General features: G+C 43.2%; 1 protein-coding gene across 1 annotated transcript; it reads left to right on the top strand.

The window, feature by feature from the left end:
• Positions 1–34,960: 34,960 nt before the first annotated feature.
• On the top strand, positions 34,961–71,659 carry LOC106910934 (uncharacterized). Its single transcript, XM_088003177.1, is given in 60 exon segments — positions 34,961–34,986; positions 35,081–35,193; positions 35,368–35,474; positions 35,568–35,734; positions 35,818–36,027; positions 36,127–36,227; positions 36,405–36,517; positions 36,915–37,070; positions 37,921–38,135; positions 38,271–38,356; positions 38,480–38,607; positions 38,723–38,848; positions 38,952–39,142; positions 39,224–39,315; positions 39,505–39,635; positions 39,830–39,954; positions 40,079–40,205; positions 40,425–40,637; positions 40,801–40,971; positions 41,056–41,202; positions 41,402–41,451; positions 41,541–41,673; positions 41,870–41,952; positions 42,050–42,176; positions 42,309–42,499; positions 45,685–45,775; positions 45,882–46,002; positions 46,221–46,402; positions 46,610–46,765; positions 46,848–46,981; positions 47,062–47,195; positions 47,277–47,371; positions 47,509–56,898; positions 57,410–57,621; positions 57,758–57,843; positions 60,834–60,961; positions 61,439–61,564; positions 61,652–61,842; positions 61,922–62,013; positions 64,737–64,867; positions 65,062–65,186; positions 65,311–65,437; positions 65,657–65,869; positions 66,033–66,203; positions 66,288–66,434; positions 66,634–66,683; positions 66,773–66,905; positions 67,102–67,184; positions 67,282–67,408; positions 67,541–67,731; positions 67,978–68,068; positions 68,167–68,287; positions 68,419–68,600; positions 69,571–69,726; positions 69,809–69,942; positions 70,023–70,156; positions 70,235–70,329; positions 70,511–70,706; positions 71,073–71,126; positions 71,223–71,659. Coding segments are annotated over 60 exon segments (17,232 nt in total). The 3' UTR covers positions 71,327–71,659.
• Positions 71,660–72,089: the final 430 nt, after the last annotated feature.

Raw genomic sequence — 72,089 nt, 5'->3', positions numbered from 1 at the left:
CAAACCCTGGCCACACTGCTGAAATGCTCGCTGGAAAGCCAAACGACATACCCCGTAGAAACGTGGAAGCTCTTCTTTCAGAAAGTTTCCTCTTCCCTGAATGACACCCTGGAGACGTTTGCCACCATGGTAAAATCCATTAGCTGTTTTCCAAATTTGCTCACCTTCCTTCCAAAGCGACGTCAGCATCTACCCATCTTTCTCAACTACAGACCTCCAACAACAGCAGGCCAGCCTTATCAAACGCCCTTGATGCTCTGAGAGAGGTGCGACTTGCCAACCTCAGCGACGCAGAACTACAGAGTAGGACCGTCATTGGGGATCTGGTCCAGAGAGTTATTGGGCCGTTCCTGGCCTCCCCATCCACAAACTTCCTGTTCTGCCTCAGCTCCTACAACTTCAGCTGCCTGACCTACCAGATTGTGTAAGTACAAATCTTGCTTCACACAGGAAAATATTACAAAAAGAAAGCTGCATATGTTTTGGTGTTGATTACCTTTCCCCAAACTGCAGTGTCAAGGAATTGAGCAACCAAAGGCAACTCATGAACAGTGACAAGCAGCAGGCAGTCTTTACTTATTTCATCAAACCGTTCCTGTCACGAAAGGAGTCATCGGGTAAAGCCAGGCTCTCGGGATCCGCTTGCTAACTTCTTGATGGCAAAGGATGTTGATTTACAGCCAGTGTCTCTTTCTAACTTCTCTCCAGATCCTGGCTGCACCTTATCCACCAATGGGAGTCAGGGTTGGCTACAGGCGAACCTCGGCAGCTTTGCTGGTTTTGCAACCGTCCAGGATTTGCAAACCCTCAACCCGCACTTGTCTACCGTAAGTGCCAACGGCGGCTGCTGATGGGTGCTCACAAACCAACATCTTATAACCCGTTGCTTTGCAAGAAGGACTGTTTTGACTCCATATGGTTTTCTTTTTTCCTAGATTGAAATATTGTCAGAACTGGCTCCCTCTCAAGTGGCACAGCTCCTAATAAGTGCAGGGAGCTCAAACGACACAACCCTGATTGACCTTGCCTTTGAGCGACTTGAAAAGGGTGACGCTCTGGAAAACCTAGACGAATTCCTCACACAGCTCACAGCGAACGGACAGGTAGGTCCCAGTCCCAGCCACAGCCAGTCACAGACTTCAGATGTACCAATCTTAGCCCTCGTTTGGGTATCAAAGGGTCTGCATCACTTTGGACGGAAGTAATTTACACAACTCTGTTGACTCCAATCTTTAAAAGTGCTCTGTGTAGTGCATTTCTCACACAGTTTACCGTACTTGTCATACTTTGCAAGGTCCTACAGTTCCAGACGGTCGTCCGAGATCGTGCGATGACAAGAGCCTTTTACATCCTAAGGCTACATTTCCTGACCTTCAGCTCACAAGAGTTGTACCTTTGGTTCCACGTCAAACTGGTTACCATCCTTGCCAGTTTCACTCCACAGATGCTCAACAGTACGATATCAAGCATGAGCTGCGCCAACTACCACGTCGTGTGAGTTGCATTCTAAAGAAGCGTCTTCAGAGACCTTTAGTTACAGTCTACTGGTGAGGTGCCATGTCAGAAACGTTTTCTACAATCTTTTCAGTGTGGGAGGGATTGCCAAAGTGTTCCCTGCCATACCCCTGCTTAGACGACAAGAAATCGCTTCTGTTCTGCTGGCCTACATCAGAAGCTCTACCAGTGTCATCAACAAGCCAGGTGGGAATGAAAAAAATTACTTTTGCCTCATGGATTTCAGTTGTACAACTGCTATGTTGAAAGAGCACCCGGAACAAAAAAAAACACAAAAAAACAAGCCTGTAAATGGCTGATGACTTTAAATAGGGCTCTGTGTAAATTATGCCTACTCTAACAAATGCATATGTCCCTCAGCTTGCAGGACGGGACTTGAGACTGATGTTGAATGGATTGAAACAAACCTGGGACCCTTTTCTCAATACACGACTTACTCTGACCTCAAAGCCTTCAACCTCTCCCAGGTAATTGAGGCATTTCACCAAAGGTCCTCTCTACAGAATACGATCCAACAATCGGAATCGAATGGGTCTGCACAGGGCTCGCTCTTCCGTGCCTTGACAAAGATACATTTACTCTTGTTCTTGGTTTGTATCATCAGGCAACAGTCGTAGGTGTTCTCACAGAGCAACAGAAGGCTGAGCTAATACTGGATCCAGACAGCGGCGCTTTGGAGGATGTCAACTTCGTGAGGGACGTGCTCACAAGCCTGAAACTGTCCGGCAAGGACGAACAGCTCAGTCAGTTTTTCCAGACGTTTGCACAAATCAGCGAGAAGGTGAATGCTTCACACTAACTTGGTCACATTTCCCCCAGAGAGTTCTTTGTCAAACCACACACGAACAAACCCTTCTGGGGCGTAGAAGCGGTTGTGTATCCATGTAAAGCCAACGATTAGGTCAACTGTTGGACTTCTACCAATGAATTTTGACAGAATTTTTGAAGCGTCTCCATTTCTGCCCATAACCAGGATGTGGTGAGCTCTTGAACTACAACCTGAATGCTTTTGTTTTCAGAAAAACATCACCTTCATCACAAACGCAGCTGTACGAGAAACCATACTGAACATAAGCCTGACGGCCCTTGCGCCTGCATTTGAGCTCTTTGGAGCACAAGAATTCCAGCTGTGGTTCCAAGTCTACCTTGTTCCTGTGATGCCAAGCCTCCGTCCTGCCTACCTGTGGGTGATTCCAAAGGACATCAGCTGCGCATCCTACATGGCCATGTGAGACCTTTTTGTTTTTTAATTCAACCACTTCAAACTTTGGCTTTGTGTGATGGGGGAGAAAGTGGTTCCATTCCAGCAAAGTGAAATTGTCCTCTCCTCTAGTCTCACCGGTCTTCAGAAAACATTGAAATTCCCTCTACCACCGGAGCTGTCGATGGGCATCAATTCAAGCATCGAGTTCCTCAAAGAGACTTTCCCACGTAGGTGTCCAAACTGCTTTGAAAACAAGAGTTTTGCTCAAAACACCAGGGCATGACAGCAATGTATTGAAGCCAGGGCTAACTTCGTTTTTGTTGTTAAACAGGTTGCTCGACACCAGAATCTTTCACGGTAAGATCACTTTCATAGGTGGAAAAGGCAAATGATGCACTATTAGAAAATGTTCAAGCTCCAATCACTGTTCCCACATAACGTATGCAATAGTGGAAAAACCAACACATCTGTGACGCAGCTAGTTTTATTCACTGGCCTAACATTTTTGCTGCCATTATATTCCCCCAGTGCAAGGGAACAGTTGTTGATGGTAAGTATTAAACCACACTGATGTTCACCAACTAATGCAATTTGAATGTCAAGTACCAAGTTCTGATACAAAAATCTGGTCTTTTCCAGAGAACCTCATCTGCGCTCAGGTCAATAGGTGGGTGGTTTACTGACAGAGCCAATGTGAAGTTTGCAATTTCTCTGTCACAAAGTTCAAAAGGTGGTAACCTATTTTTTTTTTTTTTTTTTTTATCATTGTTTGGCTCAGGTCACTAGTCCAACAAACACTGGCAGCTGACAACTCCTCCGCAGCCTTGTGCTCTTTTACCATCACTGAACATGCCTGCTCCGTGGTAAGACTTTTATGTGCGACCTGTAAATTCAAGAGAAAAATGCAGGTTAAGTACAGCCCTGAAAGAAGTATGTGGGAGTTCTGACAGGTGTCTCTTGGTTTCTCCTTTCATCCGTTTTTAAGGCTGACCGGCTTGCGCCGCAAACCCTGGCCACACTGCTGAAATGCTCGCTGGAAAGCCAAACGACATACCCCGTAGAAACGTGGAAGCTCTTCTTTCAGAAAGTTTCCTCTTCCCTGAATGACACCCTGGAGACGTTTGCCACCATGGTAAAATCCATTAGCTGTTTTCCAAATTTGCTCACCTTCCTTCCAAAGCGACGTCAGCATCTACCCATCTTTCTCAACTACAGACCTCCAACAACAGCAGGCCAGCCTTATCAAACGCCCTTGATGCTCTGAGAGAGGTGCGACTTGCCAACCTCAGCGACGCAGAACTACAGAGTAGGACCGTCATTGGGGATCTGGTCCAGAGAGTTATTGGGCCGTTCCTGGCCTCCCCATCCACAAACTTCCTGTTCTGCCTCAGCTCCTACAACTTCAGCTGCCTGACCTACCAGATTGTGTAAGTACAAATCTTGCTTCACACAGGAAAATATTACAAAAAGAAAGCTGCATATGTTTTGGTGTTGATTACCTTTCCCCAAACTGCAGTGTCAAGGAATTGAGCAACCAAAGGCAACTCATGAACAGTGACAAGCAGCAGGCAGTCTTTACTTATTTCATCAAACCGTTCCTGTCACGAAAGGAGTCATCGGGTAAAGCCAGGCTCTCGGGATCCGCTTGCTAACTTCTTGATGGCAAAGGATGTTGATTTACAGCCAGTGTCTCTTTCTAACTTCTCTCCAGATCCTGGCTGCACCTTATCCACCAATGGGAGTCAGGGTTGGCTACAGGCGAACCTCGGCAGCTTTGCTGGTTTTGCAACCGTCCAGGATTTGCAAACCCTCAACCCGCACTTGTCTACCGTAAGTGCCAACGGCGGCTGCTGATGGGTGCTCACAAACCAACATCTTATAACCCGTTGCTTTGCAAGAAGGACTGTTTTGACTCCATATGGTTTTCTTTTTTTCCTAGATTGAAATATTGTCAGAACTGGCTCCCTCTCAAGTGGCACAGCTCCTAATAAGTGCAGGGAGCTCAAACGACACAACCCTGATTGACCTTGCCTTTGAGCGACTTGAAAAGGGTGACGCTCTGGAAAACCTAGACGAATTCCTCACACAGCTCACAGCGAACGGACAGGTAGGTCCCAGTCCCAGCCACAGCCAGTCACAGACTTCAGATGTACCAATCTTAGCCCTCGTTTGGGTATCAAAGGGTCTGCATCACTTTGGACGGAAGTAATTTACACAACTCTGTTGACTCCAATCTTTAAAAGTGCTCTGTGTAGTGCATTTCTCACACAGTTTACCGTACTTGTCATACTTTGCAAGGTCCTACAGTTCCAGACGGTCGTCCGAGATCGTGCGATGACAAGAGCCTTTTACATCCTAAGGCTACATTTCCTGACCTTCAGCTCACAAGAGTTGTACCTTTGGTTCCACGTCAAACTGGTTACCATCCTTGCCAGTTTCACTCCACAGATGCTCAACAGTACGATATCAAGCATGAGCTGCGCCAACTACCACGTCGTGTGAGTTGCATTCTAAAGAAGCGTCTTCAGAGACCTTTAGTTACAGTCTACTGGTGAGGTGCCATGTCAGAAACGTTTTCTACAATCTTTTCAGTGTGGGAGGGATTGCCAAAGTGTTCCCTGCCATACCCCTGCTTAGACGACAAGAAATCGCTTCTGTTCTGCTGGCCTACATCAGAAGCTCTACCAGTGTCATCAACAAGCCAGGTGGGAATGAAAAAAATTACTTTTGCCTCATGGATTTCAGTTGTACAACTGCTATGTTGAAAGAGCACCCGGAACAAAAAAAAACACAAAAAAACAAGCCTGTAAATGGCTGATGACTTTAAATAGGGCTCTGTGTAAATTATGCCTAGTCTAACAAATGCATATGTCCCTCAGCTTGCAGGACGGGACTTGAGACTGATGTTGAATGGATTGAAACAAACCTGGGACCCTTTTCTCAATACACGACTTACTCTGACCTCAAAGCCTTCAACCTCTCCCAGGTAATTGAGGCATTTCACCAAAGGTCCTCTCTACAGAATACGATCCAACAATCGGAATCGAATGGGTCTGCACAGGGCTCGCTCTTCCGTGCCTTGACAAAGATACATTTACTCTTGTTCTTGGTTTGTATCATCAGGCAACAGTCGTAGGTGTTCTCACAGAGCAACAGAAGGCTGAGCTAATACTGGATCCAGACAGCGGCGCTTTGGAGGATGTCAACTTCGTGAGGGACGTGCTCACAAGCCTGAAACTGTCCGGCAAGGACGAACAGCTCAGTCAGTTTTTCCAGACGTTTGCACAAATCAGCGAGAAGGTGAATGCTTCACACTAACTTGGTCACATTTCCCCCAGAGAGTTCTTTGTCAAACCACACACGAACAAACCCTTCTGGGGCGTAGAAGCGGTTGTGTATCCATGTAAAGCCAACGATTAGGTCAACTGTTGGACTTCTACCAATGAATTTTGACAGAATTTTTGACACGTCTCCATTTCTGCCCATAACCAGGATGTGGTGAGCTCTTGAACTACAACCTGAATGCTTTTGTTTTCAGAAAAACATCACCTTCATCACAAACGCAGCTGTACGAGAAACCATACTGAACATAAGCCTGACGGCCCTTGCGCCTGCATTTGAGCTCTTTGGAGCACAAGAATTCCAGCTGTGGTTCCAAGTCTACCTTGTTCCTGTGATGCCAAGCCTCCGTCCTGCCTACCTGTGGGTGATTCCAAAGGACATCAGCTGCGCATCCTACATGGCCATGTGAGACCTTTTTGTTTTTTAATTCAACCACTTCAAACTTTGGCTTTGTGTGATGGGGGAGAAAGTGGTTCCATTCCAGCAAAGTGAAATTGTCCTCTCCTCTAGTCTCACCGGTCTTCAGAAAACATTGAAATTCCCTCTACCACCGGAGCTGTCGATGGGCATCAATTCAAGCATCGAGTTCCTCAAAGAGACTTTCCCACGTAGGTGTCCAAACTGCTTTGAAAACAAGAGTTTTGCTCAAAACACCAGGGCATGACAGCAATGTATTGAAGCCAGGGCTAACTTCGTTTTTGTTGTTAAACAGGTTGCTCGACACCAGAATCTTTCACGGTAAGATCACTTTCATAGGTGGAAAAGGCAAATGATGCACTATTAGAAAATGTTCAAGCTCCAATCACTGTTCCCACATAACGTATGCAATAGTGGAAAAACCAACACATCTGTGACGCAGCTAGTTTTATTCACTGGCCTAACATTTTTGCTGCCATTATATTCCCCCAGTGCAAGGAAACAGTTGTTGATGGTAAGTATTAAACCACACTGATGTTCACCAACTAATGCAATTTGAATGTCAAGTACCAAGTTCTGATACAAAAATCTGGTCTTTTCCAGAGAACCTCATCTGCGCTCAGGTCAATAGGTGGGTGGTTTACTGACAGAGCCAATGTGAAGTTTGCAATTTCTCTGTCACAAAGTTCAAAAGGTGGTAACCTATTTATTTTTTTTTATTTTTTATCATTGTTTGGCTCAGGTCACTAGTCCAACAAACACTGGCAGCTGACAACTCCTCCGCAGCCTTGTGCTCTTTTACCATCACTGAACATGCCTGCTCCGTGGTAAGACTTTTATGTGCGACCTGTAAATTCAAGAGAAAAATGCAGGTTAAGTACAGCCCTGAAAGAAGTATGTGGGAGTTCTGACAGGTGTCTCTTGGTTTCTCCTTTCATCCGTTTTTAAGGCTGACCGGATTGCGCCGCAAACCCTGGCCACACTGCTGAAATGCTCGCTGGAAAGCCAAACGACATACCCCGTAGAAACGTGGAAGCTCTTCTTTCAGAAAGTTTCCTCTTCCCTGAATGACACCCTGGAGACGTTTGCCACCATGGTAAAATCCATTAGCTGTTTTCCAAATTTGCTCACCTTCCTTCCAAAGCGACGTCAGCATCTACCCATCTTTCTCAACTACAGACCTCCAACAACAGCAGGCCAGCCTTATCAAACGCCCTTGATGCTCTGAGAGAGGTGCGACTTGCCAACCTCAGCGACGCAGAACTACAGAGTAGGACCGTCATTGGGGATCTGGTCCAGAGAGTTATTGGGCCGTTCCTGGCCTCCCCATCCACAAACTTCCTGTTCTGCCTCAGCTCCTACAACTTCAGCTGCCTGACCTACCAGATTGTGTAAGTACAAATCTTGCTTCACACAGGAAAATATTACAAAAAGAAAGCTGCATATGTTTTGGTGTTGATTACCTTTCCCCAAACTGCAGTGTCAAGGAATTGAGCAACCAAAGGCAACTCATGAACAGTGACAAGCAGCAGGCAGTCTTTACTTATTTCATCAAACCGTTCCTGTCACGAAAGGAGTCATCGGGTAAAGCCAGGCTCTCGGGATCCGCTTGCTAACTTCTTGATGGCAAAGGATGTTGATTTACAGCCAGTGTCTCTTTCTAACTTCTCTCCAGATCCTGGCTGCACCTTATCCACCAATGGGAGTCAGGGTTGGCTACAGGCGAACCTCGGCAGCTTTGCTGGTTTTGCAACCGTCCAGGATTTGCAAACCCTCAACCCGCACTTGTCTACCGTAAGTGCCAACGGCGGCTGCTGATGGGTGCTCACAAACCAACATCTTATAACCCGTTGCTTTGCAAGAAGGACTGTTTTGACTCCATATGGTTTTCTTTTTTCCTAGATTGAAATATTGTCAGAACTGGCTCCCTCTCAAGTGGCACAGCTCCTAATAAGTGCAGGGAGCTCAAACGACACAACCCTGATTGACCTTGCCTTTGAGCGACTTGAAAAGGGTGACGCTCTGGAAAACCTAGACGAATTCCTCACACAGCTCACAGCGAACGGACAGGTAGGTCCCAGTCCCAGCCACAGCCAGTCACAGACTTCAGATGTACCAATCTTAGCCCTCGTTTGGGTATCAAAGGGTCTGCATCACTTTGGACGGAAGTAATTTACACAACTCTGTTGACTCCAATCTTTAAAAGTGCTCTGTGTAGTGCATTTCTCACACAGTTTACCGTACTTGTCATACTTTGCAAGGTCCTACAGTTCCAGACGGTCGTCCGAGATCGTGCGATGACAAGAGCCTTTTACATCCTAAGGCTACATTTCCTGACCTTCAGCTCACAAGAGTTGTACCTTTGGTTCCACGTCAAACTGGTTACCATCCTTGCCAGTTTCACTCCACAGATGCTCAACAGTACGATATCAAGCATGAGCTGCGCCAACTACCACGTCGTGTGAGTTGCATTCTAAAGAAGCGTCTTCAGAGACCTTTAGTTACAGTCTACTGGTGAGGTGCCATGTCAGAAACGTTTTCTACAATCTTTTCAGTGTGGGAGGGATTGCCAAAGTGTTCCCTGCCATACCCCTGCTTAGACGACAAGAAATCGCTTCTGTTCTGCTGGCCTACATCAGAAGCTCTACCAGTGTCATCAACAAGCCAGGTGGGAATGAAAAAAATTACTTTTGCCTCATGGATTTCAGTTGTACAACTGCTATGTTGAAAGAGCACCCGGAACAAAAAAAAACACAAAAAAACAAGCCTGTAAATGGCTGATGACTTTAAATAGGGCTCTGTGTAAATTATGCCTAGTCTAACAAATGCATATGTCCCTCAGCTTGCAGGACGGGACTTGAGACTGATGTTGAATGGATTGAAACAAACCTGGGACCCTTTTCTCAATACACGACTTACTCTGACCTCAAAGCCTTCAACCTCTCCCAGGTAATTGAGGCATTTCACCAAAGGTCCTCTCTACAGAATACGATCCAACAATCGGAATCGAATGGGTCTGCACAGGGCTCGCTCTTCCGTGCCTTGACAAAGATACATTTACTCTTGTTCTTGGTTTGTATCATCAGGCAACAGTCGTAGGTGTTCTCACAGAGCAACAGAAGGCTGAGCTAATACTGGATCCAGACAGCGGCGCTTTGGAGGATGTCAACTTCGTGAGGGACGTGCTCACAAGCCTGAAACTGTCCGGCAAGGACGAACAGCTCAGTCAGTTTTTTCAGACGTTTGCACAAATCAGCGAGAAGGTGAATGCTTCACACTAACTTGGTCACATTTCCCCCAGAGAGTTCTTTGTCAAACCACACACGAACAAACCCTTCTGGGGCGTAGAAGCGGTTGTGTATCCATGTAAAGCCAACGATTAGGTCAACTGTTGGACTTCTACCAATGAATTTTGACAGAATTTTTGACACGTCTCCATTTCTGCCCATAACCAGGATGTGGTGAGCTCTTGAACTACAACCTGAATGCTTTTGTTTTCAGAAAAACATCACCTTCATCACAAACGCAGCTGTACGAGAAACCATACTGAACATAAGCCTGACGGCCCTTGCGCCTGCATTTGAGCTCTTTGGAGCACAAGAATTCCAGCTGTGGTTCCAAGTCTACCTTGTTCCTGTGATGCCAAGCCTCCGTCCTGCCTACCTGTGGGTGATTCCAAAGGACATCAGCTGCGCATCCTACATGGCCATGTGAGACCTTTTTGTTTTTTAATTCAACCACTTCAAACTTTGGCTTTGTGTGATGGGGGAGAAAGTGGTTCCATTCCAGCAAAGTGAAATTGTCCTCTCCTCTAGTCTCACCGGTCTTCAGAAAACATTGAAATTCCCTCTACCACCGGAGCTGTCGATGGGCATCAATTCAAGCATCGAGTTCCTCAAAGAGACTTTCCCACGTAGGTGTCCAAACTGCTTTGAAAACAAGAGTTTTGCTCAAAACACCAGGGCATGACAGCAATGTATTGAAGCCAGGGCTAACTTCGTTTTTGTTGTTAAACAGGTTGCTCGACACCAGAATCTTTCACGGTAAGATCACTTTCATAGGTGGAAAAGGCAAATGATGCACTATTAGAAAATGTTCAAGCTCCAATCACTGTTCCCACATAACGTATGCAATAGTGGAAAAACCAACACATCTGTGACGCAGCTAGTTTTATTCACTGGCCTAACATTTTTGCTGCCATTATATTCCCCCAGTGCAAGGAAACAGTTGTTGATGGTAAGTATTAAACCACACTGATGTTCACCAACTAATGCAATTTGAATGTCAAGTACCAAGTTCTGATACAAAAATCTGGTCTTTTCCAGAGAACCTCATCTGCGCTCAGGTCAATAGGTGGGTGGTTTACTGACAGAGCCAATGTGAAGTTTGCAATTTCTCTGTCACAAAGTTCAAAAGGTGGTAACCTATTTATTTTTTTTTATTTTTTATCATTGTTTGGCTCAGGTCACTAGTCCAACAAACACTGGCAGCTGACAACTCCTCCGCAGCCTTGTGCTCTTTTACCATCACTGAACATGCCTGCTCCGTGGTAAGACTTTTATGTGCGACCTGTAAATTCAAGAGAAAAATGCAGGTTAAGTACAGCCCTGAAAGAAGTATGTGGGAGTTCTGACAGGTGTCTCTTGGTTTCTCCTTTCATCCGTTTTTAAGGCTGACCGGATTGCGCCGCAAACCCTGGCCACACTGCTGAAATGCTCGCTGGAAAGCCAAACGACATACCCCGTAGAAACGTGGAAGCTCTTCTTTCAGAAAGTTTCCTCTTCCCTGAATGACACCCTGGAGACGTTTGCCACCATGGTAAAATCCATTAGCTGTTTTCCAAATTTGCTCACCTTCCTTCCAAAGCGACGTCAGCATCTACCCATCTTTCTCAACTACAGACCTCCAACAACAGCAGGCCAGCCTTATCAAACGCCCTTGATGCTCTGAGAGAGGTGCGACTTGCCAACCTCAGCGACGCAGAACTACAGAGTAGGACCGTCATTGGGGATCTGGTCCAGAGAGTTATTGGGCCGTTCCTGGCCTCCCCATCCACAAACTTCCTGTTCTGCCTCAGCTCCTACAACTTCAGCTGCCTGACCTACCAGATTGTGTAAGTACAAATCTTGCTTCACACAGGAAAATATTACAAAAAGAAAGCTGCATATGTTTTGGTGTTGATTACCTTTCCCCAAACTGCAGTGTCAAGGAATTGAGCAACCAAAGGCAACTCATGAACAGTGACAAGCAGCAGGCAGTCTTTACTTATTTCATCAAACCGTTCCTGTCACGAAAGGAGTCATCGGGTAAAGCCAGGCTCTCGGGATCCGCTTGCTAACTTCTTGATGGCAAAGGATGTTGATTTACAGCCAGTGTCTCTTTCTAACTTCTCTCCAGATCCTGGCTGCACCTTATCCACCAATGGGAGTCAGGGTTGGCTACAGGCGAACCTCGGCAGCTTTGCTGGTTTTGCAACCGTCCAGGATTTGCAAACCCTCAACCCGCACTTGTCTACCGTAAGTGCCAACGGCGGCTGCTGATGGGTGCTCACAAACCAACATCTTATAACCCGTTGCTTTGCAAGAAGGACTGTTTTGACTCCATATGGTTTTCTTTTTTTCCTAGATTGAAATATTGTCAGAACTGGCTCCCTCTCAAGTGGCACAGCTCCTAATAAGTGCAGGGAGCTCAAACGACACAACCCTGATTGACCTTGCCTTTGAGCGACTTGAAAAGGGTGACGCTCTGGAAAACCTAGACGAATTCCTCACACAGCTCACAGCGAACGGACAGGTAGGTCCCAGTCCCAGCCACAGCCAGTCACAGACTTCAGATGTACCAATCTTAGCCCTCGTTTGGGTATCAAAGGGTCTGCATCACTTTGGACGGAAGTAATTTACACAACTCTGTTGACTCCAATCTTTAAAAGTGCTCTGTGTAGTGCATTTCTCACACAGTTTACCGTACTTGTCATACTTTGCAAGGTCCTACAGTTCCAGACGGTCGTCCGAGATCGTGCGATGACAAGAGCCTTTTACATCCTAAGGCTACATTTCCTGACCTTCAGCTCACAAGAGTTGTACCTTTGGTTCCACGTCAAACTGGTTACCATCCTTGCCAGTTTCACTCCACAGATGCTCAACAGTACGATATCAAGCATGAGCTGCGCCAACTACCACGTCGTGTGAGTTGCATTCTAAAGAAGCGTCTTCAGAGACCTTTAGTTACAGTCTACTGGTGAGGTGCCATGTCAGAAACGTTTTCTACAATCTTTTCAGTGTGGGAGGGATTGCCAAAGTGTTCCCTGCCATACCCCTGCTTAGACGACAAGAAATCGCTTCTGTTCTGCTGGCCTACATCAGAAGCTCTACCAGTGTCATCAACAAGCCAGGTGGGAATGAAAAAAATTACTTTTGCCACATGGATTTCAGTTGTACAACTGCTATGTTGAAAGAGCACCCGGAACAAAACAAAAAACAAAAAAACAAGCCTGTAAATGGCTGATGACTTTAAATAGGGCTCTGTGTAAATTATGCCTACTCTAACAAATGCATATGTCCCTCAGCTTGCAGGACGGGACTTGAGACTGATGTTGAATGGATTGAAACAAACCTGGGACCCTTTTCTCAATACACGACTTACTCTGACCTCAAAGCCTTCAACCTCTCCCAGGTAATTGAGGCATTTCACCAAAGGTCCTCTCTACAGAATACGATCCAACAATCGGAATCGAATGGGTCTGCACAGGGCTCGCTCTTCCGTGCCTTGACAAAGATACATTTACTCTTGTTCTTGGTTTGTATCATCAGGCAACAGTCGTAGGTGTTCTCACAGAGCAACAGAAGGCTGAGCTAATACTGGATCCAGACAGCGGCGCTTTGGAGGATGTCAACTTCGTGAGGGTCGTGCTCACAAGCCTGAAACTGTCCGGCAAGGACGAACAGCTCAGTCAGTTTTTCCAGACGTTTGCACAAATCAGCGGGAAGGTGAATGCTTCACACTAACTTGGTCACATTTCCCCCAGAGAGTTCTTTGTCAAACCACACACGAACAAACCCTTCTGGGGCGTAGAAGCGGTTGCGTATCCATGTAAAGCCAACGATTAGGTCAACTGTTGGACTTCTACCAATGAATTTTGACAGAATTTTTGACGCGTCTCCATTTCTGCCCATAACCAGGATGTGGTGAGCTCTTGAACTACAACCTGAATGCTTTTGTTTTCAGAAAAACATCACCTTCATCACAAACGCAGCTGTACGAGAAACCATACTGAACATAAGCCTGACGGCCCTTGCGCCTGCATTTGAGCTCTTTGGAGCACAAGAATTCCAGCTGTGGTTCCAAGTCTACCTTGTTCCTGTGATGCCAAGCCTCCGTCCTGCCTACCTGTGGGTGATTCCAAAGGACATCAGCTGCGCATCCTACATGGCCATGTGAGACCTTTTTGTTTTTTAATTCAACCACTTCAAACTTTGGCTTTGTGTGATGGGGGAGAAAGTGGTTCCATTCCAGCAAAGTGAAATTGTCCTCTCCTCTAGTCTCACCGGTCTTCAGAAAACATTGAAATTCCCTCTACCACCGGAGCTGTCGATGGGCATCAATTCAAGCATCGAGTTCCTCAAAGAGACTTTCCCACGTAGGTGTCCAAACTGCTTTGAAAACAAGAGTTTTGCTCAAAACACCAGGGCATGACAGCAATGTATTGAAGCCAGGGCTAACTTCGTTTTTGTTGTTAAACAGGTTGCTCGACACCAGAATCTTTCACGGTAAGATCACTTTCATAGGTGGAAAAGGCAAATGATGCACTATTAGAAAATGTTCAAGCTCCAATCACTGTTCCCACATAACGTATGCAATAGTGGAAAAACCAACACATCTGTGACGCAGCTAGTTTTATTCACTGGCCTAACATTTTTGCTGCCATTATATTCCCCCAGTGCAAGGAAACAGTTGTTGATGGTAAGTATTAAACCACACTGATGTTCACCAACTAATGCAATTTGAATGTCAAGTACCAAGTTCTGATACAAAAATCTGGTCTTTTCCAGAGAACCTCATCTGCGCTCAGGTCAATAGGTGGGTGGTTTACTGACAGAGCCAATGTGAAGTTTGCAATTTCTCTGTCACAAAGTTCAAAAGGTGGTAACCTATTTATTTTTTTTTATTTTTTATCATTGTTTGGCTCAGGTCACTAGTCCAACAAACACTGGCAGCTGACAACTCCTCCGCAGCCTTGTGCTCTTTTACCATCACTGAACATGCCTGCTCCGTGGTAAGACTTTTATGTGCGACCTGTAAATTCAAGAGAAAAATGCAGGTTAAGTACAGCCCTGAAAGAAGTATGTGGGAGTTCTGACAGGTGTCTCTTGGTTTCTCCTTTCATCCGTTTTTAAGGCTGACCGGCTTGCGCCGCAAACCCTGGCCACACTGCTGAAATGCTCGCTGGAAAGCCAAACGACATACCCCGTAGAAACGTGGAAGCTCTTCTTTCAGAAAGTTTCCTCTTCCCTGAATGACACCCTGGAGACGTTTGCCACCATGGTAAAATCCATTAGCTGTTTTCCAAATTTGCTCACCTTCCTTCCAAAGCGACGTCAGCATCTACCCATCTTTCTCAACTACAGACCTCCAACAACAGCAGGCCAGCCTTATCAAACGCCCTTGATGCTCTGAGAGAGGTGCGACTTGCCAACCTCAGCGACGCAGAACTACAGAGTAGGACCGTCATTGGGGATCTGGTCCAGAGAGTTATTGGGCCGTTCCTGGCCTCCCCATCCACAAACTTCCTGTTCTGCCTCAGCTCCTACAACTTCAGCTGCCTGACCTACCAGATTGTGTAAGTACAAATCTTGCTTCACACAGGAAAATATTACAAAAAGAAAGCTGCATATGTTTTGGTGTTGATTACCTTTCCCCAAACTGCAGTGTCAAGGAATTGAGCAACCAAAGGCAACTCATGAACAGTGACAAGCAGCAGGCAGTCTTTACTTATTTCATCAAACCGTTCCTGTCACGAAAGGAGTCATCGGGTAAAGCCAGGCTCTCGGGATCCGCTTGCTAACTTCTTGATGGCAAAGGATGTTGATTTACAGCCAGTGTCTCTTTCTAACTTCTCTCCAGATCCTGGCTGCACCTTATCCACCAATGGGAGTCAGGGTTGGCTACAGGCGAACCTCGGCAGCTTTGCTGGTTTTGCAACCGTCCAGGATTTGCAAACCCTCAACCCGCACTTGTCTACCGTAAGTGCCAACGGCGGCTGCTGATGGGTGCTCACAAACCAACATCTTATAACCCGTTGCTTTGCAAGAAGGACTGTTTTGACTCCATATGGTTTTCTTTTTTTCCTAGATTGAAATATTGTCAGAACTGGCTCCCTCTCAAGTGGCACAGCTCCTAATAAGTGCAGGGAGCTCAAACGAACCAACCCTGATTGACCTTGCCTTTGAGCGACTTGAAAAGGGTGACGCTCTGGAAAACCTAGACGAATTCCTCACACAGCTCACAGCGAACGGACAGGTAGGTCCCAGTCCCAGCCACAGCCAGTCACAGACTTCAGATGTACCAATCTTAGCCCTCGTTTGGGTATCAAAGGGTCTGCATCACTTTGGACGGAAGTAATTTACACAACTCTGTTGACTCCAATCTTTAAAAGTGCTCTGTGTAGTGCATTTCTCACACAGTTTACCGTACTTGTCATACTTTGCAAGGTCCTACAGTTCCAGACGGTCGTCCGAGATCGTGCGATGACAAGAGCCTTTTACATCCTAAGGCTACATTTCCTGACCTTCAGCTCACAAGAGTTGTACCTTTGGTTCCACGTCAAACTGGTTACCATCCTTGCCAGTTTCACTCCACAGATGCTCAACAGTACGATATCAAGCATGAGCTGCGCCAACTACCACGTCGTGTGAGTTGCATTCTAAAGAAGCGTCTTCAGAGACCTTTAGTTACAGTCTACTGGTGAGGTGCCATGTCAGAAACGTTTTCTACAATCTTTTCAGTGTGGGAGGGATTGCCAAAGTGTTCCCTGCCATACCCCTGCTTAGACGACAAGAAATCGCTTCTGTTCTGCTGGCCTACATCAGAAGCTCTACCAGTGTCATCAACAAGCCAGGTGGGAATGAAAAAAATTACTTTTGCCACATGGATTTCAGTTGTACAACTGCTATGTTGAAAGAGCACCCGGAACAAAACAAAAAACAAAAAAACAAGCCTGTAAATGGCTGATGACTTTAAATAGGGCTCTGTGTAAATTATGCCTACTCTAACAAATGCATATGTCCCTCAGCTTGCAGGACGGGACTTGAGACTGATGTTGAATGGATTGAAACAAACCTGGGACCCTTTTCTCAATACACGACTTACTCTGACCTCAAAGCCTTCAACCTCTCCCAGGTAATTGAGGCATTTCACCAAAGGTCCTCTCTACAGAATACGATCCAACAATCGGAATCGAATGGGTCTGCACAGGGCTCGCTCTTCCGTGCCTTGACAAAGATACATTTACTCTTGTTCTTGGTTTGTATCATCAGGCAACAGTCGTAGGTGTTCTCACAGAGCAACAGAAGGCTGAGCTAATACTGGATCCAGACAGCGGCGCTTTGGAGGATGTCAACTTCGTGAGGGACGTGCTCACAAGCCTGAAACTGTCCGGCAAGGACGAACAGCTCAGTCAGTTTTTCCAGACGTTTGCACAAATCAGCGGGAAGGTGAATGCTTCACACTAACTTGGTCACATTTCCCCCAGAGAGTTCTTTGTCAAACCACACACGAACAAACCCTTCTGGGGCGTAGAAGCGGTTGCGTATCCATGTAAAGCCAACGATTAGGTCAACTGTTGGACTTCTACCAATGAATTTTGACAGAATTTTTGAAGCGTCTCCATTTCTGCCCATAACCAGGATGTGGTGAGCTCTTGAACTACAACCTGAATGCTTTTGTTTTCAGAAAAACATCACCTTCATCACAAACGCAGCTGTACGAGAAACCATACTGAACATAAGCCTGACGGCCCTTGCGCCTGCATTTGAGCTCTTTGGAGCACAAGAATTCCAGCTGTGGTTCCAAGTCTACCTTGTTCCTGTGATGCCAAGCCTCCGTCCTGCCTACCTGTGGGTGATTCCAAAGGACATCAGCTGCGCATCCTACATGGCCATGTGAGACCTTTTTGTTTTTTAATTCAACCACTTCAAACTTTGGCTTTGTGTGATGGGGGAGAAAGTGGTTCCATTCCAGCAAAGTGAAATTGTCCTCTCCTCTAGTCTCACCGGTCTTCAGAAAACATTGAAATTCCCTCTACCACCGGAGCTGTCGATGGGCATCAATTCAAGCATCGAGTTCCTCAAAGAGACTTTCCCACGTAGGTGTCCAAACTGCTTTGAAAACAAGAGTTTTGCTCAAAACACCAGGGCATGACAGCAATGTATTGAAGCCAGGGCTAACTTCGTTTTTGTTGTTAAACAGGTTGCTCGACACCAGAATCTTTCACGGTAAGATCACTTTCATAGGTGGAAAAGGCAAATGATGCACTATTAGAAAATGTTCAAGCTCCAATCACTGTTCCCACATAACGTATGCAATAGTGGAAAAACCAACACATCTGTGACGCAGCTAGTTTTATTCACTGGCCTAACATTTTTGCTGCCATTATATTCCCCCAGTGCAAGGAAACAGTTGTTGATGGTAAGTATTAAACCACACTGATGTTCACCAACTAATGCAATTTGAATGTCAAGTACCAAGTTCTGATACAAAAATCTGGTCTTTTCCAGAGAACCTCATCTGCGCTCAGGTCAATAGGTGGGTGGTTTACTGACAGAGCCAATGTGAAGTTTGCAATTTCTCTGTCACAAAGTTCAAAAGGTGGTAACCTATTTATTTTTTTTTATTTTTTATCATTGTTTGGCTCAGGTCACTAGTCCAACAAACACTGGCAGCTGACAACTCCTCCGCAGCCTTGTGCTCTTTTACCATCACTGAACATGCCTGCTCCGTGGTAAGACTTTTATGTGCGACCTGTAAATTCAAGAGAAAAATGCAGGTTAAGTACAGCCCTGAAAGAAGTATGTGGGAGTTCTGACAGGTGTCTCTTGGTTTCTCCTTTCATCCGTTTTTAAGGCTGACCGGCTTGCGCCGCAAACCCTGGCCACACTGCTGAAATGCTCGCTGGAAAGCCAAACGACATACCCCGTAGAAACGTGGAAGCTCTTCTTTCAGAAAGTTTCCTCTTCCCTGAATGACACCCTGGAGACGTTTGCCACCATGGTAAAATCCATTAGCTGTTTTCCAAATTTGCTCACCTTCCTTCCAAAGCGACGTCAGCATCTACCCATCTTTCTCAACTACAGACCTCCAACAACAGCAGGCCAGCCTTATCAAACGCCCTTGATGCTCTGAGAGAGGTGCGACTTGCCAACCTCAGCGACGCAGAACTACAGAGTAGGACCGTCATTGGGGATCTGGTCCAGAGAGTTATTGGGCCGTTCCTGGCCTCCCCATCCACAAACTTCCTGTTCTGCCTCAGCTCCTACAACTTCAGCTGCCTGACCTACCAGATTGTGTAAGTACAAATCTTGCTTCACACAGGAAAATATTACAAAAAGAAAGCTGCATATGTTTTGGTGTTGATTACCTTTCCCCAAACTGCAGTGTCAAGGAATTGAGCAACCAAAGGCAACTCATGAACAGTGACAAGCAGCAGGCAGTCTTTACTTATTTCATCAAACCGTTCCTGTCACGAAAGGAGTCATCGGGTAAAGCCAGGCTCTCGGGATCCGCTTGCTAACTTCTTGATGGCAAAGGATGTTGATTTACAGCCAGTGTCTCTTTCTAACTTCTCTCCAGATCCTGGCTGCACCTTATCCACCAATGGGAGTCAGGGTTGGCTACAGGCGAACCTCGGCAGCTTTGCTGGTTTTGCAACCGTCCAGGATTTGCAAACCCTCAACCCGCACTTGTCTACCGTAAGTGCCAACGGCGGCTGCTGATGGGTGCTCACAAACCAACATCTTATAACCCGTTGCTTTGCAAGAAGGACTGTTTTGACTCCATATGGTTTTCTTTTTTCCTAGATTGAAATATTGTCAGAACTGGCTCCCTCTCAAGTGGCACAGCTCCTAATAAGTGCAGGGAGCTCAAACGACACAACCCTGATTGACCTTGCCTTTGAGCGACTTGAAAAGGGTGACGCTCTGGAAAACCTAGACGAATTCCTCACACAGCTCACAGCGAACGGACAGGTAGGTCCCAGTCCCAGCCACAGCCAGTCACAGACTTCAGATGTACCAATCTTAGCCCTCGTTTGGGTATCAAAGGGTCTGCATCACTTTGGACGGAAGTAATTTACACAACTCTGTTGACTCCAATCTTTAAAAGTGCTCTGTGTAGTGCATTTCTCACACAGTTTACCGTACTTGTCATACTTTGCAAGGTCCTACAGTTCCAGACGGTCGTCCGAGATCGTGCGATGACAAGAGCCTTTTACATCCTAAGGCTACATTTCCTGACCTTCAGCTCACAAGAGTTGTACCTTTGGTTCCACGTCAAACTGGTTACCATCCTTGCCAGTTTCACTCCACAGATGCTCAACAGTACGATATCAAGCATGAGCTGCGCCAACTACCACGTCGTGTGAGTTGCATTCTAAAGAAGCGTCTTCAGAGACCTTTAGTTACAGTCTACTGGTGAGGTGCCATGTCAGAAACGTTTTCTACAATCTTTTCAGTGTGGGAGGGATTGCCAAAGTGTTCCCTGCCATACCCCTGCTTAGACGACAAGAAATCGCTTCTGTTCTGCTGGCCTACATCAGAAGCTCTACCAGTGTCATCAACAAGCCAGGTGGGAATGAAAAAAATTACTTTTGCCTCATGGATTTCAGTTGTACAACTGCTATGTTGAAAGAGCACCCGGAACAAAAAAAAACACAAAAAAACAAGCCTGTAAATGGCTGATGACTTTAAATAGGGCTCTGTGTAAATTATGCCTAGTCTAACAAATGCATATGTCCCTCAGCTTGCAGGACGGGACTTGAGACTGATGTTGAATGGATTGAAACAAACCTGGGACCCTTTTCTCAATACACGACTTACTCTGACCTCAAAGCCTTCAACCTCTCCCAGGTAATTGAGGCATTTCACCAAAGGTCCTCTCTACAGAATACGATCCAACAATCGGAATCGAATGGGTCTGCACAGGGCTCGCTCTTCCGTGCCTTGACAAAGATACATTTACTCTTGTTCTTGGTTTGTATCATCAGGCAACAGTCGTAGGTGTTCTCACAGAGCAACAGAAGGCTGAGCTAATACTGGATCCAGACAGCGGCGCTTTGGAGGATGTCAACTTCGTGAGGGACGTGCTCACAAGCCTGAAACTGTCCGGCAAGGACGAACAGCTCAGTCAGTTTTTCCAGACGTTTGCACAAATCAGCGAGAAGGTGAATGCTTCACACTAACTTGGTCACATTTCCCCCAGAGAGTTCTTTGTCAAACCACACACGAACAAACCCTTCTGGGGCGTAGAAGCGGTTGTGTATCCATGTAAAGCCAACGATTAGGTCAACTGTTGGACTTCTACCAATGAATTTTGACAGAATTTTTGACACGTCTCCATTTCTGCCCATAACCAGGATGTGGTGAGCTCTTGAACTACAACCTGAATGCTTTTGTTTTCAGAAAAACATCACCTTCATCACAAACGCAGCTGTACGAGAAACCATACTGAACATAAGCCTGACGGCCCTTGCGCCTGCATTTGAGCTCTTTGGAGCACAAGAATTCCAGCTGTGGTTCCAAGTCTACCTTGTTCCTGTGATGCCAAGCCTCCGTCCTGCCTACCTGTGGGTGATTCCAAAGGACATCAGCTGCGCATCCTACATGGCCATGTGAGACCTTTTTGTTTTTTAATTCAACCACTTCAAACTTTGGCTTTGTGTGATGGGGGAGAATGTGGTTCCATTCCAGCAAAGTGAAATTGTCCTCTCCTCTAGTCTCACCGGTCTTCAGAAAACATTGAAATTCCCTCTACCACCGGAGCTGTCGATGGGCATCAATTCAAGCATCGAGTTCCTCAAAGAGACTTTCCCACGTAGGTGTCCAAACTGCTTTGAAAACAAGAGTTTTGCTCAAAACACCAGGGCATGACAGCAATGTATTGAAGCCAGGGCTAACTTCGTTTTTGTTGTTAAACAGGTTGCTCGACACCAGAATCTTTCACGGTAAGATCACTTTCATAGGTGGAAAAGGCAAATGATGCACTATTAGAAAATGTTCAAGCTCCAATCACTGTTCCCACATAACGTATGCAATAGTGGAAAAACCAACACATCTGTGACGCAGCTAGTTTTATTCACTGGCCTAACATTTTTGCTGCCATTATATTCCCCCAGTGCAAGGAAACAGTTGTTGATGGTAAGTATTAAACCACACTGATGTTCACCAACTAATGCAATTTGAATGTCAAGTACCAAGTTCTGATACAAAAATCTGGTCTTTTCCAGAGAACCTCATCTGCGCTCAGGTCAATAGGTGGGTGGTTTACTGACAGAGCCAATGTGAAGTTTGCAATTTCTCTGTCACAAAGTTCAAAAGGTGGTAACCTATTTATTTTTTTTTATTTTTTATCATTGTTTGGCTCAGGTCACTAGTCCAACAAACACTGGCAGCTGACAACTCCTCCGCAGCCTTGTGCTCTTTTACCATCACTGAACATGCCTGCTCCGTGGTAAGACTTTTATGTGCGACCTGTAAATTCAAGAGAAAAATGCAGGTTAAGTACAGCCCTGAAAGAAGTATGTGGGAGTTCTGACAGGTGTCTCTTGGTTTCTCCTTTCATCCGTTTTTAAGGCTGACCGGCTTGCGCCGCAAACCCTGGCCACACTGCTGAAATGCTCGCTGGAAAGCCAAACGACATACCCCGTAGAAACGTGGAAGCTCTTCTTTCAGAAAGTTTCCTCTTCCCTGAATGACACCCTGGAGACGTTTGCCACCATGGTAAAATCCATTAGCTGTTTTCCAAATTTGCTCACCTTCCTTCCAAAGCGACGTCAGCATCTACCCATCTTTCTCAACTACAGACCTCCAACAACAGCAGGCCAGCCTTATCAAACGCCCTTGATGCTCTGAGAGAGGTGCGACTTGCCAACCTCAGCGACGCAGAACTACAGAGTAGGACCGTCATTGGGGATCTGGTCCAGAGAGTTATTGGGCCGTTCCTGGCCTCCCCATCCACAAACTTCCTGTTCTGCCTCAGCTCCTACAACTTCAGCTGCCTGACCTACCAGATTGTGTAAGTACAAATCTTGCTTCACACAGGAAAATATTACAAAAAGAAAGCTGCATATGTTTTGGTGTTGATTACCTTTCCCCAAACTGCAGTGTCAAGGAATTGAGCAACCAAAGGCAACTCATGAACAGTGACAAGCAGCAGGCAGTCTTTACTTATTTCATCAAACCGTTCCTGTCACGAAAGGAGTCATCGGGTAAAGCCAGGCTCTCGGGATCCGCTTGCTAACTTCTTGATGGCAAAGGATGTTGATTTACAGCCAGTGTCTCTTTCTAACTTCTCTCCAGATCCTGGCTGCACCTTATCCACCAATGGGAGTCAGGGTTGGCTACAGGCGAACCTCGGCAGCTTTGCTGGTTTTGCAACCGTCCAGGATTTGCAAACCCTCAACCCGCACTTGTCTACCGTAAGTGCCAACGGCGGCTGCTGATGGGTGCTCACAAACCAACATCTTATAACCCGTTGCTTTGCAAGAAGGACTGTTTTGACTCCATATGGTTTTCTTTTTTCCTAGATTGAAATATTGTCAGAACTGGCTCCCTCTCAAGTGGCACAGCTCCTAATAAGTGCAGGGAGCTCAAACGACACAACCCTGATTGACCTTGCCTTTGAGCGACTTGAAAAGGGTGACGCTCTGGAAAACCTAGACGAATTCCTCACACAGCTCACAGCGAACGGACAGGTAGGTCCCAGTCCCAGCCACAGCCAGTCACAGACTTCAGATGTACCAATCTTAGCCCTCGTTTGGGTATCAAAGGGTCTGCATCACTTTGGACGGAAGTAATTTACACAACTCTGTTGACTCCAATCTTTAAAAGTGCTCTGTGTAGTGCATTTCTCACACAGTTTACCGTACTTGTCATACTTTGCAAGGTCCTACAGTTCCAGACGGTCGTCCGAGATCGTGCGATGACAAGAGCCTTTTACATCCTAAGGCTACATTTCCTGACCTTCAGCTCACAAGAGTTGTACCTTTGGTTCCACGTCAAACTGGTTACCATCCTTGCCAGTTTCACTCCACAGATGCTCAACAGTACGATATCAAGCATGAGCTGCGCCAACTACCACGTCGTGTGAGTTGCATTCTAAAGAAGCGTCTTCAGAGACCTTTAGTTACAGTCTACTGGTGAGGTGCCATGTCAGAAACGTTTTCTACAATCTTTTCAGTGTGGGAGGGATTGCCAAAGTGTTCCCTGCCATACCCCTGCTTAGACGACAAGAAATCGCTTCTGTTCTGCTGGCCTACATCAGAAGCTCTACCAGTGTCATCAACAAGCCAGGTGGGAATGAAAAAAATTACTTTTGCCTCATGGATTTCAGTTGTACAACTGCTATGTTGAAAGAGCACCCGGAACAAAAAAAAACACAAAAAAACAAGCCTGTAAATGGCTGATGACTTTAAATAGGGCTCTGTGTAAATTATGCCTAGTCTAACAAATGCATATGTCCCTCAGCTTGCAGGACGGGACTTGAGACTGATGTTGAATGGATTGAAACAAACCTGGGACCCTTTTCTCAATACACGACTTACTCTGACCTCAAAGCCTTCAACCTCTCCCAGGTAATTGAGGCATTTCACCAAAGGTCCTCTCTACAGAATACGATCCAACAATCGGAATCGAATGGGTCTGCACAGGGCTCGCTCTTCCGTGCCTTGACAAAGATACATTTACTCTTGTTCTTGGTTTGTATCATCAGGCAACAGTCGTAGGTGTTCTCACAGAGCAACAGAAGGCTGAGCTAATACTGGATCCAGACAGCGGCGCTTTGGAGGATGTCAACTTCGTGAGGGACGTGCTCACAAGCCTGAAACTGTCCGGCAAGGACGAACAGCTCAGTCAGTTTTTCCAGACGTTTGCACAAATCAGCGAGAAGGTGAATGCTTCACACTAACTTGGTCACATTTCCCCCAGAGAGTTCTTTGTCAAACCACACACGAACAAACCCTTCTGGGGCGTAGAAGCGGTTGTGTATCCATGTAAAGCCAACGATTAGGTCAACTGTTGGACTTCTACCAATGAATTTTGACAGAATTTTTGACACGTCTCCATTTCTGCCCATAACCAGGATGTGGTGAGCTCTTGAACTACAACCTGAATGCTTTTGTTTTCAGAAAAACATCACCTTCATCACAAACGCAGCTGTACGAGAAACCATACTGAACATAAGCCTGACGGCCCTTGCGCCTGCATTTGAGCTCTTTGGAGCACAAGAATTCCAGCTGTGGTTCCAAGTCTACCTTGTTCCTGTGATGCCAAGCCTCCGTCCTGCCTACCTGTGGGTGATTCCAAAGGACATCAGCTGCGCATCCTACATGGCCATGTGAGACCTTTTTGTTTTTTAATTCAACCACTTCAAACTTTGGCTTTGTGTGATGGGGGAGAAAGTGGTTCCATTCCAGCAAAGTGAAATTGTCCTCTCCTCTAGTCTCACCGGTCTTCAGAAAACATTGAAATTCCCTCTACCACCGGAGCTGTCGATGGGCATCAATTCAAGCATCGAGTTCCTCAAAGAGACTTTCCCACGTAGGTGTCCAAACTGCTTTGAAAACAAGAGTTTTGCTCAAAACACCAGGGCATGACAGCAATGTATTGAAGCCAGGGCTAACTTCGTTTTTGTTGTTAAACAGGTTGCTCGACACCAGAATCTTTCACGGTAAGATCACTTTCATAGGTGGAAAAGGCAAATGATGCACTATTAGAAAATGTTCAAGCTCCAATCACTGTTCCCACATAACGTATGCAATAGTGGAAAAACCAACACATCTGTGACGCAGCTAGTTTTATTCACTGGCCTAACATTTTTGCTGCCATTATATTCCCCCAGTGCAAGGAAACAGTTGTTGATGGTAAGTATTAAACCACACTGATGTTCACCAACTAATGCAATTTGAATGTCAAGTACCAAGTTCTGATACAAAAATCTGGTCTTTTCCAGAGAACCTCATCTGCGCTCAGGTCAATAGGTGGGTGGTTTACTGACAGAGCCAATGTGAAGTTTGCAATTTCTCTGTCACAAAGTTCAAAAGGTGGTAACCTATTTATTTTTTTTTATTTTTTATCATTGTTTGGCTCAGGTCACTAGTCCAACAAACACTGGCAGCTGACAACTCCTCCGCAGCCTTGTGCTCTTTTACCATCACTGAACATGCCTGCTCCGTGGTAAGACTTTTATGTGCGACCTGTAAATTCAAGAGAAAAATGCAGGTTAAGTACAGCCCTGAAAGAAGTATGTGGGAGTTCTGACAGGTGTCTCTTGGTTTCTCCTTTCATCCGTTTTTAAGGCTGACCGGCTTGCGCCGCAAACCCTGGCCACACTGCTGAAATGCTCGCTGGAAAGCCAAACGACATACCCCGTAGAAACGTGGAAGCTCTTCTTTCAGAAAGTTTCCTCTTCCCTGAATGACACCCTGGAGACGTTTGCCACCATGGTAAAATCCATTAGCTGTTTTCCAAATTTGCTCACCTTCCTTCCAAAGCGACGTCAGCATCTACCCATCTTTCTCAACTACAGACCTCCAACAACAGCAGGCCAGCCTTATCAAACGCCCTTGATGCTCTGAGAGAGGTGCGACTTGCCAACCTCAGCGACGCAGAACTACAGAGTAGGACCGTCATTGGGGATCTGGTCCAGAGAGTTATTGGGCCGTTCCTGGCCTCCCCATCCACAAACTTCCTGTTCTGCCTCAGCTCCTACAACTTCAGCTGCCTGACCTACCAGATTGTGTAAGTACAAATCTTGCTTCACACAGGAAAATATTACAAAAAGAAAGCTGCATATGTTTTGGTGTTGATTACCTTTCCCCAAACTGCAGTGTCAAGGAATTGAGCAACCAAAGGCAACTCATGAACAGTGACAAGCAGCAGGCAGTCTTTACTTATTTCATCAAACCGTTCCTGTCACGAAAGGAGTCATCGGGTAAAGCCAGGCTCTCGGGATCCGCTTGCTAACTTCTTGATGGCAAAGGATGTTGATTTACAGCCAGTGTCTCTTTCTAACTTCTCTCCAGATCCTGGCTGCACCTTATCCACCAATGGGAGTCAGGGTTGGCTACAGGCGAACCTCGGCAGCTTTGCTGGTTTTGCAACCGTCCAGGATTTGCAAACCCTCAACCCGCACTTGTCTACCGTAAGTGCCAACGGCGGCTGCTGATGGGTGCTCACAAACCAACATCTTATAACCCGTTGCTTTGCAAGAAGGACTGTTTTGACTCCATATGGTTTTCTTTTTTCCTAGATTGAAATATTGTCAGAACTGGCTCCCTCTCAAGTGGCACAGCTCCTAATAAGTGCAGGGAGCTCAAACGACACAACCCTGATTGACCTTGCCTTTGAGCGACTTGAAAAGGGTGACGCTCTGGAAAACCTAGACGAATTCCTCACACAGCTCACAGCGAACGGACAGGTAGGTCCCAGTCCCAGCCACAGCCAGTCACAGACTTCAGATGTACCAATCTTAGCCCTCGTTTGGGTATCAAAGGGTCTGCATCACTTTGGACGGAAGTAATTTACACAACTCTGTTGACTCCAATCTTTAAAAGTGCTCTGTGTAGTGCATTTCTCACACAGTTTACCGTACTTGTCATACTTTGCAAGGTCCTACAGTTCCAGACGGTCGTCCGAGATCGTGCGATGACAAGAGCCTTTTACATCCTAAGGCTACATTTCCTGACCTTCAGCTCACAAGAGTTGTACCTTTGGTTCCACGTCAAACTGGTTACCATCCTTGCCAGTTTCACTCCACAGATGCTCAACAGTACGATATCAAGCATGAGCTGCGCCAACTACCACGTCGTGTGAGTTGCATTCTAAAGAAGCGTCTTCAGAGACCTTTAGTTACAGTCTACTGGTGAGGTGCCATGTCAGAAACGTTTTCTACAATCTTTTCAGTGTGGGAGGGATTGCCAAAGTGTTCCCTGCCATACCCCTGCTTAGACGACAAGAAATCGCTTCTGTTCTGCTGGCCTACATCAGAAGTGTCATCAACAAGCCAGGTGGGAATGAAAAAAATTACTTTTGCCTCATGGATTTCAGTTGTACAACTGCTATGTTGAAAGAGCACCCGGAACAAAAAAAAACACAAAAAAACAAGCCTGTAAATGGCTGATGACTTTAAATAGGGCTCTGTGTAAATTATGCCTAGTCTAACAAATGCATATGTCCCTCAGCTTGCAGGACGGGACTTGAGACTGATGTTGAATGGATTGAAACAAACCTGGGACCCTTTTCTCAATACACGACTTACTCTGACCTCAAAGCCTTCAACCTCTCCCAGGTAATTGAGGCATTTCACCAAAGGTCCTCTCTACAGAATACGATCCAACAATCGGAATCGAATGGGTCTGCACAGGGCTCGCTCTTCCGTGCCTTGACAAAGATACATTTACTCTTGTTCTTGGTTTGTATCATCAGGCAACAGTCGTAGGTGTTCTCACAGAGCAACAGAAGGCTGAGCTAATACTGGATCCAGACAGCGGCGCTTTGGAGGATGTCAACTTCGTGAGGGACGTGCTCACAAGCCTGAAACTGTCCGGCAAGGACGAACAGCTCAGTCAGTTTTTCCAGACGTTTGCACAAATCAGCGAGAAGGTGAATGCTTCACACTAACTTGGTCACATTTCCCCCAGAGAGTTCTTTGTCAAACCACACACGAACAAACCCTTCTGGGGCGTAGAAGCGGTTGTGTATCCATGTAAAGCCAACGATTAGGTCAACTGTTGGACTTCTACCAATGAATTTTGACAGAATTTTTGACACGTCTCCATTTCTGCCCATAACCAGGATGTGGTGAGCTCTTGAACTACAACCTGAATGCTTTTGTTTTCAGAAAAACATCACCTTCATCACAAACGCAGCTGTACGAGAAACCATACTGAACATAAGCCTGACGGCCCTTGCGCCTGCATTTGAGCTCTTTGGAGCACAAGAATTCCAGCTGTGGTTCCAAGTCTACCTTGTTCCTGTGATGCCAAGCCTCCGTCCTGCCTACCTGTGGGTGATTCCAAAGGACATCAGCTGCGCATCCTACATGGCCATGTGAGACCTTTTTGTTTTTTAATTCAACCACTTCAAACTTTGGCTTTGTGTGATGGGGGAGAAAGTGGTTCCATTCCAGCAAAGTGAAATTGTCCTCTCCTCTAGTCTCACCGGTCTTCAGAAAACATTGAAATTCCCTCTACCACCGGAGCTGTCGATGGGCATCAATTCAAGCATCGAGTTCCTCAAAGAGACTTTCCCACGTAGGTGTCCAAACTGCTTTGAAAACAAGAGTTTTGCTCAAAACACCAGGGCATGACAGCAATGTATTGAAGCCAGGGCTAACTTCGTTTTTGTTGTTAAACAGGTTGCTCGACACCAGAATCTTTCACGGTAAGATCACTTTCATAGGTGGAAAAGGCAAATGATGCACTATTAGAAAATGTTCAAGCTCCAATCACTGTTCCCACATAACGTATGCAATAGTGGAAAAACCAACACATCTGTGACGCAGCTAGTTTTATTCACTGGCCTAACATTTTTGCTGCCATTATATTCCCCCAGTGCAAGGAAACAGTTGTTGATGGTAAGTATTAAACCACACTGATGTTCACCAACTAATGCAATTTGAATGTCAAGTACCAAGTTCTGATACAAAAATCTGGTCTTTTCCAGAGAACCTCATCTGCGCTCAGGTCAATAGGTGGGTGGTTTACTGACAGAGCCAATGTGAAGTTTGCAATTTCTCTGTCACAAAGTTCAAAAGGTGGTAACCTATTTATTTTTTTTTATTTTTTATCATTGTTTGGCTCAGGTCACTAGTCCAACAAACACTGGCAGCTGACAACTCCTCCGCAGCCTTGTGCTCTTTTACCATCACTGAACATGCCTGCTCCGTGGTAAGACTTTTATGTGCGACCTGTAAATTCAAGAGAAAAATGCAGGTTAAGTACAGCCCTGAAAGAAGTATGTGGGAGTTCTGACAGGTGTCTCTTGGTTTCTCCTTTCATCCGTTTTTAAGGCTGACCGGCTTGCGCCGCAAACCCTGGCCACACTGCTGAAATGCTCGCTGGAAAGCCAAACGACATACCCCGTAGAAACGTGGAAGCTCTTCTTTCAGAAAGTTTCCTCTTCCCTGAATGACACCCTGGAGACGTTTGCCACCATGGTAAAATCCATTAGCTGTTTTCCAAATTTGCTCACCTTCCTTCCAAAGCGACGTCAGCATCTACCCATCTTTCTCAACTACAGACCTCCAACAACAGCAGGCCAGCCTTATCAAACGCCCTTGATGCTCTGAGAGAGGTGCGACTTGCCAACCTCAGCGACGCAGAACTACAGAGTAGGACCGTCATTGGGGATCTGGTCCAGAGAGTTATTGGGCCGTTCCTGGCCTCCCCATCCACAAACTTCCTGTTCTGCCTCAGCTCCTACAACTTCAGCTGCCTGACCTACCAGATTGTGTAAGTACAAATCTTGCTTCACACAGGAAAATATTACAAAAAGAAAGCTGCATATGTTTTGGTGTTGATTACCTTTCCCCAAACTGCAGTGTCAAGGAATTGAGCAACCAAAGGCAACTCATGAACAGTGACAAGCAGCAGGCAGTCTTTACTTATTTCATCAAACCGTTCCTGTCACGAAAGGAGTCATCGGGTAAAGCCAGGCTCTCGGGATCCGCTTGCTAACTTCTTGATGGCAAAGGATGTTGATTTACAGCCAGTGTCTCTTTCTAACTTCTCTCCAGATCCTGGCTGCACCTTATCCACCAATGGGAGTCAGGGTTGGCTACAGGCGAACCTCGGCAGCTTTGCTGGTTTTGCAACCGTCCAGGATTTGCAAACCCTCAACCCGCACTTGTCTACCGTAAGTGCCAACGGCGGCTGCTGATGGGTGCTCACAAACCAACATCTTATAACCCGTTGCTTTGCAAGAAGGACTGTTTTGACTCCATATGGTTTTCTTTTTTCCTAGATTGAAATATTGTCAGAACTGGCTCCCTCTCAAGTGGCACAGCTCCTAATAAGTGCAGGGAGCTCAAACGACACAACCCTGATTGACCTTGCCTTTGAGCGACTTGAAAAGGGTGACGCTCTGGAAAACCTAGACGAATTCCTCACACAGCTCACAGCGAACGGACAGGTAGGTCCCAGTCCCAGCCACAGCCAGTCACAGACTTCAGATGTACCAATCTTAGCCCTCGTTTGGGTATCAAAGGGTCTGCATCACTTTGGACGGAAGTAATTTACACAACTCTGTTGACTCCAATCTTTAAAAGTGCTCTGTGTAGTGCATTTCTCACACAGTTTACCGTACTTGTCATACTTTGCAAGGTCCTACAGTTCCAGACGGTCGTCCGAGATCGTGCGATGACAAGAGCCTTTTACATCCTAAGGCTACATTTCCTGACCTTCAGCTCACAAGAGTTGTACCTTTGGTTCCACGTCAAACTGGTTACCATCCTTGCCAGTTTCACTCCACAGATGCTCAACAGTACGATATCAAGCATGAGCTGCGCCAACTACCACGTCGTGTGAGTTGCATTCTAAAGAAGCGTCTTCAGAGACCTTTAGTTACAGTCTACTGGTGAGGTGCCATGTCAGAAACGTTTTCTACAATCTTTTCAGTGTGGGAGGGATTGCCAAAGTGTTCCCTGCCATACCCCTGCTTAGACGACAAGAAATCGCTTCTGTTCTGCTGGCCTACATCAGAAGCTCTACCAGTGTCATCAACAAGCCAGGTGGGAATGAAAAAAATTACTTTTGCCTCATGGATTTCAGTTGTACAACTGCTATGTTGAAAGAGCACCCGGAACAAAAAAAAACACAAAAAAACAAGCCTGTAAATGGCTGATGACTTTAAATAGGGCTCTGTGTAAATTATGCCTAGTCTAACAAATGCATATGTCCCTCAGCTTGCAGGACGGGACTTGAGACTGATGTTGAATGGATTGAAACAAACCTGGGACCCTTTTCTCAATACACGACTTACTCTGACCTCAAAGCCTTCAACCTCTCCCAGGTAATTGAGGCATTTCACCAAAGGTCCTCTCTACAGAATACGATCCAACAATCGGAATCGAATGGGTCTGCACAGGGCTCGCTCTTCCGTGCCTTGACAAAGATACATTTACTCTTGTTCTTGGTTTGTATCATCAGGCAACAGTCGTAGGTGTTCTCACAGAGCAACAGAAGGCTGAGCTAATACTGGATCCAGACAGCGGCGCTTTGGAGGATGTCAACTTCGTGAGGGACGTGCTCACAAGCCTGAAACTGTCCGGCAAGGACGAACAGCTCAGTCAGTTTTTCCAGACGTTTGCACAAATCAGCGAGAAGGTGAATGCTTCACACTAACTTGGTCACATTTCCCCCAGAGAGTTCTTTGTCAAACCACACACGAACAAACCCTTCTGGGGCGTAGAAGCGGTTGTGTATCCATGTAAAGCCAACGATTAGGTCAACTGTTGGACTTCTACCAATGAATTTTGACAGAATTTTTGACACGTCTCCATTTCTGCCCATAACCAGGATGTGGTGAGCTCTTGAACTACAACCTGAATGCTTTTGTTTTCAGAAAAACATCACCTTCATCACAAACGCAGCTGTACGAGAAACCATACTGAACATAAGCCTGACGGCCCTTGCGCCTGCATTTGAGCTCTTTGGAGCACAAGAATTCCAGCTGTGGTTCCAAGTCTACCTTGTTCCTGTGATGCCAAGCCTCCGTCCTGCCTACCTGTGGGTGATTCCAAAGGACATCAGCTGCGCATCCTACATGGCCATGTGAGACCTTTTTGTTTTTTAATTCAACCACTTCAAACTTTGGCTTTGTGTGATGGGGGAGAAAGTGGTTCCATTCCAGCAAAGTGAAATTGTCCTCTCCTCTAGTCTCACCGGTCTTCAGAAAACATTGAAATTCCCTCTACCACCGGAGCTGTCGATGGGCATCAATTCAAGCATCGAGTTCCTCAAAGAGACTTTCCCACGTAGGTGTCCAAACTGCTTTGAAAACAAGAGTTTTGCTCAAAACACCAGGGCATGACAGCAATGTATTGAAGCCAGGGCTAACTTCGTTTTTGTTGTTAAACAGGTTGCTCGACACCAGAATCTTTCACGGTAAGATCACTTTCATAGGTGGAAAAGGCAAATGATGCACTATTAGAAAATGTTCAAGCTCCAATCACTGTTCCCACATAACGTATGCAATAGTGGAAAAACCAACACATCTGTGACGCAGCTAGTTTTATTCACTGGCCTAACATTTTTGCTGCCATTATATTCCCCCAGTGCAAGGAAACAGTTGTTGATGGTAAGTATTAAACCACACTGATGTTCACCAACTAATGCAATTTGAATGTCAAGTACCAAGTTCTGATACAAAAATCTGGTCTTTTCCAGAGAACCTCATCTGCGCTCAGGTCAATAGGTGGGTGGTTTACTGACAGAGCCAATGTGAAGTTTGCAATTTCTCTGTCACAAAGTTCAAAAGGTGGTAACCTATTTATTTTTTTTTATTTTTTATCATTGTTTGGCTCAGGTCACTAGTCCAACAAACACTGGCAGCTGACAACTCCTCCGCAGCCTTGTGCTCTTTTACCATCACTGAACATGCCTGCTCCGTGGTAAGACTTTTATGTGCGACCTGTAAATTCAAGAGAAAAATGCAGGTTAAGTACAGCCCTGAAAGAAGTATGTGGGAGTTCTGACAGGTGTCTCTTGGTTTCTCCTTTCATCCGTTTTTAAGGCTGACCGGCTTGCGCCGCAAACCCTGGCCACACTGCTGAAATGCTCGCTGGAAAGCCAAACGACATACCCCGTAGAAACGTGGAAGCTCTTCTTTCAGAAAGTTTCCTCTTCCCTGAATGACACCCTGGAGACGTTTGCCACCATGGTAAAATCCATTAGCTGTTTTCCAAATTTGCTCACCTTCCTTCCAAAGCGACGTCAGCATCTACCCATCTTTCTCAACTACAGACCTCCAACAACAGCAGGCCAGCCTTATCAAACGCCCTTGATGCTCTGAGAGAGGTGCGACTTGCCAACCTCAGCGACGCAGAACTACAGAGTAGGACCGTCATTGGGGATCTGGTCCAGAGAGTTATTGGGCCGTTCCTGGCCTCCCCATCCACAAACTTCCTGTTCTGCCTCAGCTCCTACAACTTCAGCTGCCTGACCTACCAGATTGTGTAAGTACAAATCTTGCTTCACACAGGAAAATATTACAAAAAGAAAGCTGCATATGTTTTGGTGTTGATTACCTTTCCCCAAACTGCAGTGTCAAGGAATTGAGCAACCAAAGGCAACTCATGAACAGTGACAAGCAGCAGGCAGTCTTTACTTATTTCATCAAACCGTTCCTGTCACGAAAGGAGTCATCGGGTAAAGCCAGGCTCTCGGGATCCGCTTGCTAACTTCTTGATGGCAAAGGATGTTGATTTACAGCCAGTGTCTCTTTCTAACTTCTCTCCAGATCCTGGCTGCACCTTATCCACCAATGGGAGTCAGGGTTGGCTACAGGCGAACCTCGGCAGCTTTGCTGGTTTTGCAACCGTCCAGGATTTGCAAACCCTCAACCCGCACTTGTCTACCGTAAGTGCCAACGGCGGCTGCTGATGGGTGCTCACAAACCAACATCTTATAACCCGTTGCTTTGCAAGAAGGACTGTTTTGACTCCATATGGTTTTCTTTTTTCCTAGATTGAAATATTGTCAGAACTGGCTCCCTCTCAAGTGGCACAGCTCCTAATAAGTGCAGGGAGCTCAAACGACACAACCCTGATTGACCTTGCCTTTGAGCGACTTGAAAAGGGTGACGCTCTGGAAAACCTAGACGAATTCCTCACACAGCTCACAGCGAACGGACAGGTAGGTCCCAGTCCCAGCCACAGCCAGTCACAGACTTCAGATGTACCAATCTTAGCCCTCGTTTGGGTATCAAAGGGTCTGCATCACTTTGGACGGAAGTAATTTACACAACTCTGTTGACTCCAATCTTTAAAAGTGCTCTGTGTAGTGCATTTCTCACACAGTTTACCGTACTTGTCATACTTTGCAAGGTCCTACAGTTCCAGACGGTCGTCCGAGATCGTGCGATGACAAGAGCCTTTTACATCCTAAGGCTACATTTCCTGACCTTCAGCTCACAAGAGTTGTACCTTTGGTTCCACGTCAAACTGGTTACCATCCTTGCCAGTTTCACTCCACAGATGCTCAACAGTACGATATCAAGCATGAGCTGCGCCAACTACCACGTCGTGTGAGTTGCATTCTAAAGAAGCGTCTTCAGAGACCTTTAGTTACAGTCTACTGGTGAGGTGCCATGTCAGAAACGTTTTCTACAATCTTTTCAGTGTGGGAGGGATTGCCAAAGTGTTCCCTGCCATACCCCTGCTTAGACGACAAGAAATCGCTTCTGTTCTGCTGGCCTACATCAGAAGCTCTACCAGTGTCATCAACAAGCCAGGTGGGAATGAAAAAAATTACTTTTGCCTCATGGATTTCAGTTGTACAACTGCTATGTTGAAAGAGCACCCGGAACAAAAAAAAACACAAAAAAACAAGCCTGTAAATGGCTGATGACTTTAAATAGGGCTCTGTGTAAATTATGCCTAGTCTAACAAATGCATATGTCCCTCAGCTTGCAGGACGGGACTTGAGACTGATGTTGAATGGATTGAAACAAACCTGGGACCCTTTTCTCAATACACGACTTACTCTGACCTCAAAGCCTTCAACCTCTCAGATGTATGTTCAGTTTGATAGGTTGTAAAATCATCCTTTAGTTCATAAACTCTGAGAAATGTATTTCTTTCTTTCTCCTCTAACATGTTTTTGTAGGTGATCATCCTTGATTCCTTTTCTCCAACCCAACTAGCTACCTTCCTCCTTGAACCAAACAACCTATCCAATGAAAATGTTGTAATAATGAGTTTCAGAAGATTTGCGCTCTCAGCATCTATGGCAAACATTGAGTCATTCTTTGATACATTTGTTCATGGTCCAGCTGAAGTAAGTTTTCATCAGAAAGTAATCTTATGAAGTTGATGTCAGAAGGAAGGACAGTAAATTCAATTTTTTTTCTTTCCTTTCAACAAAACTAGACAACACTCAGTCCAAGAATACGTGACACCATCCTGAATCTTACTTTAACAGTTCTTGGCCCAAAACTTTCTATGTTGAATGAGGAAGAATTGAAGTTATGGTTCCAGGTTTATCTTCCTCTTTTCCTGCCAAGTGTTGACTCACGAGCATTTGAAATTATCCCCAGAAATATTACCTGCAGCTCTTATCAGGAGATGTGAGTAAATTTTTTTGTTCTTTGTTTTATCTATGTAAAAAAAAAAATCAAATGTCCCAACTGAAACATGATTAAATCCCTGGATTGTTGTTCTCTCAGTCTCAAAGGGTTCAGCAACATTTTCAGTCAACTTTCAGATGGACAAGTTCAGCTGGTTTTCATGTTTGCATTGGACTATCTCAGGGGACAGTTCCACAGAGGTAGCTTCTGCTTACTAGAAATATGAGCACATATACGTATTGTTGTTTGTGTGATTGAGAATTGGTATATTCATACATAGTTAACTGTTTTAACTGCTTTAAAATTGTAGTCGTCTCATGTTATGTTTAGGTTTAATGTGACCTGTTCCATAAAAATCTTTCTTACTTTATTTCTAGGCATCGCCTGTGTTACATCTGATAACAGGCGTTGGCTAGAAGACAACTTTGGCTATTTCAGATTTCAAGCCTCCTTCATGGATTTTTTGTCTTTAAAGAATGATTTCAGAGGAGTAAGTTTTACACTGCTATGCCTGAATAACATGTACAAACTGTCTTAATAAATTATATTTGGTCATGACATGACCAAATATAATTTAACTGTTTACTTTAGATTCTGTGTTTATTTGCATCAGTCTTTTATTTTCTTAGGCACTAGTGGCCTTTATCTAGCAGTTAGTCATTAATATCCTATTGACAAACTAGATTTTGTTACAAAGTTTGCAGAACAATATGATTAAAGGCTTGCAATAATATATATTAAGGTCAAGTCTGAATACTAGATTTGGAAAGCTTTTATGTAGTTCTGAATTTGTCATTCTATTTTTTTTTTCACAAATAAATCAGAACCTGGGAGATGAAGTCAAGAAACTGTAGGGTTTGGTTAAAGTGTCACTTGTCTTTTCTTAGGTGGAAGTTGTGGATGTTCTCACGATCAGTCAGCTGAGCCAGCTTGCAACAATTCCCTCACAGCTAAACGGGATGCAAGACGTGAGAAAGGTCCTGGGAGCAATCCAGACAGCTGATTTTGGTGCTTTCTTTGACACAGTCTCACCAGTGATTGAGGTAAATGTGTACAATTTTCTTCATAGAACACACGGGACAAAGGATGTTCAAAATGGGTTTCTCACTTACTAACACATGTCCAAACTGCATGGACACCTGTTGACCATCTATATGCTGTCTGCCACTGACTGCATGTCTATGGCTTTTTGCTATAAGTATGTTGTATGTATGGGCACCATGCAGTGCACACCACAGCCACTACTACAAAATGACTGCACTTTGAACACATCTGCATTCAAAGCCACTTGGGAGGTTAACAATATGTTACTGAGATCTTGTTCGAGGTAATTTGAAGATATTGAACACGTTTAGAAATAGTGTGAGGATTTGAGTTTTTCTGTGTATTCATTTAGGTTTCTGTGTTCAGTTGAGTCTCTGTGTTGTCCTGTCTACCCCTTGATTGCTCACAGCTGTATCTTGTTTCCCCTGATTACCTCCTTGTGTATTTAGTCCACCTGTGTTCCTTGTTGGGTCCTTGTCCACTGTCTTGTTGCCTGTTTCTGTCATATTGACACCGGTTGCTACCAGAGATTAGCTCCTGGCTTTTGTTCACTCTGTGCTGCCTGGATTCTTGTGTTTTCATCATTAAATCATTATTTTCTCAGCATAACCTGGGTCTACTGTGTCTGCCTCACCACTCAACTACCGCATTTCATGACACAGACAGCTTAAGTTTAGCAGATTGGAGATAAAGTTATTTTGTGAGTAAAGAGAAAGGATAGCAGCTCTATAGAGATAGTATCGCAGAGATGGATCGTAGGAAGGAGGAAGTCTTGGGTCTGTGTGGCAGAGGAGCATGCTGTTGATGATTTGTGTTTGAACAAACATCCGTTTCTAAACTCACCCACAGGTCCAGTCTGCCAACTACACACTAGAGGTAAAATCCTCCTTCCTCCAGACAGTTATGGAAAGAGGAGTGCTGTCCTTCCCTGCTGTTAGTGATGAAGAGTTCCTGCAGTGGATGAGGGTGCGGCTGAGGCCTTTTTTGGTCAATATTTCACCTAGTCTGGTAGAACGACTTTTCAGCATTGGGACAAACAGGAGCTGCAACAGCAGCCAAGAGATGTAAGTTATTCAGTGAAATACTAGGATCACAGAAAACTGACAAGTATTCCGACATAACTTTTACTTGTAATAATGTCGTGTTTCATTAGATTTCCATCTAATCTTGAAAATGATAGAGAATTGTTGCTTTTTTAGGATTACAGTGCTTGACAAGGTACAAATGACGCTTAGCACTGAAACCAAACAACAGATCTACAACAATATAGTCCTCTTCTTTCAAGGTTTGTTTGAAAAACATGCCCATGCTGTGAATCTCCTAAAGAGCTGCTTGTACACATCTATATGTTTCATAGTAGCTCATATTTTCACCCATAACAATACATTTTCCTTTGTAAAAACAAAAGGCCCAGCATGGGTGAAGTGTTATGAAGGTGGAAGCTTCTACCTCTTCCTGAAAAGCAACTTCCTCAACTTTGGTTTTCCTGATGTGTCAGTATTCATCTCTCTTCTGCCACCAACACGCAAGTCAGAGGTGAAAACATAATGACAAGAGAGTTTATCTCAGTGAAACTTGCCAATATAGCTGAATATCTAATCAACCTTTTGATTTCAATAATTTGGTGACAACTTTGCTTGAATCTCTCCAGCTCCTAAATACCATCAGCACCTCAGAAATGCGTCAGTTCCTCAGCCAGCCTGATGTCACCCAGAACATTTCAAACATCTGTGCCATCTTTAACAACTACAACAAAACCTCTCTGTTCCTACAAACTGTATGTCCCCCAATTCAGACAAGCATGTTTGCAATCACATGTAAGTGGCTATCTAGCTGTGTTCTCTTCATTCTCCCATTGATTGATCGTGCAACACCTGCAGGAGGACGTCCCAGATGACGTGAGGAGGATCATCCTTCCCTGTGTTTGGCCTTTGGCTCTGAGCAGCAACAGAAGATCTGAGGTTGATCTGTGGTTTAACGTACGTTTGAGGAACTATCTGAGGTTCCTCACAAAGGAACTTCTGAACTCCACTGAGGTGCAAAACGCCTCGTGTCTCTCCTTCCAGAAACTGTGAGTTGTTTTCTCATTTCATCTCATGATTGAATGTGTAGGTTTCATCAAACTTAGGTTCTATTATTTTCTTTTTAACAGGGTGTATATTATGGGGAAAACGTTCACATACAACAGTTCAGAATTTGGACGGAAAGATGTATACACCGTCATCAGGAGCTACCTGACAGCTGGTAAGAGTCTAGATCCTGTTATTTGCTCTTTATGCCTTAAAAACTAACCAGTGGTGATCGGATGATTGTTACCGAAGACACCTTTCTATTCTGAGCTGAAATATCAGTGATGCAGGTTTACATCATCATGTTTTAGATCAATAGATTACATATTTCTATGACCGTACTCTGCTATGTTGCTGTCCTCAGGCTCTGGAGCCAGATGCTACAATCCCAGCGATCCAGAGCTGAGTTCTACCTCCTGGTTTGCCAGCTACATCGGCAGCTTTGTTACATTTATCACTCTGGATGATCTCACCAGCTTTATCTCCATCTCTCAGGTGTTTGTCCATTCATAATTAAAGAATATTGAATAATGTATGAAAGTTTTGTAAATCTTACCAAAACCCATTTTCCACTTGGAATTACAAGAGGGAGGAGTAGGAAAAATGAACTGTTTGGATGAAGCCTGGTGCATTTAGCTGTGCAAAGTAATATCTATGTTGCATGGTAATCGATGTGTATACATTTAAAGCTGGAGATATTCCTGGAGGATAACTCTAATCTGGAACTCTTCAACAACACAGCCATCTCTAAATACGTAACAGGCTACTACATCACCCAGCTCTATGCATTCAACCCGAACTTCAGTCTGTTCAAGTAAGTTTTTATCACTCTAGCTGAAAAATATACGGCAATGTTGATCAGATCAGGTTTCCATGTCGATATGTGCTTAATTACTCGTCCTTTCCCTCGGCTGAATAAAAATCCACCTTTCATTCAGGCTTCCAGGCTCTTTATTATGTTCCTCTGACATCCCAAGCTCAGTATTTTCCTCTCTTACTGAATCTGAGACGATGGTCATCTTGGAAAAACTGAAGACATTCTGTAATGGAACAGAAGATCCTGAGGTACCAGATCTAAAAGTTTCTACATAGAAATATTGTTTGCTTCAACAACGTTTTTCCAGCTCAATTTAATTCAATTTGTACAGCAGTAATTGACAGCAAATATCATCTTCATGTCCTTCACTAGACAAACACGTTTGACTCACATGAAATTTTAATGAATCCTTGGGTTTTAAACAGTACAACATTAAGCTAATGCATCCACAATATTATATTCAACAGGTATCTGCAGCTCTGACATCCACCATCAAGACCTTCACAAAGGAAACCTTTGAACAACTTGGCAGTGCCTCTTCAGCACTAACCAAAGATCAGATTCTTACAGTGTCCTCTTCAGTGCTCATTTCCTCTTTGTCCAGCCTGGGCTCTGTGAAAAACTGGGGCCAGGACCAGGCCACCACTATCATCCAGTCCATCACCTCCTCAGGATTTCAGGTAAGTTTTGCTGTTTTCTTCAGCTTTCCTGAAACACTTCAGGTATTCAATGATCGGCTACATAAATGTTAACCTGAATTTGTTATCAAAATCTATGATCATTAGTTTCCAGTTATTAGAACATGGTTTTAATGGGTTTAATAGATAACAATGTAACTGACAGGTCAACAGCGCAGCCTCTCTGGAGTCCCTGGGAACTCTTGTTGTTGGACTTCACTCAGAGTCAATTCAAAAGATCTCAGCTTCCGAAATACTCAGCGCCTCCAAGAAGCCCAACGTCGTTTCCAACATGCTGGAAGCCTCAAAGGTTGTCCAGGAGACTTTTGTCAGAAAGGTAACAAAACAAACATGCCCTTAAATTCAGTAGTACTGAATGAACCAGACAAATAGCAATGACATCTACTGACCTACTTGTCAGATCATTTCTGTGGACGCAAATCCAGTTAAATTGGTGGAGAATGTCCCTGATGTCCTAGCACATGAGATCCCACCTTCACTGCTGGTGTTTTCTGAGAGCACAGTCAACATCAGCATGATTAACAAAAAGACGTGGACTCCAGATCAGGTCAGTGATTTGTTCTGGTTTTAGACAGATAAAAACTTGATGCTGTCAGATATTTTAATTAATATGCCAGAGATCACCTGCCATGTTTAATATAATAATATTTCTCACATATAAATCTTATATATAAATCTTATATAAGACGTTATATAAGTTTTATATATAACATCTTATATAAAGACTCCTGTATTAATCTTTACAGTCCGCCATGTTTATTTGGACATTGGGTGAATCAGGCTTTGACATCGAGCAGTAAGTAACCAACACCCGCAGCTATTTGTCAGGAGAATTTCCACCTTTCCATGCATTAAACTCTGTGCTTTTCTGTTTTCTCTCTGCAGGCTTTCGCCGTCTGTGCTACAAGGCTTCAGTTGTTCATCGGTTCAGAAAATGTCTAAAACCAAAATCAAGCAGATGATCCGTGCCTGTCGACCGAGGAAAGGCAGAGCCAAAGTGGACCTGAAGGAACCTCAGGTAAGTTCTGCAAGTAAAACAATTTATTGAAATGAGACACTTAAAATTAAATGGTTGAAGGCTATGAAAATGGGTTTTTTTTAAATCAATGACCACCAGTTATGTATTCAAATTTGTTTAACATAAACATTTCAATTTATGAAAGTAGTAAGAGCAGAACACTGACACATCAACCTTCTCACACTGTGACCTCCAGCTGACCTGCATGTACAACCTGATCCGTGGCGACCTCTCTCAGAACTTCACTGATTACCCTTCGGACATGCTTCTCTACTTGGAGTGAGTCTCTCTCCACGTAATTATTGTAACTATGTTGCCAGTTGTTTGAAAAAGTTATATGATGATTTTGATTTTTTACAACAATCCCCACCAACAGCTCCGAAAATGTCCAGAAAGCAAACTGCAGGTCCTACTTCTCTGCCCTGGGTGCTACAGACTTCTCTGTGGCCTCCAGCATCTTGAACAAGGGCCCAAAGAAGTTCAGGGAAGCTAGAGACTGCTTGGTGAGAGCCAATAAAACAGAGCATCAATATACAAAGAGCCTACCTGCAGCATATTGCACGTGCCTCAAATTACTCTTCTACAGCAGAGTAATGAAACGTCTTCACTGATTTGAACATTTTTCACTGTTTCAGGGGATCAGTGGTGTCAGCCTGAGCAGAGACAATGTGGAGGTCCTGGGGAACATGGTCTGCACTCTGGATAGATCCGACATTGAGAACTCGGATCCTCTCATCCTGGAAAAACTCAAAGCCTGCAAAGACCTCTCTGCCAGCCAAGTGGCTGCTATGGAAACACTGCTGCTGTCTGGGAAAACACAATACGGGTACTGATGGGTATTTTTCCTTTTTAATCTACATAAAAGAACCACAGACAACGTGTATGAATTTTATAGCCAAGCTTTTGCAAAAGGAGAAAAACTCCGTCAACTGCTCCTCCGAGCCGTTCACAGAGCGTTCTGATCTCCTTCCGCGTGAGCCCCTGTTTTATTGTCAAGGGGGCAGTCAGGAAAAACAACAGAGGTCGTAAAACTTCTAACCCAAACAACTAGCAACCCAGTTCCAGGTGTGATATCTGATCTACGGTCTGAGCCCGGTTCAAATCTCAGTCAAACTGTCAACAAGACAAAATACGACTACAGACGGGCAGTTAGGAGGTATTCTGGTTGATAAGAATTTAAGGTCTGAGAAACACAGAGTTAACTGTTTCACATGAAGATGAACAGACAGTCGTGACCTCCAGGTCAGTTTATACACACATAAGAAAGAGAACACTTTAAACAGAAAATCACAATAATCCTGATTAACATTAGACTGAATATAAACTAAAGTAATAGCAAAATGATAATACCAAAAAATCTCTAACATTCCCCCCTTTTTATCATTTTACTATGTGTGTAAACTTTATGCAAAAGCCAAACATAGAAAAGAAAAGAAAATAAAAGAACCAATAAATGTAAGATTTTTTTTTCTAATCTAAACACAGAAAATACACAATGAATAAATGGAATATAATGCAATAAATGAAAAATAAAAAACAGCAAAAAATCAAAAGCAGTTTTCTCAACACAAACTCCACTTGTTTTCACATTTTGGTGTAGGAGTCATTCAGCAAATGAATTAATCTGTTTATTGATTACAGAACTTCATCATCAGAAAACAAGTCGTCTTTATTTGTGTCATAGGTTATTTTCACCAGCTGATAGTTGATAACAGTTGTGTTAATTGTTTTAAACATCATGCTTCGAAGGCATGGAATAATGCAACTTGTGAACAGGCAACAAAGAAACAAAACACCCAGAATAGGTGTTTCAAGCTTCACCAGTAAATTCCACCATGGTCTGGAAGTGAGCCAAGAAAGAAAATCAAAAGGAGATGATCCTTGTGTTCCACTTTCTATGTAATGTTTAAGTTCCTCCAGTTCCTGTTTCATCAGGAACAAAAGTGCAGCACGTTGGGCCAATGATTTTACAAACACCTCCCTGAGAGGCTGTGAGGAAGTCCAGTACAACACAGTTGTGCAGAACCATCTTTCTCAGTTCAGTCAGCTCTCTCACGGTGCCGTTGGCTGTGTACTGTTGAGTCGCAGTAATTCATATCTGTTGATCTCAACGTGGCTTCGAATCTCACCTACTCCGACCCATGGAAAAATGCCTTGCATAACTTTTTCTCCTGAAGCAAGTTGTCACAGTCTGGGTTGTCTTTCCAGACTTTGCAGCCGGGGGTTGCCCTCTGACCCCTGCAGGCGATGCAGTTGATGTAATCCGGTGTTGTGTCGCAGTAGGTGTAAACTTTGTTACACAGGTTCCAAGGTGGCATCCCAAGAGAAACGTGTCCGTTGTTGTAAACACAGCTCCTCAGAGACCCGGGTTTAGCTCCTGCTAAAGAAATGGTTTCTGGTATTTTCCATGCGGCTTGTGGAAACGGTGGAAACGGAAGTACGTCATCCTCAAATGAACAGTTCATAGATCCAAAAAGTCCTTTTGCGGCATCTCCTGTCCGAAGTAGAACAGAATAGTCCTTTTTGCACCATTTGCATTTTCTTCTTTTCACGGGGACGCTGAGTCATGGTTATGTGCTCAGGCCATAGAGACACATCTGTTTGTCATCAGTGATGCTCTCTGGGTGCAGACCTGAGTTGTGTGTGGCGATTGGTAGCTGCGCACACACATAGCAGTTCACCTTGTTCTCCTCGTGAGCAGTCCTGTTCATCAGCTGCCAGTACAGGTTGGTGCTGTAGTCATGTGGGTAGAAAGTGAGGTCACTTCCTCCTCCAAACATCAGACATGCTGCAGTCACAGCGCAGTAGAAGATCCATCTGGCATATGGAGTCTCCATTGCTGCTCGGCACACAGAGATGTCAGAACCCCCAAACTAAAGAGTGAGGATCTGTCGAGTTTCTTCACTGGCGTTGAGACGAACCACCCTAAAAAATGGAACCCCTGTGTAGCCAGAAACTTCCCCGCCACTCAGGATTAGGGGTCCAACACTTTCTGCAGCTTGCAGTGACTGAGATGTATCCAGCTGGGTCTTTCAGCAATCTTTACAGCTGTTGGTGTGGTCATCAGCACCTGGAACGGTCCTTCCCACCGTGGACTCGCCCAGTTCTTTCGTTTGATGACCTTTAGTTAGACCCAGTCACCTGGCTCTATCGGAGCGGCCTCCTGTACAGGAAGAGAATCAGAAGGCAGTAAATTCGCACTGGACACTTCCTTCTGTTTAAGAGTCCTGATCATATAATCTGCTAATGTCTGATCTTCATCAGCTTTCTGTAAGTCAGGAGCAAACAGAGGCAATCTGTAAACTCTCCCATGAATCATTTCAAAAGGTGTTAGACCATCAGCTGTCGGGGTGATCCTCATATAGAGCTTCACCAAGTCTAAGCATTCTGGCCAGGGTCGGCCAGTGTCTGCCATGCATTTTCTAAATCTGCTTTTCACAGTACCATTTGTTCAGCCCTGCACTCTGTGGGTGATAGGCACAGTGGCCTTTCAATGTCATTCCCAAGTGAGTAGCCATGTTTTGTATCACTTGTCACTGTAAACAGTCTGTGGAATACCGTATGTTGGGATAATAGTTTTGCAGATAGCCTTAGCTACCGTCAAAGCATCTGCATGCTTTGCTGGAACTATTTCAACCCATTTAGAAAAAGCATTAATCATCATCTAACAGTATTTGTTAACTCAAAAGTTCATAACAAAAAATTTTTTATGTAAGAATTTAGTAGTTATATAGTATGTAGTTATATAGTATTACCTCGGGTACTAAAAGCAAAACCATTCATTCCATTAAACAAAAATCTCTGCCAGTTCTTCACATTTTTTGGGATTTTCTGACCTTCTACTTGTCAGACAAAACTGATTTTATCCCAAAGGAGAAAATTAGTCCTCCTGCCCCCTAAACAAGTATTGTATAAAATCATTGAGATAAAGATCTACACAAAAATGTATCCATTACCTATTTAAAATATTTGCATGTATATGACGACGTATATATTGTCTTTCATTTTTAGATATGTAACCAACTGGGACCAGCAAACACTGGAGGATCTCAAGATACTTCCCCTCTACTTTACAAGAACCTTCTGGGACTGGTTTACAATTGTGTGTTTTTATCCCCTTGGTTCCTTTCATGAAAATTAGTCTCATATTTTTTGAAAATGACTTCTAGATTGTTTTATTTTGTAACATTTATTTAATTTTTTTTCAGTCAACAAAGAGGAAATTCCTTAAGGGTTTTCTTCCAGACTTAAGGAAACAAAATCCACACAAGAACAAGCTGAAGTATCTCTTCAAACAGATCAACCCAGTTTTAGTAAAACAAGGAGAAGGTAAATACTACTACTACTAATAATAATAAGAGTAATGGTGAATTCCTTTGCAAAGCCTATGGCTATGTAAACATGACTAAAAAAATTAAGCCTGAAGAGTAAATTATTGACAAAAGGATAAATTAGATATCATGAAGAAATCACTAACAAATGTATTTCCTGCAAGAAATGAATTTCTAACTACACAGCAGCCTCACCAGCTCTCTTGTCGTTACAAGGATGCACTGAGGGCAACATCACCCAGGTGACTGTTAGCGACCCGTCTTTCCCCTTTGGCTACGACGTGACGCAGTTCAACCTCTGCCTGGACGTTTCCATTCTAAAAGATAACCTCTACGCTATCTGCCAGAAAGTGGATGACGATGACTTCCAGAAAATCATTCTGAAGAAGCTCAACCAGGTAACTTGGGAATATGTGGTGGTTTGGTCAAACAGTGCTGTGGGCTTTATGACCTGGAAGAAGCTTTGCGACTAACAGACCCAGTGGCCATCCTGAGATGGAAGGCATTTCATCAGGATGCGACACATTAATGAGCGTCATATTATTTTCATTCATTTGAGTTCATATTCAACACTTTGCTCTTATAATTTCATAAACTACTTCCAGGCATTCCCATCTGGAGTTCCTGATCAGGAAGTACAGATGCTTGCTTCAGTCTCTCGCTCAGCAACACTTGATGACATCTCTAAGTGGAACATCACTGAACTGGATACCTTGGCAGCTCTGATGAAACCTGAAGATGGAACATGGAAGACGGCACAGGTACAGCGCACCGTAAACATTACCAAAACTTTCATTTGACTGGAGTGGAAACTTGATGAGTTTTTCTTCATGTTGCATTTAGAGCAAAGCAATCATCACCAAGTACCTGAAAGCCTCTGGAAATTCACTGGACAGCAGTGAACTAAACATTATTGACTCCAACTTGTGCTCACTGGACACCAGCACTTTACAGACCATCACAGCAGACAGCATGAGGTTGGTGTCAGCATGGATATAACAAACATATCCACTGTGGTTGCTAAAGTGACACTGAATGCCTCTTTATCTGTTGTCAGAAATACCAAGCATCTGGATGTGGCATCATGTTCAACTGAGCAGAAGAGAGTCCTCTATGAGATCAGCAACACCTCCTTCAGCGTCCATCGTGATAATCCGATTAACTATTACAACCTGGTTAAAGGCTATCTAGGTGAGATTAGATACTCACTATTATCTAATTATCCAAATAAGAATTGCTTTTTAATTTTGTCATTCATTTCTTTTTTGAAAGGTGGAGCATCTCTGGTTGATATAATATCTTTGTCAAAACAAAATATAAGTATGGATGTGAAAACCTTCATGAAACTAAACATCAATGTTATAAATGTAAGTATAAACAAGAAAGAAGAATTAGCTTTAGGTGAATTCTTTGGACAATTATAAATGTTCTCTCCTAGTAAACATATATTTTATCTGCTGAAAAAAAATATTTTTTCCAACATTTAATTTTTCTAAACATACAGGATTTAACTGCTTCCAACGTCCAGAAACTCATGGGGGAACATTTACCGGACCTAAAGTTGTTTGAGAACAACACTGTGATTCAGATGTGGGTAAACATGCAACAACAATCAGATCTAGACAGAATGGGTATTGGTCTATATACCAACAGCACAATCCCTCCAACTACAACGCCCACCCAGCAAAGTGCTTTTACAAGTGCTGGAACACGTTCTGACACACAAACAATGACATCCCTGACCAGCTCTGACATACCAGCACATACTACCACATACAGTTCAACCATTCATACTGGAAGCAGCTCATGGAGGACAACTAACACTGCAACCAGTGCTGGAACATCAACTGGTAATTCTGTGACTACTGTTGGAACAACAACTGTGAGTGCCGAGTCTACTCTGTTCACAACAGAAGCAAAAGTTTCAAGCAGTACTGGACCTTCAACACAAGCTCCTGGAACCATCACAGTGATGGTGACAACTGATCGAACAAGTTCCTTGATATCAGAACCTAAACCTGAAACAAGTGCTGGGACATCAACAGGAGATGCTTTGACTAGAGGAATAACAGAGACGTCCTCACAGGGGGTTTTCACTGCAACATCATCATCAACAGGTGGTCCAACTGACTCTTTGACAACATCTCCAGATGGTGAAACTACCACTGGCACAAGAATGCCTTTTCCCACAACCAGTTCTGGAACAATGGTGCCTGTAGTTACAACTACTAGTGGGATGTCAACAACTAGTGCAGCCACAGGAAGTGAGACTCAGTCCGCTCTTAAAATCAGTGCTACCACAACAACAAAGCAAACTTTAACCAGTCCAGAACTATCAAACACTGCAACCAGTCCTGTTACCCATAAGTCTCTAACTGAAGGCACGGGCAGTAGAACATCAACAGCAGATGTTTCAACTGGTACACCAACAAAAAGCCTCACTGACTCTGAAATGCCAACATTTGGTATCACAACAAGATCTGTGTCAGCAACAATTGATACTGGAAGCAGCTCATGGAGGACAACAACTATTGCTGCAACTGATGCTGTAAGATCAACAGGTGATTCTGTGAGCACTGAAGGAACAACAGTGACTGCTAAGTCTAATCACTTCACAACAAAAGCAAAAGTTTCAAGCAGTACTGGAACTTCAAAGCAAGATGCTGGAACAATCACAATCTCAGAAACAACTGTTGGAACAAGTTCCTTGATATCAAAAAATAACTTGGCAACAAGTGCTGGGACATCAACAGGAGATGCTTTGACTAGAGGAATAACAGAGGCGTCCTCACAGGGGGTTTTCACTGCAACATCATCATCAAAAGGTGGTCCAACTGACTCTTTGACAACATCTCCAGATGGTGAAACTACCACTGGCACAAGAATGCCTTTTCCCACAACCAGTTCTGGAACAATGGTGCCTGTAGTTACAACTACTAGTGGGATGCCAACAACTAGTGCAGCCACAGGAAGTGAGACTCAGTCCGCTCTTAAAATCAGTGCTACCACAAAAACAAAGCAAACTTTAACCAGTCCAGAACTATCAAACACTGCAACCAGTCCTGTTACCCATAAGTCTCTAACTGAAGGCACGGGCAGTAGAACATCAACAGCAGATGTTTCAACTGGTACACCAACAAAAAGCCTCACTGACTCTGAAATGCCAACATTTGGTATCACAACAAGATCTGTGTCAGCAACAATTGATACTGGAAGCAGCTCATGGAGGACAACTAACACTGCAACCAGTGCTGGAACATCAACTGGTAATTCTGTGACTACTGTTGGAACAACAACTGTGAGTGCCGAGTCTACTCTGTTCACAACAGAAGCAAAAGTTTCAAGCAGTACTGGACCTTCAACACAAGCTCCTGGAACCATCACAGTGATGGTGACAACTGATCGAACAAGTTCCTTGATATCAGAACCTAAACCTGAAACAAGTGCTGGGACATCAACAGGAGATGCTTTGACTAGAGGAATAACAGAGACGTCCTCACAGGGGGTTTTCACTGCAACATCATCATCAACAGGTGGTCCAACTGACTCTTTGACAACATCTCCAGATGGTGAAACTACCACTGGCACAAGAATGCCTTTTCCCACAACCAGTTCTGGAACAATGGTGCCTGTAGTTACAACTACTAGTGGGATGTCAACAACTAGTGCAGCCACAGGAAGTGAGACTCAGTCCGCTCTTAAAATCAGTGCTACCACAACAACAAAGCAAACTTTAACCAGTCCAGAACTATCAAACACTGCAACCAGTCCTGTTACCCATAAGTCTCTAACTGAAGGCACGGGCAGTAGAACATCAACAGCAGATGTTTCAACTGGTACACCAACAAAAAGCCTCACTGACTCTGAAATGCCAACATTTGGTATCACAACAAGATCTGTGTCAGCAACAATTGATACTGGAAGCAGCTCATGGAGGACAACAACTATTGCTGCAACTGATGCTGTAAGATCAACAGGTGATTCTGTGAGCACTGAAGGAACAACAGTGACTGCTAAGTCTAATCACTTCACAACAAAAGCAAAAGTTTCAAGCAGTACTGGAACTTCAAAGCAAGATGCTGGAACAATCACAATCTCAGAAACAACTGTTGGAACAAGTTCCTTGATATCAAAAAATAACTTGGCAACAAGTGCTGGGACATCAACAGGAGATGCTTTGACTAGAGGAATAACAGAGGCGTCCTCACAGGGGGTTTTCACTGCAACATCATCATCAAAAGGTGGTCCAACTGACTCTTTGACAACATCTCCAGATGGTGAAACTACCACTGGCACAAGAATGCCTTTTCCCACAACCAGTTCTGGAACAATGGTGCCTGTAGTTACAACTACTAGTGGGATGCCAACAACTAGTGCAGCCACAGGAAGTGAGACTCAGTCCGCTCTTAAAATCAGTGCTACCACAAAAACAAAGCAAACTTTAACCAGTCCAGAACTATCAAACACTGCAACCAGTCCTGTTACCCATAAGTCTCTAACTGAAGGCACGGGCAGTAGAACATCAACAGCAGATGTTTCAACTGGTACACCAACAAAAAGCCTCACTGACTCTGAAATGCCAACATTTGGTATCACAACAAGATCTGTGTCAGCAACAATTGATACTGGAAGCAGCTCATGGAGGACAACTAACACTGCAACCAGTGCTGGAACATCAACTGGTAATTCTGTGACTACTGTTGGAACAACAACTGTGAGTGCCGAGTCTACTCTGTTCACAACAGAAGCAAAAGTTTCAAGCAGTACTGGACCTTCAACACAAGCTCCTGGAACCATCACAGTGATGGTGACAACTGATCGAACAAGTTCCTTGATATCAGAACCTAAACCTGAAACAAGTGCTGGGACATCAACAGGAGATGCTTTGACTAGAGGAATAACAGAGACGTCCTCACAGGGGGTTTTCACTGCAACATCATCATCAACAGGTGGTCCAACTGACTCTTTGACAACATCTCCAGATGGTGAAACTACCACTGGCACAAGAATGCCTTTTCCCACAACCAGTTCTGGAACAATGGTGCCTGTAGTTACAACTACTAGTGGGATGTCAACAACTAGTGCAGCCACAGGAAGTGAGACTCAGTCCGCTCTTAAAATCAGTGCTACCACAACAACAAAGCAAACTTTAACCAGTCCAGAACTATCAAACACTGCAACCACTCCTGTTACCCATAAGTCTCTAACTGAAGGCACGGGCAGTAGAACATCAACAGCAGATGTTTCAACTGGTACACCAACAAAAAGCCTCACTGACTCTGAAATGCCAACATTTGGTATCACAACAAGATCTGTGTCAGCAACAATTGATACTGGAAGCAGCTCATGGAGGACAACAACTATTGCTGCAACTGATGCTGTAAGATCAACAGGTGATTCTGTGAGCACTGAAGGAACAACAGTGACTGCTAAGTCTAATCACTTCACTACAAAAGCAAAAGTTTCAAGCAGTACTGGAACTTCAAAGCAAGATACTGGAACAATCACAATCTCAGAAACAACTGTTGGAACAAGTTCCTTGATATCAAAAAATAACTTGGCAACAAGTGCTGGGACATCAACAGGAGATGCTTTGACTAGAGGAATAACAGAGGCGTCCTCACAGGGGGTTTTCACTGCAACATCATCATCAAAAGGTGGTCCAACTGACTCTTTGACAACATCTCCAGATGGTGAAACTACCACTGGCACAAGAATGCCTTTTCCCACAACCAGTTCTGGAACAATGGTGCCTGTAGTTACAACTACTAGTGGGATGCCAACAACTAGTGCAGCCACAGGAAGTGAGACTCAGTCCGCTCTTAAAATCAGTGCTACCACAAAAACAAAGCAAACTTTAACCAGTCCAGAACTATCAAACACTGCAACCAGTCCTGTTACCCATAAGTCTCTAACTGAAGGCACGGGCAGTAGAACATCAACAGCAGATGTTTCAACTGGTACACCAACAAAAAGCCTCACTGACTCTGAAATGCCAACATTTGGTATCACAACAAGATCTGTGTCAGCAACAATTCATACTGGAAGCAGCTCATGGAGGACAACTAACACTGCAACCAGTGCTGGAACATCAACTGGTAATTCTGTGACTACTGTTGGAACAACAACTGTGAGTGCCGAGTCTACTCTGTTCACAACAGAAGCAAAAGTTTCAAGCAGTACTGGACCTTCAACACAAGCTCCTGGAACCATCACAGTGATGGTGACAACTGATCGAACAAGTTCCTTGATATCAGAACCTAAACCTGAAACAAGTGCTGGGACATCAACAGGAGATGCTTTGACTAGAGGAATAACAGAGACGTCCTCACAGGGGGTTTTCACTGCAACATCATCATCAACAGGTGGTCCAACTGACTCTTTGACAACATCTCCAGATGGTGAAACTACCACTGGCACAAGAATGCCTTTTCCCACAACCAGTTCTGGAACAATGGTGCCTGTAGTTACAACTACTAGTGGGATGCCAACAACTAGTGCAGCCACAGGAAGTGAGACTCAGTCCGCTCTTAAAATCAGTGCTACCACAACAACAAAGCAAACTTTAACCAGTCCAGAACTATCAAACACTGCAACCAGTCCTGTTACCCATAAGTATCTAACTGAAGGCACGGGCAGTAGAACATCAACAGCAGATGTTTCAACTGGTACACCAACAAAAAGCCTCACTGACTCTGAAATGCCAACATTTGGTATCACAACAAGATCTGTGTCAGCAACAATTGATACTGGAAGCAGCTCATGGAGGACAACAACTATTGCTGCAACTGATGCTGTAAGATCAACAGGTGATTCTGTGAGCACTGAAGGAACAACAGTGACTGCTAAGTCTAATCACTTCACAACAAAAGCAAAAGTTTCAAGCAGTACTGGAACTTCAAAGCAAGATGCTGGAACAATCACAATCTCAGAAACAACTGTTGGAACAAGTTCCTTGATATCAAAAAATAACTTGGCAACAAGTGCTGGGACATCAACAGGAGATGCTTTGACTAGAGGAATAACAGAGACGTCCTCACAGGGGGTTTTCACTGCAACATCATCATCAACAGGTGGTCCAACTGACTCTTTGACAATATCTCCAGATGGTGAAACTACCACTGGCACAAGAATGCCTTTTCCCACAACCAGTTCTGGAACAATGGTGCCTGTAGTTACAACTACTAGTGGGATGCCAACAACTAGTGCAGCCACAGGAAGTGAGACTCAGTCCGCTCTTAAAATCAGTGCTACCACAAAAACAAAGCAAACTTTAACCAGTCCAGAACTATCAAACACTGCAACCAGTCCTGTTACCCATAAGTCTCTAACTGAAGGCACGGGCAGTAGAACATCAACAGCAGATGTTTCAACTGGTACACCAACAAAAAGCCTCACTGACTCTGAAATGCCAACATTTGGTATCACAACAAGATCTGTGTCAGCAACAATTCATACTGGAAGCAGCTCATGGAGGACAACTAACACTGCAACCAGTGCTGGAACATCAACTGGTAATTCTGTGACTACTGTTGGAACAACAACTGTGAGTGCCGAGTCTACTCTGTTCACAACAGAAGCAAAAGTTTCAAGCAGTACTGGACCTTCAACACAAGCTCCTGGAACCATCACAGTGATGGTGACAACTGATCGAACAAGTTCCTTGATATCAAAAAATAACTTGGCAACAAGTGCTGGGACATCAACAGGAGATGCTTTGACTAGAGGAATAACAGAGACGTCCTCACAGGGGGTTTTCACTGCAACATCATCATCAACAGGTGGTCCAACTGACTCTTTGACAATATCTCCAGATGGTGAAACTACCACTGGCACAATAATGCCTTTTCCCACAACCAGTTCTGGAACAATGCTGCCTGTAGTTACAACTACTAGTGGGATGCCAACAACTAGTGCAGCCACAGGAAGTGAGACTCAGTCCGCTCTTAAAATCAGTGCTACCACAACAACAAAGCAAACTTTAACCAGTCCAGAACTATCAAACACTGCAACCAGTCCTGTTACCCATAAGTCTCTAACTGAAGGCACGGGCAGTAGAACATCAACAGCAGATGTTTCAACTGGTACACCAACAAAAAGCCTCACTGACTCTGAAATGCCAACATTTGGTATCACAACAAGATCTGTGTCAGCAACAATTGATACTGGAAGCAGCTCATGGAGGACAACAACTATTGCTGCAACTGATGCTGTAAGATCAACAGGTGATTCTGTGAGCACTGAAGGAACAACAGTGACTGCTAAGTCTAATCACTTCACAACAAAAGCAAAAGTTTCAAGCAGTACTGGAACTTCAAAGCAAGATGCTGGAACAATCACAATCTCAGAAACAACTGTTGGAACAAGTTCCTTGATATCAAAAAATAACTTGGCAACAAGTGCTGGGACATCAACAGGAGATGCTTTGACTAGAGGAATAACAGAGGCGTCCTCACAGGGGGTTTTCACTGCAACATCATCATCAACAGGTGGTCCAACTGACTCTTTGACAACATCTCCAGATGGTGAAACTACCACTGGCACAAGAATGCCTTTTCCCACAACCAGTTCTGGAACAATGGTGCCTGTAGTTACAACTACTAGTGGGATGCCAACAACTAGTGCAGCCACAGGAAGTGAGACTCAGTCCGCTCTTAAAATCAGTGCTACCACAAAAACAAAGCAAACTTTAACCAGTCCAGAACTATCAAACACTGCAACCAGTCCTGTTACCCATAAGTCTCTAACTGAAGGCACGGGCAGTAGAACATCAACAGCAGATGTTTCAACTGGTACACCAACAAAAAGCCTCACTGACTCTGAAATGCCAACATTTGGTATCACAACAAGATCTGTGTCAGCAACAATTCATACTGGAAGCAGCTCATGGAGGACAACTAACACTGCAACCAGTGCTGGAACATCAACTGGTAATTCTGTGACTACTGTTGGAACAACAACTGTGAGTGCCGAGTCTACTCTGTTCACAACAGAAGCAAAAGTTTCAAGCAGTACTGGACCTTCAACACAAGCTCCTGGAACCATCACAGTGATGGTGACAACTGATCGAACAAGTTCCTTGATATCAGAACCTAAACCTGAAACAAGTGCTGGGACATCAACAGGAGATGCTTTGACTAGAGGAATAACAGAGGCGTCCTCACAGGGGGTTTTCACTGCAACATCATCATCAAAAGGTGGTCCAACTGACTCTTTGACAACATCTCCAGATGGTGAAACTACCACTGGCACTAGAATGCCTTTTCCCACAACCAGTTCTGGAACAATGGTGCCTGTAGTTACAACTACTAGTGGGATGCCAACAACTAGTGCAGCCACAGGAAGTGAGACTCAGTCCGCTCTTAAAATCAGTGCTACAACAACAACAAAGCAAACTTTAACCAGTCCAGAACTATCAAACACTGCAACCAGTCCTGTTACCCATAAGTCTCTAACTGAAGGCACGGGCAGTAGAACATCAACAGCAGATGTTTCAACTGGTACACCAACAAAAAGCCTCACTGACTCTGAAATGCCAACATTTGGTATCACAACAAGATCTGTGTCAGCAACAATTGATACTGGAAGCAGCTCATGGAGGACAACAACTATTGCTGCAACTGATGCTGTAAGATCAACAGGTGATTCTGTGAGCACTGAAGGAACAACAGTGACTGCTAAGTCTAATCACTTCACAACAAAAGCAAAAGTTTCAAGCAGTACTGGAACTTCAACGCAAGATGCTGGAACAATCACAATCTCAGAAACAACTGTTGGAACAAGTTCCTTGATATCAAAAAATAACTTGGCAACAAGTGCTGGGACATCAACAGGAGATGCTTTGACTAGAGGAATAACAGAGACGTCCTCACAGGGGGTTTTCACTGCAACATCATCATCAACAGGTGGTCCAACTGACTCTTTGACAATATCTCCAGATGGTGAAACTACCACTGGCACAAGAATGCCTTTTCCCACAACCAGTTCTGGAACAATGGTGCCTGTAGTTACAACTACTAGTGGGATGCCAACAACTAGTGCAGCCACAGGAAGTGAGACTCAGTCCGCTCTTAAAATCAGTGCTACCACAAAAACAAAGCAAACTTTAACCAGTCCAGAACTATCAAACACTGCAACCAGTCCTGTTACCCATAAGTCTCTAACTGAAGGCACGGGCAGTAGAACATCAACAGCAGATGTTTCAACTGGTACACCAACAAAAAGCCTCACTGACTCTGAAATGCCAACATTTGGTATCACAACAAGATCTGTGTCAGCAACAATTCATACTGGAAGCAGCTCATGGAGGACAACTAACACTGCAACCAGTGCTGGAACATCAACTGGTAATTCTGTGACTACTGTTGGAACAACAACTGTGAGTGCCGAGTCTACTCTGTTCACAACAGAAGCAAAAGTTTCAAGCAGTACTGGACCTTCAACACAAGCTCCTGGAACCATCACAGTGATGGTGACAACTGATCGAACAAGTTCCTTGATATCAAAACCTAAACCTGAAACAAGTGCTGGGACATCAACAGGAGATGCTTTGACTAGAGGAATAACAGAGACGTCCTCACAGGGGGTTTTCACTGCAACATCATCATCAACAGGTGGTCCAACTGACTCTTTGACAATATCTCCAGATGGTGAAACTACCACTGGCACAAGAATGCCTTTTCCCACAACCAGTTCTGGAACAATGGTGCCTGTAGTTACAACTACTAGTGGGATGCCAACAACTAGTGCAGCCACAGGAAGTGAGACTCAGTCCGCTCTTAAAATCAGTGCTACCACAACAACAAAGCAAACTTTAACCAGTCCAGAACTATCAAACACTGCAACCAGTCCTGTTACCTCAGAGCCACAAACTGATGGAAGCACTACAATTCTGGTAAGAATTTGAACCTCAATACAGGATATAATTTTGTGCCTTCTATTTTTGTGTTTGCCTGTTGTGACATTCTAATATCCCAGGCTTTCAATGATCTACTTCTGAGCTTTCTCTTCTCCTGGGCACTTTTACATCTCATTCTGAGTTTTTTAAAAAAAGGCTTTAGCTCCAGAGGGGATTCAAAATTTTTCACCAGCTGTAGTTTTCTTTTGCAAAGATGTACAACTTGCTCTGGGTTTTCTAACCTCATCCTTGCAGATTTAATACCTTGCACTTTTTATTCTTCAACACCAACTTATACATAACAATCTACATCTACAAGAAGAAAAACAAACTTTTAGTACGTAAATCTCAGGAATTGTAAAATGTATGATGTTAAAGTTTTTAATCCGTTTTCTAAAAATTTATTGTAAAAAGAAGTAAAAACATCTCTCTGGCTGTACCATCCTGATGTTCACTAAACCAATTTGTTCTCACCTCTTTTTCCTTCTAAAACTGAATTTCCCCACAGACCCAGTCTGCCAACCACACACAGAACATGACATTGGCCTTTCTTGAGGCTGTGCTAGATAAAGATTTCTCCCCATCGGCTGTTAGTGATGAAGAGTTCCTGCTATGGCTTAGGCTGCAACTCAGACCTTTGCTGGTCAATCTCTCTCCAACTATGGTTATTCACCTCTTCAGTATTGTGAAAAACAGAAGTTGCAACAGCAGCCAAGAGATGTAAGTATCTATTCAATAAATTTATGAAATTACATTAGATATAAAAATAATACAAAATGTCTCCATCTTTTAGGCAATACATTGTATAATGTGACATTGATTGATTTAAATTAGTAACTGATAATTTTCCATTCAGGATTTCAGTGCTTGAAACTGTGCAGATGACACTCAGCGGCGAAACCAAGGCAGAGATCTACAAAAATATGATCCTCTTCTTCCAAGGTTTTGTAATTCTGAAAATAGAAAATAATGCTTACAACAAAAGAAAATAAGCTTTTTTTCTTGGTTGCTTTGGTACATTTTTAACATCAGTCTAAACATCTGAAAAACAGTACATTTCTCAGAACATTTAGTTGAAATGGCAAACTATTATTATCTGTAAAAACACAAAATCTTACCCAATATTTTTGGTCTAGTTTCTAGTGCTAATATCTTATTACACTTAAAATAATAAAACTAACTTGCAGTTAACTTTTCAGCAAGATATAGGAGCTTGTTTTAAGTCAATAATACCATAATATTGATGGAAATGTAATTGAATGAAATAATCTGCCAGACACGACATTTTCCCATAAAAATAAAATGTCTTATTTCCCTGGCAGATTATTAGTAATTGTAATCATAGTGTTTATTATGATTCTTTCAAATCCCCTCCGCTATGACCTTACTTCATTGTAGAGACATCAAATTTGGTACTCTTGTAGAGCTTCCCAAGACGCACACAAAATTCAATTAATGTCGTAGTGCAAGTCAAACAGGAAGTTGGCCATTTACAGCCTTTGCATTTGATTGAACTCCTCCTAGGGATTTCGATCAATCGGCTTCAAACTTGGTCAGATTGTTCATAAGGTATGGCTGATTAAAAGTTAACAAAACGGTGACTACACAAAAAACTACTACACAAAAACAAACAGAAGCATCAAACTTTCAGTGATTGATCATCATCGGGTGCCCTATAATACCAAATGGTCAATGATGACATCACTTAAGCCACGCCCCCTGAGAACAGGAAATGTCATGTTTTGCCATACATTTGGCTCTAAATTCCACAGTTTTGACCCGAGCTGCACCAAACTCACTGGGATGGATCCTTATCCCCCCCCCTCCCGCCCCCCGACAGGAATCCACAACAATATTTGGTGGGCGTGGCCTAATTTCTCTGCACCTTTAAATGATCAGCCCCAAGCCATGCTTTATCCCAGAGTTATGAAACTTAGTACACATGTATCTTCTCAGGACGTACAAAAAAAAACTCTCTTGCAGCCATGGTCCAAACCCAACAGGAAGTTGGCCATTTTGAATCAAAGCCACCAATTTCTCTTTTTTATAGACGTTGTATTTGATCGAACTCCTCCTACAGCGTTTGGCATACAGACTTCAAACTCACTCAGCACAGTCTTGATGCATTGAAGGTCAAAAGTTCTAAAAGGATTTCTCATACATCAAAGCATGTAGGCATGGCTAAGCGTCACACTTTGACTATTCGCCATGAAACATCAAGGTTCAATAACTTCCACATGCAAGGTCACAGCTGCATCAGATTTTCTATGTCTCATTACAGACCAGTCCTGATAACATTCACATGTTCAATTGATGACATCACCTAAGCCCCACCCACTTCCAACAGAAAATCGCCTGTTTTTTCTGCTGGATGTCTTACTTTTACTCTTTGATTCATATGGGTTTAAACCTGTTCCAAGTGACATAAAACGACATGATGAATTCTGTCAATGCTGGCTGCTGGCTGAACCGTGTGGGTGTGGCTGAATGGCGAATTTCAATCCCTCGCTGTTTGGATGCACTTGTCTATAAATCATACATACATCATCAGATTTGCACCAAACTTTATCCCAGACTTTTGTCAACCTGTAAGGAGCCCAATAGCATTAAATTGTAATTTGACTCCACTGCGCCCTCTAGGGTAATCCATCAGGTATATCTCCTTGCTGCATCAGCCGATCTGCACCAGATTTTTTGTGCATCATCAGGGAGCACTGGCAAATGCATCGGGTGGACGATGGACAGGTGCGGGAACTGCGTGAGGCCTCTGCAGTGGTTGGTTGGCGGCATCGCTGGAAACCCTGCAGTCGCCACAAGGTCGGAGCGGCACTGAGCTGCAAGGGCCGTTCGAGGCTGCTTGCAGCTTTAATTTTACTTATAGCTGATATCTTTTCATCAATATTAAGGAAATGACTTAAAACAAACTCCCATTTCTTTCTGAAAAGTTACTTGTAAGTTAGTTTTGTTTTGAGTGTACTGACATATTTGTACTAGAAACTAGATCAATTTTTTTTTTTTTTTGGGTTTTTGCAGTGTGGATTATCTGCAGAATTCCCAAATTCATCTCTTGAAATAAAGAAAGATCAATTAATACATCAATGCTCTCAGACACACAGCTCCAGGAATTCCGGTTTTTGGATAAACTATTCAAAATGTTTAGAAGTCACTGTGAAATTTGTACTCTAAAATGTTTCTGATTGGAACAACAAAAAAATCTCTAACAAAATAGGAAACAAGCAGATTTTTTCAAGAACAATGATCCTTGTGCTCATTGTTATAAAGCAACAATTGTCTTTTGCAGCAGCATAGCAATATCTCATGCATAAGAGGCAGGATATGATGCACAACCATCACCCTAATCTTTAGCTCTACCCCCAGACACTCAGATTTCAGAACTCTGTCTGGGTTGCTTCTAAATCTTAAAATTATTTCTAGTTGGGAGAAACATGTTACTAAAATTAAAGTAGAACTTTAAACCCAAATCTGCTAGGGGTACAAATGATTTTCAATGTAATTGAATGAAAACTTCCAAAAGCTGTTTCAGCAGTAATACTTTTGTAGATTAAAAAGTATCACTTTTTCAAGCTTAATAACAAATGGAACATCTGTCCAGTAGTGTAAGATTACCCATGTTGTTTATTATTGTGGTGCTACTCTCTTTTAGCCTCTAGTAGTTGGAGAGAAAAAAGAGCAAATGGTCCGACATTGGGATGCAAACCTGGGATAGCTGCTTTAGAAGAAACAACTGGGTGTGATTTCCTGAACCTGATGAAAGTCATGAAAACTTGAGCTGAATTTTTTTTTTTAGAATTTCAGCTTAATTCTAAAAAAAATGCCCCAAAGCAACCACAACAGAAATAAAACTGAACATTATTTACTATCCACTGATGTCTTATTTGTACCAGAATAAGATGCTTTACTTTGCAACACAGGTCAAACGCCACTAAAGTGTTACAGTGGTGGAAGCTTTTACATCTTCCTGAAGAACAACTTCCTCAGCTTTGGCTTTCCTGACGTCCCATCATTCATCTCTCTTCTTCCACCAACACGCAAATCAGAGGTACATCTAAATATTTGAATATGAACAACATTTATAAACACAGATAAAAGGGAATGGATAGAAAGGAGATTTTTGGGGAAATTTTATTTATACCAGTGACGTGCGGTCAGGGGAGGCAGGTGAGCCTGAGCCTCACCTGTCGTCATGAAAAAATATAAAATCATTTATATTGCCATTTTCACCTTGTGGTTTGTACTATAAAATACCTAGTTTTTAGAAACTAGGTACTATTATTTCAGAATAATAGTCTTTTTGCCCTCCAATGTTGTCTGCATGCTCAAAATTTCCTTATGTAAACAATACCATGCAGGGGTTCTGTATTTGTAAATCTGATTATGATTAAGTCGGTGCCTCACCAGCTATGAACCTCACCGCACATCACTGGTTTATACATACTTCTATATTAGGAATCCAAAAATTGACTCATTCCCGTAATCTAGCTAAATTAACTTAAAAAGTGTTTTCTTCTGTTTTCAGCTCCTAAATACCATCAGCACCTCAGAGCTGAGTCAGTTCCTCAATCAGCCTGATGTCGTCAGTAACAATACAGACATCTGCATCATCTTCAGCAACTACAACAACACTCCCTCCTTCCTAGAAAACGTATGTTCCCATCTCAATTTTAAATGTGAAGTAACATCTATGGGTGAATCTGTTCTCCTCACTGTTTATATTTCTGTACACCTGCAGGAGGACGTCCCAGATGATGTGAGGAGGATCATCCTTCCCTGTGTTTGGCCTTTGGCTCTGAGCAGCAACAGAAGATCTGAGGTTGATCTGTGGTTTAACGTACGTTTGAGGAACTATCTGAGGTTCCTCACCAAGGATCTCATCAGCTTCAACAAAGTGCAGAATTCCTCATGTCTCGCCTTCCAGAAACTGTAGGTTTTTCTATCACAATGTCATAAACATACCTAAAACCCAATCATGAACCCAACTTTGTTGTTGTCTGTACAACAGGGTGTTTTTTATGGGGAACATCTTCACATACACCAGTTCTGAGTTTGGACAGGAAGATGTGTACACAACCATCAGGAGCTTCCTGAAAGCCGGTATGATTTAAAAACAAGTCTTATTATTATCCCTGAATTTTCACTTTGTTGGACCATAAAGGATACTTCTATTTTCTTTAGATCACAATCCTACATGGGATACAGAAAATAATTTGTCATAGTATAACAACAAACGTCTGTGTAGGATTTTTTTCTGATGTTTTGGGACAGACCAATACAAAGGAGTGCATAATTCTAAAGTTGAGGAACATTGACGCAAAGTTTTCGTTTGTTTTTTAAATAGGGGTGAAGTGTGTTTGTATTTGGCGCCCTATATGCTGACTCTCCTAAATAAAGCCTAGCAAAAGGAAAAACTCCTCAGCCCCTTAAGGGGTTTAAGAAGTCTTCTATTTAGTAAGCCAAAACTGAGTCCACCTAAGTACAATTTAATCTGAATATAAATCCAGCAGATCCGTAACAAACCTGGGGTGTTAGATCAAGGGAGCGCTGTCTCTTTCATCTGACGCCTCACTGTATCTGCACCAATCTTTCTTTGGAGGTTGCCACCTGCAGTTAAAATGGGTAACTGCTTTCCACTCAGGAATAGGAGAGAGCGCATGCTAATCACGGAAAGTAGACTAACTTCCCATCATCAAAAGTCCAAAACCAACATGACTGTGTTAGTTTAATTTTCCTTTCCAACGATACCCACCTTTATGTATATTGAAGCAAATAAAACACTTGAATTTTCCCAATAGCTTTCATAAAGTTTTTGAAAAGCCTGATTAGAACATATTATTTATGCTAATTCGAACACCTCTCCTGACACCGTGCTGAAACAATGTCCAAGGAAATCGGTTCGGGCCTTAAACTCTATGCTTTCTAGACATACCCGGTTTGTCAAAGGTTATTTTTTTAGTTTTTTTGTAAATCATAAAAGTATCAAAACCTCCGAACAGATTGTCAAATAGCAAACGAATTATAAGAAATAAACCCAGCAAAATGGGTATCAAAATAAAGATTAATTTGTGAGCTTTAATATTATATTGGTACAAAACCTGTAGAATCAATGTAAGTGACGCCCCACGCATATCAACACACAAACGGACCTCCACTAAGGCGCCCCTTCCAGCTTTCGCTCTTTCTGTAAGCTAAATATGGCTACGTGGTCAAGCTAGCTAAAAACGAATAACCGGAGTTTAAGTTTCCGGTAGTTCTAAGAGCGGTGGAGTGAACCCCTCCTGAGGTTTTCATTGTGTCCACGGTTCTACCGGGGACGCTGTTTTAACAGATGTTTTGTAATTTTTGCAAACTGAAAAGATAGCCATAAATAAATGTTTTTATTTAATGCAACAGCCTTATTGACATCTAGGAAGGAAATTTCAATTAAATGCATAAAAAAATAAACATTTTGGTGCAAGTCAAATTTGGGGAGTTGTCAAAAAATACTAAATTTTGTTGATTTTTTGAATTTTTTTCCGTCAGTCAAATTAGCTTTGGAAGCATTTTTGCGGCCTAATAAATCTTTACTAAACAGTTCCAACCACTACAAAAAATTGAGTTGAGACCACACAGCAGGCTGGGCAAAATAGCTTTTGGGACTTGGTACCAACATATATTTTTTAATATGGTATCCCAAAAATGCCATGTCTGCTTTTAGGGTCAATATTGAAATTTGTTTTATTTTTCAAAATGACATTTTTTTTAAAGAATCTTAATTTTTAAAGTAAGTTATTTATACTGTGCATTTTCGTGTTTTGCAATATAATTTATATATATTTAAAGAATGTCATTACAAATAAGTGTCAAATTGATTTAATTTCTTAGTACCGTATTTTTCACACTATAAGGCGCACCTTCAATGAATGGCCTATTTTAGGGCTTTTTCATATATAAGGCGCACCGCATTATAAGGCGCATAGAATAGAATAGTTTGGGTTGCCGATTTGTTCCGTACTCTATTATTACACATCCACATTTGTAAAGAAAGGTGGGTTTGTGGTACACCTCCCCCATGCCCCCCCGAAAATCTCAAAAACAGTTAAACATAATGGGCTAAAAAAAAAATTCTGGCCTTTTCTGGTAATACACTTAATAGAAAAATGAATTTAGAGTACTAAAAATCTAAAGAAATAAAGACTGACTGCCGGTACCTAGCTAAAATAATTTTTGGGCAATTTTGAGATCTTTGCCAACTCATTCAGGGTAGGAGATGGACAGAGAAGAGCACGACAACACAGATGGGCAGTTGGACGAAAGATAGGAGCACAGCTCCATTCCTTAACATAAAATAAGAGGGAAGGCAGGTCCTAAAATAGTCTTTTTTCCTGAAATAAGCTCACCCACAAAAGGTTGTAGAGAGCTGCTCTTTGGTGTGCTAGTAGGGGCCATAAGCGGGATGTAAAGCGACAAGTCTGTTGCAGAAGGGCCAAACCATCTGAGAATTATTAGATGCCAAAGTCAGGAATCTGTCATCTTCTCCCCCCACCATTTCGCAGACTTAAGTTGCAAAGTTGCCACTGAGGGCTAGTTTTTCTAGGTACATGTCAAACCACATGTCCAAAAACTGGATTATCAGGGTTGTTTGTCAGCTACATGGGCAGATTTGTACCACCCAGTGGAACCTTGATTGCAGTTTGGAAACCATTGATTTATAACAAAAATCCCAGTAAAATATATTACGTTTTTGCTAAAGGCATGTGAAAAGTTTTAAAGCAAAATATTCAAATAATTAAGGCGGGCAGAAATATGCATTGCAGTAATGTGCATCTCTTCGTCTTCAGGCTCTGGAGCCAGATGCTACAATCCCAGCGATCCAGAGCTGAGTTCTACCTCCTGGTTTGCCAGCTACATCGGCAGCTTTGTTACATTTATCACTCTGGATGATCTCACCAGCTTTATCTCCATCTCTCAGGTGTTTGTCCATTCATAATTAAAGAATATTGAATAATGTATGAAAGTTTTGTAAATCTTACCAAAACCCATTTTCCACTTGGAATTACAAGAGGGAGGAGTAGGAAAAATGAACTGTTTGGATGAAGCCTGGTGCATTTAGCTGTGCAAAGTAATATCTATGTTGCATGGTAATCGATGTGTATACATTTAAAGCTGGAGATATTCCTGGAGGATAACTCTAATCTGGAACTCTTCAACAACACAGCCATCTCTAAATACGTAACAGGCTACTACATCACCCAGCTCTATGCATTCAACCCGAACTTCAGTCTGTTCAAGTAAGTTTTTATCACTCTAGCTGAAAAATATACGGCAATGTTGATCAGATCAGGTTTCCATGTCGATATGTGCTTAATTACTCGTCCTTTCCCTCGGCTGAATAAAAATCCACCTTTCATTCAGGCTTCCAGGCTCTTTATTATGTTCCTCTGACATCCCAAGCTCAGTATTTTCCTCTCTTACTGAATCTGAGACGATGGTCATCTTGGAAAAACTGAAGACATTCTGTAATGGAACAGAAGATCCTGAGGTACCAGATCTAAAAGTTTCTACATAGAAATATTGTTTGCTTCAACAACGTTTTTCCAGCTCAATTTAATTCAATTTGTACAGCAGTAATTGACAGCAAATATCATCTTCATGTCCTTCACTAGACAAACACGTTTGACTCACATGAAATTTTAATGAATCCTTGGGTTTTAAACAGTACAACATTAAGCTAATGCATCCACAATATTATATTCAACAGGTATCTGCAGCTCTGACATCCACCATCAAGACCTTCACAAAGGAAACCTTTGAACAACTTGGCAGTGCCTCTTCAGCACTAACCAAAGATCAGATTCTTACAGTGTCCTCTTCAGTGCTCATTTCCTCTTTGTCCAGCCTGGGCTCTGTGAAAAACTGGGGCCAGGACCAGGCCACCACTATCATCCAGTCCATCACCTCCTCAGGATTTCAGGTAAGTTTTGCTGTTTTCTTCAGCTTTCCTGAAACACTTCAGGTATTCAATGATCGGCTACATAAATGTTAACCTGAATTTGTTATCAAAATCTATGATCATTAGTTTCCAGTTATTAGAACATGGTTTTAATGGGTTTAATAGATAACAATGTAACTGACAGGTCAACAGCGCAGCCTCTCTGGAGTCCCTGGGAACTCTTGTTGTTGGACTTCACTCAGAGTCAATTCAAAAGATCTCAGCTTCCGAAATACTCAGCGCCTCCAAGAAGCCCAACGTCGTTTCCAACATGCTGGAAGCCTCAAAGGTTGTCCAGGAGACTTTTGTCAGAAAGGTAACAAAACAAACATGCCCTTAAATTCAGTAGTACTGAATGAACCAGACAAATAGCAATGACATCTACTGACCTACTTGTCAGATCATTTCTGTGGACGCAAATCCAGTTAAATTGGTGGAGAATGTCCCTGATGTCCTAGCACATGAGATCCCACCTTCACTGCTGGTGTTTTCTGAGAGCACAGTCAACATCAGCATGATTAACAAAAAGACGTGGACTCCAGATCAGGTCAGTGATTTGTTCTGGTTTTAGACAGATAAAAACTTGATGCTGTCAGATATTTTAATTAATATGCCAGAGATCACCTGCCATGTTTAATATAATAATATTTCTCACATATAAATCTTATATATAAATCTTATATAAGACGTTATATAAGTTTTATATATAACATCTTATATAAAGACTCCTGTATTAATCTTTACAGTCCGCCATGTTTATTTGGACATTGGGTGAATCAGGCTTTGACATCGAGCAGTAAGTAACCAACACCCGCAGCTATTTGTCAGGAGAATTTCCACCTTTCCATGCATTAAACTCTGTGCTTTTCTGTTTTCTCTCTGCAGGCTTTCGCCGTCTGTGCTACAAGGCTTCAGTTGTTCATCGGTTCAGAAAATGTCTAAAACCAAAATCAAGCAGATGATCCGTGCCTGTCGACCGAGGAAAGGCAGAGCCAAAGTGGACCTGAAGGAACCTCAGGTAAGTTCTGCAAGTAAAACAATTTATTGAAATGAGACACTTAAAATTAAATGGTTGAAGGCTATGAAAATGGGTTTTTTTTAAATCAATGACCACCAGTTATGTATTCAAATTTGTTTAACATAAACATTTCAATTTATGAAAGTAGTAAGAGCAGAACACTGACACATCAACCTTCTCACACTGTGACCTCCAGCTGACCTGCATGTACAACCTGATCCGTGGCGACCTCTCTCAGAACTTCACTGATTACCCTTCGGACATGCTTCTCTACTTGGAGTGAGTCTCTCTCCACGTAATTATTGTAACTATGTTGCCAGTTGTTTGAAAAAGTTATATGATGATTTTGATTTTTTACAACAATCCCCACCAACAGCTCCGAAAATGTCCAGAAAGCAAACTGCAGGTCCTACTTCTCTGCCCTGGGTGCTACAGACTTCTCTGTGGCCTCCAGCATCTTGAACAAGGGCCCAAAGAAGTTCAGGGAAGCTAGAGACTGCTTGGTGAGAGCCAATAAAACAGAGCATCAATATACAAAGAGCCTACCTGCAGCATATTGCACGTGCCTCAAATTACTCTTCTACAGCAGAGTAATGAAACGTCTTCACTGATTTGAACATTTTTCACTGTTTCAGGGGATCAGTGGTGTCAGCCTGAGCAGAGACAATGTGGAGGTCCTGGGGAACATGGTCTGCACTCTGGATAGATCCGACATTGAGAACTCGGATCCTCTCATCCTGGAAAAACTCAAAGCCTGCAAAGACCTCTCTGCCAGCCAAGTGGCTGCTATGGAAACACTGCTGCTGTCTGGGAAAACACAATACGGGTACTAAAAATGTTAATCCAGTCATTTAATCTGCAGGGAAAAAATCACTCAACTTCTGTTGTCCTGCATTTTAATATAAATTGAGATAAAGTGGCTCTAACATCCAGTCTTACAGAATCAGATAGACTCAGATGGACTTCACAGCAACACACCAGGCAACAATCACCAGCTTGTTGTCTGAAAGATGACTTATGTATATTCAGATATTTTTTTAGATGTGTCATGTTTGCACAAACCTTTTTTCAGAGCTGTAAACAGCTGGGACCAACAGACGCTACAGGGGCTGGGAACACTTCCTTTGTATTTAACAAGAAACATCTGGACACATTTCACAGCTGTAAGTCTGATGACGTTAAGATGCGACATAAATTCACCTAACAACTCATTTGTCTTTGCATGAAAGAACTAACTGTCATATTATTTCTACTTTGTCAGACAACAACGAAAAGATTCCTTAAGGGTTTCATGCCTGAACTAAGGAAACAAAAAACCGAGAAGAAGAAGCTCAAGACTCTGTTTTCAGAGCTCGCCCCTACAGTAGCAAAACGAGGAGCAGGTAAACACTTTTAAAAGAAGCTTCTGAAGCCAAAACTGCAAGATTTCCTAAATGATTAAAGATTAAGTTATTTAAGTGGAATACATTAGTTGCAAACCAAATCCCGACTCTTTTTCTCAAACTTTTAAAAGGATGCAGTGAGGGGAACATCACCCAGGTCACCGTCAGCGACCCTTCCTTCCCCTTCGGCTACAATCAGCTGCAGTTTGAACTCTGCCTGGACGTTCCCATTCTGAAAGATAACCTCCACTCCATCTGCCAGAAAGTGGATGACGATGGTTACCAAAGAATCATTCTCAATAAACTCAACCAGGTGACATGGAAATATCTGTTACTTTTTAAAGAGAATAAAAGTGTTTTGGTGGTAAAATCCAGGTACAGTGATCCCTCGCTGTAACGCGGTTCACCTTTCGCCGTCTCGCTGCTTCGCAGATTTTTTTGTGCCTTTTTTTCACAGTGCACTGTGTTCTGCGTCCTGATTGGCTAAACAGTCTCCGAGCTCCTTCTCTACCTGTGTGCCAATAACGTTACGGTATTTAAATATAAATAATACAGATTGGCCATTCAGGAGATGAAAGCTGAAAACTTTGAATGCCTGCTGGAAAAATCTGTGACCAGAATCAGCAGAAACCGACCGGAGGCTCGGTTGACGAGATCCAGCTGAGTCTGGTTGGGCAGCTTGGAGGAGACGCTTTAATGCCACGACTCCGGATCACATTAAGGCCCGATTGATGAACACGCACATCCGCTGGAACAAAACAGGTTTTGTTCTTTGGTTTCAATGTAGAGTATTTAATTGTGCTGTATAATAATTGTAGAAACTAAAGGTAACTACTTTGCAGATTTCACTTATCGCGGGTTATTTTCGGAAAACGAGGGATCACTGTACTCTGTTTTTCACAGCTGCTTTTAATCCAGCCTCCTCCTCTTACAGTAAAACAACTTTCCCAGAGTTTAGTGTAGTTGTTGGTTTCTCCCGAAGCTCTTAGATGTGCCAGATATGTATGTTGTGTGAGTTTGCCTGTGTGTGCATGCAGGGGTTTGTTCAGGAACAAACCTGGATCCACCCTGATAAAGAGGGCTTTCTCTAAAAGCGATTGCTAACAACTGGACTGAGCTCAAACTGATTTGTACATTTTCAAAAATAAGTGCAAACTCTCACTCATCACAAATAAGTTTAAAAGCAGAATTTGATGTACTTCATTTTCAAAGATGATCATAATGCATGTAATGTCAGATTGTGGTGTTTGTTCAACACAGTTTGTCTCAATCCGTCTCTCCAGGCATTCCCATCTGGAGTTCCTGATCAGGACGTACAGATGCTTGCTTCAGTCTCTCGCTCAGCAACACTTGATGACATCTCTAAGTGGAACATCACTGAACTGGATACCTTGGCAGCTCTGATGAAACCTGAAGATGGAACATGGAAGACGGCACAGGTACAGCGCACCGTAAACATTACCAAAACTTTCATTTGACTGGAGTGGAAACTTGATGAGTTTTTCTTCATGTTGCATTTAGAGCAAAGCAATCATCACCAAGTACCTGAAAGCCTCTGGAAATTCACTGGACAGCAGTGAACTAAACATTATTGACTCCAACTTGTGCTCACTGGACACCAGCACTTTACAGACCATCACAGCAGACAGCATGAGGTTGGTGTCAGCATGGATATAACAAACATATCCACTGTGGTTGCTAAAGTGACACTGAATGCCTCTTTATCTGTTGTCAGAAATACCAAGCATCTGGATGTGGCATCATGTTCAACTGAGCAGAAGAGAGTCCTCTATGAGATCAGCAACACCTCCTTCAGCGTCCATCGTGATAATCCGATTAACTATTACAACCTGGTTAAAGGCTATCTAGGTGAGCATGCCTGGTACCTGCCTAACTATCCAACTAAGGACCCTTCAGGAAGGTAACCTTCCCATTTCTGGTCGGTAGGTGGAGCACCTCGAGCAGACATTGCAGCTTTATCAAGACAGAACATCAGCATGGATGTCGACACTTTCAGGAGTCTGGATATCAACGTGATAACTGTAAGTTTACATGTGAAACAAACGATACCAGAAAACTGTCTGTGTGAGAAGTTTCTGTGGATGGAAAGTCATTTTAGTGGCCAAAGCTACAAAACAAACCTCAACCTACTTACAGTAACTATGTGGTGCTGAAAATTAAAGATCCTCGAAGAAATCTTCCTGTGTTTGTCTTTTCCGACAGAACCTGACTGTGGCCAACGTCCAAGGTCTGATGGGTGAAAACCTACGAGATCTCAAGCTGTTTGAGAATGATACTGTGGTTCAGATATGGGTGAACCTACAGCTACAGTCTGACCTGGACACACTAGGTTTGGGTCTAATCACCACTAGAGCAGACCCAACAGTACCGACCGCTACAAACAGCACTGAGCCACAGGGTAAAATTATCACCTTTCTCTTTAAAATGGTCCAGGTTGGAGTCAAAAACAATGTGGGTGATGGGGTGTTTACATCTGAAGTTCAGATGAACTACTGCCTAAAATGAAAAAAATATTTCGTCATCAGCAGTGTGTTTTCATTTGTACCTGTTGGACCTTTGTGAGCTAAAGGAAAAATTAGACATCTTATGGATCTTATATGATTAAATAATAATTCTAATGAACCGTCTTGTTTCATTTAAGTGTCTTTGTCAGTTAGTGCAGTAACGCGTTCATAGTGTGGTGTCAAAGGTCTACTGCTGTAGTTTTACTGTTTACGGCCACTAGGGGGTGCCACAGTCTAACAAACTTAATTCTTTGTTTTAGGAAACACAAACGGTTCAAATACAACCCCAGCCACTACAGCAATACCATCCCAATGTGAGCATACTTTACTTTCATTAAATCATTTCCAAATATTCAGCAGTAGTTTAAATCAGGAACATTGTAAATGGACTGTGTTTGTCTGATTTACAGCTGCAACCACCAGTGGTGTCCTGGAGTTCACAAAATCACCAGCCTCTGTTCTCCTGACCGCTCTGCTCACAGCTGCTCTACAAATAATCCTACAACCAGCCTAAGAGCCCCACTGCTGCAATAACTCAGGCAATGCTTTCATACAGCCTATAGTTATTATCACTATTAGCTCTATTATTTATTCACATGTAGAAAAAATACTTCATCTCAACTTTTTGATGTCTTTATTAGCATCATGAAACTAATCATCTCAGGAGAATCATTTAAATATTTACATAACTTGTTGATGGAAATTAGGGGGAAATAAAAAAAACATTCATGTAAAGTGCTAAATCATGATACAAATTAATTGCACTGGTTTTTATCCTTTCAAATGTAACTCTTTTCTTCCTGTACTTTAAACAATATCTAAATAAATAACTATATATTAATACAAATGTGTCTTTCTAATTGCATACATCCTGCAAAACCTCAAGCATGTAACATGGTTTCATCTTACATCAACTTCAACAATCGAATGATACAAGTTCCATGTAAAGCTTCCATCTTAGCTGTGAACGTCGTAGAGGAATATTTTTATGAACTGTTTCAGAAGTATGTCTGAATGAAACAGATATTTCTTTCATTCAGTTTTATGCTCCTCAATCTGGAATAAACTTCAAGAAAACTGTAAAACTACGGACACACTGAGTTCATTTAAATCACAACTGAAACCTCACCAGATTAGAAACAAATGGAACATTGATGTTCCCCATCTTTACCTTCTGTACTTGGTAAGAGCCTTCTAGATTTGCTTATGTAGCAATAAAGCTCATCCTTAAATCCAACATATCCTCTAATACACATAACTTTCACTTAATTCCCCTG

The sequence above is a fragment of the Poecilia mexicana genome, unplaced genomic scaffold (genome assembly GCF_051168715.1).
Source record: "Poecilia mexicana isolate PSO_F unplaced genomic scaffold, ASM5116871v1 scaffold_23, whole genome shotgun sequence".
Taxonomy (NCBI): Eukaryota; Metazoa; Chordata; class Actinopteri; order Cyprinodontiformes; family Poeciliidae; genus Poecilia; species Poecilia mexicana.
The sequence above is the reverse complement of the archived record's forward strand: the minus strand, read 5'-3'. Positions and strand labels throughout refer to the sequence as shown.